Raw genomic sequence first — 72,089 nt, 5'->3', positions numbered from 1 at the left:
TAACTGATGAAACTTTTCTCAGTATGAAAATAGTTGAAGGGAATAGAAATATATATATATATATATATATATATATGTATATACATATATATATGAGGGTATGTGGGCATATGAATACATATGTAAATGTGTGCATACGTTTACAGGTATACATAGATAGAGGGCACAGGAACAATTTAATAGGAAGGGATGACACTTAAAAGGTGAAATTAAGAGGTTAGAGAGGAATACAATGAGGAGATGGAGAGACACAGAATGGGGTAAACTATCTCATATAGAAGAGGCAAGGGAAAATGGTTACAATGGAGGGGAAGAATAGGAAGGCAAAAGGGAATGGGTCAACCTTATTCTCATTGAATGTGGCTCAGGGAGGGAATGACATACACACTAAATAGGGTATCTCACCCTACAGGAGAGTAGGGGGAAGGGGATGAGGGGGGAAATGATGAAAAGGAGGGTAGGTTGGGGGGGAGGGAAGTTGGAAGCACCCACTTTTGGAAAGGAAAAGGATTGTAATGGGAATATAAATTTTTAAGATCTTCCCTGCCCCTAGGCTTAAGTGCACCTGGAGCCTCTAGTGGGAGGCTTGTTTTTCAAGAGATACTTTGTGATTGGGCAGTGGGTCAAAAAGGTTGTTATATTCTCTGAGCCAGGAGAAGGCTATATAAAGCCTGATTTGAGGCTTTGTTTTGGGGCTCACTTTGTGTGATTTGACCAGATGAGACTCTGGGCAGCCGTCGAGCCCCCCAGCTTTGAAAACCCAGGTGCTGATGCTTCCCTCTCTGGTAACTGGGATTAGATATGAATGTATTATAATGGCTGGACAGTTCGAAAGCCTGTCTGTTGAAATGTTCTTGTAACTTATGTTTATAACCTCTGTATACTCTGAAATTCAGGGTGCTGACTTTTTCCCCCTGAACTTTAGGTAAAGGAGATATGTTTGATTAAAGTAAGGTTGTTAACCCATTTTGAGTTGCTTTCCTTTAGCAAAGCAGATCCAAGAACCTGTGTTTTCAGCCACCCTGGGGACGCTGTGGGGTGCTTGCTGATACAGGGATCAAAGCAGAGAATAGAACAAGTGGGAGGTGGGATAGGAGGGAGGGAAATATAGTCAGTCTTTTACGATATATCTACTATGTTACTGTTTTGCATTAGCTACACATGTACAACCTATACTGAACTACTTAAGGCTGGGTGACAAGGGAGGAAGGGAATGAATCTGGAATCCAAAGCTTTAAAATCAAATGTTTTATATGTATTATTATTATTATTTCACATGTAACTGGGAAATAAGATATACAGGCACTGGGGCATAGAGATCCACTGTGCCCTACTGGAAAGTAGAAGGGGGAATGGGAGAAGATATGGGAGAGAGCAGATTGGAGGAGGGGATATCCTGTGGGACTGCTATTTTGAGGCAGTAGGTAGGGGAAAAATGGGGAGAAAATTTTTAACTCAATATCAGGCAGAAATGAAAGATGTAAATCATAAGTTAATAAAGCATTTAAAAAAAAAGAATGGGTCATAAAAATGATAAATGATAAAACAATGATATAAACAAAACAAACTTCAGAGAACACACACCACAGAGTAAGGAATATAGCACAAATAAAAGCAGAAACACAACATTAAGGCACAAGATTATAGAACTCTTAAAACAAAATGTGGAAGCCAGCAGGTCCACATGAGAAAGAAGCTTTAAAAAAATTCAGTCATCTGGAAACCTATAATTTAACTGCCAAAATGGATTATTAATAATTGAGATGTGCATTACCTAATACTGCTAGTGGTATTCAATCAATGTTAATTATAATCTGAAAAACAAATACTCAATGGAAATAAAGGATTTCTAAGAAGGCTTTATTTGGAATTGTGTGAAACATTCTGTAGCTACAAACAAAAACAAGACAAATAAGGTTAATATAAATTAGACATCAACTGCATATCATAAAACACTCTTCATACTTAAAAGAACTGTAAGATATCAAGGAAAAACAAAATCTATAAAAAGGTAGATTTTCTGGAAGAGCACTGAAAAAATTAAGAATCAGAAATACACTAGTTACAAAAATAAACGTATAAAAACAAGCTCATATTTCTCCCTAAAAACCTCCTAAAACAAATGAAGCAAATCTAAAATAATAAGCAAGCTAAGGGTGGAAATCACACCAAACTGCCAGGAACAAGTTTAGATCAAAAAAATCTTTTGACAACTTAAATTTTCTAGCTATAAAAACATCTATTCTCTAAAATTCAATGATCTAAAATTCTCTGATTCATCTGACTTTATCTCCAGGGAAATAAACGTAACCAGAAGCTATAATTACCCAAAAATAAATAAACAATTTTTTTAATATGACAGAAAACAATGAATAATGAAATATTCACTGGTGAAGTTCAAAAGAAAAAACTGAACAAAAGAATGTGGACATCTCTAAAATTCATCAAAAAAAAATTTAATAGACTCAAACCTGAACAAATACAAAGTAAAAAAGCAGTGTGACCTACTAGAAAAACATTAGATTTGGAATTGCAGCAGGGCTAGAAACCTAGAGCTTTGTGACCCTAGAAAAGTCACTTTCATTTTCTGAGCATCAATTTCCTAATCTATCAGACTGAAACAAACACACTACTCCCTATTTCACAGGACTGTACAGAGGGTGCTTTGTAGACATTTTAAAAGTGCTAGCTAGCTAGCTATGGCACACAGGTTTGGGAACAACAAAAAGAGGTATCACAGAATTTGAGACTTAAGAGATTTCACTGAAAAGTCCTTTGCAAACTTTTAAAACTTCTCATAAGGCAGTTTATAATTACTGATAAAAAAATGGGGTGCTGGAAAGGAAAGTGGAACAGTTAGAGCCAGAGCCCAGATCTAAATATCAATTGTCATGCTCTGGGTACTGCAACATGCTATTTTCTCCATTTAAGTCATTCATAATTTCTACAGAAATACTATTAGAAAAAAAACAAGTATATTTATACACATACATACATATAAATTGATTTTTATATCTCTATATTTTATTTTCATATACATGAAATATCCATTGCAATTTGGTTTAAGTTCACAATAAAAACGTATTTTAAAGAAAGCCAAAGATCACATAAAGACTATGCATGAAATGAAGAATCTCTCCTGTCCAAATCTATTAGCATCATAAAACAAGGGGAGATGTTGTACAAAGTAAAAAAAAAAATGGCACCAGACTGTGTGTGTGTGGGGGGGGGGGGGGGGTGAGAGTGAGGAATGAAGGATAATGCCATGGTTTTGAACCTTTGGTTTGAAGGAATGATGGAACCCTTGATAGTAACAGGGAGGTTTGGAAGGGTAGATGGTTTGGGGTAAAAGATAATGAGTACCATTTCTGACAAACTGAGCTTGAGATGCCTTTGGGAAATCCAGTTTGAATGTCCAATTAGGCAGTTACTGATGCAGAAATGGAACTCAGAAAAACTAAGGCTAGATATATCGATCTGGGAATCATCTTCATAGAGATAACTGAACCCAAGGGGAGCTGATCACCAACAGAGACGGTAAGAGGAAAAAAGAAAAGAAGGCTAAGGCCAGTCTTGGGGAATAGCCATGCTTAATGGACATGCCAGGGATGAAGATCCAGAAAAGGAGACTAAAAAAGGAACAGACTGGAAAAAAACAAAAGAGCATCATGAAAATCCAAAGACAAGAAAGTATCCAGAAAAAAGTGACCTACAGACTATCAAATGCTTCAGAGAGGTCATGGAGGGAGGGAGAAAGGGAAGGGAAAAGCAATAATTAAGGGGCAAAAATGTGCTAGGCAGTATGCTAACCACCTTACAAATATCTCATTTGATCTTGAGGGAAAAAAGTAGATTTAGCAGTTAAGAGATCAATGGTAACTTTAAAAAGCAGCTTCTATTAGACGGTGAGGTCAGAAGGCAGAAGATTTAGAAGAGAGTAGAAAGTAGAGGAACCAAGTATAAGCTCTTTTTTTAGGGTTAGCTAAGGAGAAAAGAAATATAAGACTCCAGTCAACAGGAATGGTAGGATAAAATGGGATTTTTTTAAGCATGAGGGATATATGGAATGTTTATAAGTAGGAGAAAATAAGCCAGTAGACAGGAAGAAACTAAATATTAGAGAGTGAGGATAATAGTGGAGGAAATCACTGCTAAAGAAAATGGGAAAGGTGGGATCAAAGGTGTATGTAATGGGGCTGGTCCTGCCAACGAGAAGGAATACCACTTCATCAAAAACTAAAATGAAGAGACAGTGGGAGATTACATCAGAAGAATGTGAGATAAGGAGGTAAGAAGAAGAAAATGGATTCAATTGGTTTTATTTCACTGTTCTTACTGTTACAAGTAGTTACAAATACCGGGTTACAACCTTCTGAAGGGTGGTCAGAAGTAACTGCAAAGTGACTATGATCTACCAAAACAAAATCAATAAAACATTAAAGAACATATGAGTGCTTAACAAATTGTAGTACGTGGAAATAATGGAATACTACTGTTCTGTAAGAAATGAAAAGGATACATGGAAAACAGAACAATAATTATTAAAATGTAAATGAAAAGAGTCACAAAACAACCAAAAAAAGAATGCTGCAAAATTACCCAAAATAAACAGAAAATAAACATAAAAACAAAACATGGCCCTAAAGAAGAAATAAGGGAAGGTACAAGCAGCTCCTCTCCTTTGTGGTTGGGAGGTCCAAGAATGTGTAACATGGCATATATTTTCAGATGTTTTCCTTATTTTCACTCTTTTAAAAATTTAAAGAATTCAAATATTTAAAAATTTAATTTAAATTATAAAAAATTTTTCCTTAAAAAAACATTTGTCATATGGGATGCCTCTCTATGAAAGATAAGAGGGATACTAGGATAAATTCTGGTGATATTTTTAAATATTCAAAAAATTATTTTAAAAAAATACATATGAAGCATCAACTATCACTACTTGGTACTGGCTAAGAAAAAGTGTCAGATCGGTGGAATAGGTTAGGTACACGAAACACAGCAGTCAGTGACTATGGTAATTTATTGTTTGATAAACCCAAAGACTTCAGTTTCTGGGATAAGAACTCATTATTTAACAAAAACTGTTAGGAAAACTGGAAAATGATATGGCAGAAACGAGGCACAAACCAACATCTTATATCATATACCAAGATAAGCTCAAAATGGGTACATGATTATAAAGGGTAAGACTATAAGGAAATTAGGAGAGCAAGGAGTTTACCTGTCAGATTCATGGAGAATGGAAGAATTTGTGACCAAACAAGAGACAGAGAACATTATAAAATGCAAATTGGATGATTTTGATTACATTAAATTTAAAAAGTTTTGCACAAAGTCAATGCAACCAAGATTAGAAGGGAAGCAGGAAGTGGGGAAACAAATTTTACAACCAGTGTCTTTGATAAAGGCTTTATTTCTAAAATATATAGAGAGCTGAGTCAAATTTATAAGAATACAAGTCATTCCCCAATTCATAAATGGTCAAAGGACATAAACAGACAGTTTTCATATGAAGTAATTAAAGCTATGTATAGTCATATGAAAAAATGCTCTTAAATCACTATTAAGAGAGATGCAAATCAAAACAACTCTGAGGTACCACATCACACCTATCAAATTGGCTAAGATGATAAAACAGTTAAATGATAAATGCTGGAGAAGATGTGGGAAAATCAGATCACTAATGGTAGTTATGAACTGATCTAACCATTCTGGAGGGCAATTTGGAACTATGCCAAAAGTGCATATAGCACTTCTAGTCTGTATCCCAAAGAAGTCACAAAAATGGGAAAAGAACCCACATGTACAAAAATATTTATAGCAGCTCTTTTTGTGGTGGCCAAGAATTGGAAATTGAGGGGATGCCCATCAACTGAAGAATGGCTGAACAAGTTGTGGTATAGAATGTAATGGAATACTACTGTGTTATAAGAAATGAGGAGCAGATGGACTTCATAATAACCTGGAGAGACTTATATAAACTGATGCATAGTAAGAAGAGCAGAACCAGGAGAAATCTGTACACCATCACAGACACAACTTATGTGTGACAACTAACTTTAATAGACTGGGCTCCTCTCAGCAATGTAGGGTTATAAGACAACTCCAAAAGATTCATTATCCAAAGAGATATCCACATCCAGAGAAAGAGCTGCGGGGTCTGAATGCAGAGTGAAACAAACTATTTGCTCTGTTTCTTTTCCTTGTTTTGTTTTGTTTCCTCTTTCCCACTGATCATTCCATTGGTTATAATCCTTCTTTACAACCTGACTAATGATTAATGTGAAGATATCTGTAGATCCTTTATTTGAGTGCATGCCACCATGGGGGGAGGGGAGGAAAATTTGAAACTCAAGGGACTGTGGAATTGAAGATTGTAAACTAAAAATAAATAAATTTAATAAATAAAAAAAGAAATTAATTATTAAAAAAAGGGAAGGTTAGCAGGTAGACTTCAGAAAAACCTGGAAAGACTTATATGAACTAATGCTAAATGAAGTGAGCAGAACCAGGAGAACACTGTGTATAATAACAATAACAGTGTGATTACCTAACTCTTCTCACCACTACAAGGATCTAAGAAATTTCCAAAAGACTCAGAACAGAAAATGTTACCCATATCCAGAGAAATGCAGATTGAAGCATACTATTTTCTCTTTTTTGGTTTCTTCTTTCTCATGTTTTTTCCCTTTGGTTCTAATTCTTCTTTACAACATGATTAATATGGAAATATGCTTAACATGACTGTACATGTATCCTATATCAGACTGCACACTGTCTTGGGGAGGGGGAGAAAATTTAGAACTCAAAATCTTATGGAAGTGAATGTTGAAAACTAAAAACAAATAAAATTTTTAAAAATTTGGAATGCAAAATCTTAAAAAAAATTTTAAATGATGAAAATCTTAAGACTAAAATTTTAGACTAAAATAACATATTAGAAAGACCATACAATGACAATATTTGGTTTATATCAGAAGTGCAGTGTTGGTTCAATGTTAAGATCATAAATATAACAAACCATGTTAATACTAAAAAAGAAAAGCTATATGATTGTATCTAAATGCTGAAGGATTTTTGACAAAATCCAATGTTCATTCTTATTCAAAAATCTAGGAAAAATTATTTTTTCTAACATAGTAAATAATATTTACTTAAACCCTGAAACAGACATTACCTGTAATGTAAAAAAATATGATGCCTTTCCAATAACATCAGGAGTAATGGAAAGATGCCCCCAACAAAACCCAGGAGGAAGAGCTGGAAAGAGAAATTCCTTTCAGAGTAATTACTGAAGAGAGTATCTTAGAATATTCACCTATGATTCCAACTGTAAAACACTCTTTACAGAAATAAAAGACAGGCCTAAATTACTGGAAAAACATTAAGTGCTCATGGCTAAGTCAAGCTAATATAATAAAAATGACAATATTATCTAAATTAATTTACTTATTAAATGCTATGCCAATCAAACTGCCAAAGAAATATTTTATAAAGCTACAAAGAATAAAAACAATTCATATGGAGGAAAAAAGGTCAAGAATCTCAAGGGTAATAATGAAAAAAGTGGGAAGCAAAGTCGTCTCAGTACCAGAACTCAAACTATACTACAAAGCAGTAATCCTCAAAAACAATTTGGTTGGGTTTTTTTTTAAGGGAGGAGGAGAATGATCAATCTCTGGAATGGATTAGGTACAAACACACAGAAGCAAACAAAAAGCATCAAATTGTTTTTGGTAAACCCAAAGACACCAGCTACTGAAAGGACTCAATATCTAACAAAAAGTGCCAGGAAAACTAAAAAGAAATCTCATACCTTACACCAAAATAAGCTCCAAATGGACACATGACTTAGACAAAAATGGTCACATCATAAGCAAAGTAGAGGAACAAAGAAGATATTACCTTTCATATCCATAGAGGGGAGAAGAGTTCATTACTAAACAAAACATACCGTGTTTCCCAGATAATAAGACACTGTCTTATTATTTTTTTTGGAAAGAAAAACACCAGAGGGCTTATTTTCAGGGGAGGGTTTATGTTGTCCTACCTCAGCTCTCCTCCGCGGCACTGCTCTCAATGGCGCCAGCAAGCAAATCACTGGGGAAGAACAGGATGACGCGCTCACTGCTGCAGTTCTGATTGGATGCAGCTTGGAGCACGGCGTGCGATTCACGGGGGCGGGGGGAGGGGGGGGACGGTGCATACAGAGGGTACCGTAATGTAGCGTGTAGCGCAGGGGATCACCTTCAGTACAGTAGCAATCTCAATAGGGCTTATTTTTGGGGGAGGGCTTATTTTAGAGGAATCTTACACAGTAAGGGGAGGGCTTATTTTCGGGATAGGTCTTATTATCAGGGAAACACGGTAGAAAGGCTCACACAAGATGGATGAATAGTTTTAGTTATATAAAACAAAAGGTTTTGCACAAACAAATCTAAAGTAGCAAAAATTTTAAAAGAAACAGGAATTGGGGGAAAAATTAGGTTTAGAATAATACTCTATACTATGCCCCACAAATTCAAAATGGATACATGACCTGAATATTAAACAAGTCACCTTAAAAAAAATTACGAGAAGCAGATCATATACTTGTCACAACTACAGGTAAGAAATAGATCATCAATCAAACACAATTATAAAAGATAACATAGGGGCAGCTAGGTGGCTCAGTGAATAGAGTACTGGTTCTGGAGTCAGAAGGACCTGAGTTCAAATCCAGACACTTGACACTTACTAGCTGTGTGACCTTGGGCAAGACACTTAACTCCAACTGCCCTGCCTCACCCCCCTCCAAAAAAATGAAAAGGACCAAAAAAAAGTTAACAGCTAATTCTGAATACACAAAATTGAAAAGCTTCTGCACAAACTAAATTAATGCACCTAGAATAAAAAGGGCAGTGGCCAAATGGAGGAAAAAAATCTTCATATCAAACTTCTCTGATCAGGGTCAAACACACACCCAAACATATATACCCACAACCCCCATTAATTTTATTAATAAAAGCAATTTCCTAATAGACAAGTAATCAAAGAATGTGAACAAACAGTTCTCAAAAGAATTGCAAACTATTAAACATATGAAAGAATAAGACAAATCACAAACAAATCCAAGTCCAAACAATACTTAGGTTTCACTTCACACCCAATAAATAGGCAAAGGTGAAAAAAATGGAAATAATCAATGTTGTATAGGTTGTGGACTGATAAGCTGATTAATGTATTTTTGTTGTAGCTATGAACTAGCAAATGTATTCTGGAAAGCCATTTGGAATTGTGTGAATAAAGTGACTAAAATGTCCTTACCCTCATGACCCATACATTCTATTACCAGGCATTTATAACCCAAGGAGGACACTGATAAGAAGGTCCTCATACACACTAAAATATTTAAAGCTGCACATTTTATAATAGCAAAGAACTAGAAACAAAATAGAAATCCATCAATTAGGGAATGATTAAACAGACTGTGGTACATGAATGTAATGGAATATTACTATGCTACAAGAAATAGCGAATTTAATGAATACAAAAAGCATGATTTCCATGAAGTGATGCAAATTGAAGAAAAGCAAAGCCAAGGAAACAATATACAAAATGATTATAACAATGTAAATAGATAAAACTGTACTTACAAAAAACAAGTACGGGCCCAAAAAAGATATAAAAGACACCTCTACCCACTCCTTTGCTGAAATGGGAAGTCCACAGTGTAGAACACATTACATATATTATCACTGTTCTTGATGTATGGATGGGTTTTACTTTTTTCTCTTCCTCTTTAAAAAAAAATGTTATATTGGATGCTTTTGGAGAGGGAAGTGATGCAGGGGGGAATCTAAGCAATAGGAAAACAACAGGTATAAATAAAGAGATAATTCAAACAAATAAAAAGGCACTCATTCTAGGGTTGGGGAAATCGGCTAGACCTAGGAGGGCAGTAATTTTTTCCAAAACCCTTGGAGTCTTTCATAACCTGACTCCTTCCCACTTGTCCAGTCTTGTTATCCCTTACTCCTATCTATTCCCTAGTTACACTGCCCTCTTTGCTGTTGCTCTTCAAAAGTCATTACATTTCCTCACTCCATGAATTTTTTGTGTAATACAGAATGTAAAGCTTGTTCGATATTATATAGAATACAGAATGTAAAGCTTGGTTGTATACCCAAAAGACCACCCCTTTACCCCCTCCCTGTCCTTCATTCTCATTAATCAGGAACTTATCTAATTCTGACCACAAAAATCCACTTATACAGCAAATAAAATGTCAGCAATATCAAAATGTATATCAATATACAGTGTCAATACAGATATGAAAGCAGACCATATTTTATGAATCATGGGGATTTTAGGACATGGTAAACCTGGAGTTTTGCGACAGGACTTCCAATTTTGTATTTGTACAGGTCAGATGGTGGTCGGTGGAAACAAGTCTGGGACATCTGGGCCTGTGATTAGATGTGAAGGGTCTGTACTTTCCCCTCCTATACATTAGATTAGCTTAACAGAAACTTCAACTTATGACAAGAGAAATAGGGCAAGGGTCCCAGGTTGCTAAGTCTTCCAAAATTTACTACAAATCTGTCTAGATTTTAGAATACTACCTAATAAGTTCCCACCTCACACACACATCTAGTATTTAATAGAAACCTAAGTCTGGGGTCCAGGCAATCTACTATTAAATCTTTGAGAAGTCATCACTTTTATCCCACTCATATCCAAAGCACCATTCAGGGTAGCAAATATAAATCAAGGTCCCTGTCTTCTCAGAGCTTACAATATAGTAGAGAAACATAAACACAAATATCTACAATTCAAGCCTTTATGTGGTTAAATGTCATCTAAGTTAAATGAACTAGAATGAAAACAGAAAAATTATATCTGATTGGACAAAAAAAGTGAATTGGATGAAACATCTATATTAATGTATATTTCAACACAAAAATTTTCAGGATGGGGGGAGGGCAGAGTGGGATGATGAAATGGAAAAGGTCTAATTAAACATTCAGAGATGAGAAAGGGCATTTTCAAGAAAGATTTCATCCACAGAAAACTTCTGTACTAGAAAGTAGTTAAAGGCAAGCCTAAAAACACTGGACTGGATAATTATGAATGCCCACTTCAAAAAGTAATGATTTTATTTTATATGCAAAAGTATCAAGGAAGGTTTCTGAGAAGAGAACTGAAACAATCAATATGGCCTGGCCAAGATGAATTAGAGGCAAAAGAGATCAGAGGAGAGATTATTACAACAGTCTGGTTGAGTTTTCGTGTAGCAGCAAAGAACTAAAAAGAAAATGGGCACCTATAAATAGGGAATATCTAAACAAACTGGTAATATGAATGTAATGGAATATTATATCACAAGAAACAACGATACGATCAACTCAAAATAATATAGTACACTTTCTATGATTTGTTGAAATGTAAGCAGCAGAACTAGGAAATTAAGACGCAATGACTACAACAGAAGCAAACAAGATTAAATACTGTATAATTATAATAACCAAGCTTGGCCCCCCAAAAAAGATGAAAAAATACATCTTTCAGTAAAGAGGTAAAGAACTATGAATGTGGAATATATAGTACTGAGCAGTGCTTAATTTTATTGAACTATGCTTCTGTTTTCATTTTTTAATTTGTCACAAGCCAAACGCTCACTGGGCAGAAGAGAGGCATATGTGGAAATGAAGCCAAGTCCAAGAGCCTTAGAAATTGTAGTTTGTCTTCTTTCTCTCTCTCCCTGTGGCCTCTTCCAGTCAGTGGAGCGCCTGTTAGCACAGGCTGAAGTGTAAAGATGGATAAGTTTAAGAACCATACTATCCACAACCAATCACAAAAATGGCAAAGAAATGGCTTCAAAAAAGCCTAGGTCACAGCGGCTGATCCCAAATTTCTGAGAAAAATGCACTTTGCCAAGAAACACAAGAAGAAGGGGCTGAAGTTGAAGGCCAACAACACCAAAGCCATCAGCGCCTGAGCAGAGGCTATCAAGGCTCTGAGCACCACGGCCTCCATGGTCTAGTTCCTCAGGCCCAAGATCCCCAAGACCAGTGCCCAACATGCTGGTCACAAGATGACCACCAAACGTCCAGGCCTCAGGATCATGAAGCCTGACTCTTAGGCTGCCAGAACCTTAGGTAACCCTAAGGTCACCAAGTCTGCTGCCAAGGTCAGGAAGTCTGATCCCAAGGCTACCAAATCTGATGCTAAGGCTGCCAAGTCTAATCCCAAGGCAGCCAAATCTGATTCTAAGGTTGCTTAGCCTGCCAAATCCAAACCCAAAGATGCTGGGGCTAAAGCTGCTAGTCCCAAGCCTTCAAAATAGATGCTTCAGAACAGAAGGACTTGTTTTAAAGCTAAAACTACCCTTTTTTTCCCAGCCAGGGTATGATTACTCACTATTTTGTACAAATAAAGGAAATGATGAGTCATAAAGGAAAAAAAAAGGAAATTGTAGTTTGCCTTTCCTACCCAATTTCCCTATACCTAGCCCTACTTGTGGCCCAAGTTCCACAATCATCTTCAGGGAAAGAAACTACTTAAGCAAGGAATCCTCACCAACTGCCAAATAGTAGACAGGTAAACAAGACTGACTGAAGCAACAAGGCACCGTGAGGTTAAGACGCGAGGTGGCATGTGCAAGTCAAATAAAATCACCAACTTCCCTTATACCTCAATAGAGATAACCTAGGCCCCTAAACCCAAGAACCTAGAAAACAGCAGCATCACCCCACACCACCAGCTCTGCTTCCATATCAATCCTCAATCACTGTGGAGAACCGCCACATCTTACTTACCAACAACCACCAAATGCTGGCCAACTACCATTTAACAGTCTTGAGGTAGGAGCCCCTCCCCTGACCCCAAACACCATCATGCTTACAGCCCAACCCTTGCACCCATTATTCCTCAGAAGATGAAGTCTGGGCAATTTGTTCTAAAGGCACAGCCACAGTTACTTAAGACCCAGAAAAGAAACTTCTCACCACCAAAGTCTAGGTATTGTCAAAGAGTTCAACATCAGAAACTGATATGATTTGATCAGTGGAAATGACATTAAAGATGAGTTACCATCTGCTTTGATGATGTATCATCTGATTTGCAACTGACACCTTCCATATGGGGTCTCCTCCATTAGAAAGTGAGTTTCTCTCTGCACAAAGAGCTATAAAACTGTGCATATCCTTTGATCCAGCAATTCCACTACTAGATTTGTATGCCCAAAAGATAAAAAAAGAAAAAGGCAAAGGACTGTATGTACAAAAATATTTATAGCAGCTCTTTTTGTGGTGGCAAAGAATTGGAAAGGGGATGCCCATCAGCTGGAGAATGGCTGAACAACGTGTGGTATATGAATGTAATGGAATAATATTGTGCTATAAGAAATGATGAGCAAGTAGACCTCAGAAAAACATGGAAAGACATGAACTGATGCTGAGTGAAGTGAACAGAACCAGGAGAACACTGTACACAGTAATGATGTACTATGACAACTTTGATAGACTTCTCTCCCTCTCTCTTTTCTTTTTGAAGGAGGGAATGCAATGCAATTGGGGTTAAGTGACTTGCCCAAGGTCACACAGCTAGTAAGACTTAAGTGTCTGAGGTAGCATCTGAACTGAGGTCCTCCTGACTCCAGGGCCAGTACTGAATTCACTGTGCTACCTAGCTGCCCCTAGATTATCTCTTTTTAGCAATGCAAAGATCCAAGACAATTCCAAAGGACTCATGATGGAAAATGCTATGCATATCCAAAAAAAGAACTATGGAATCTGAATGCAAATTGAAGCATATTATTTGCTCTCTCTTTTTTTCTTTTTTGGTTTGTTTCTTCTTTCTTATGGTTTCTCCCACTGGTTCTAATTCTTATTTACAACATGACTAATGTGAAAATAGGTTCAATATAAATGCATAAAACTTATATCAAATTACATGCACTCTTAGGGTGGGAGGAGGAAACAGATGGGAGAAAATTTGTAATTCAAAATCTTATGGAAGTGAATGTTGAAAACTACTCAGGTACTCCTGACTCCAGCGCCAGTGCTCTATTCACTGCCCCACCCAGCCACCCTAAAAATAAACTTTTAAAAGAAAGATTTAGCTACTCAGTAGATAGAATGATCCAAGATAAGTCGAAAAGACTTTACGAAAAATGCTATCCACCTCCAGAGAAAGAACTGATAAGTCTGGGGGCAGATTGAAGCATACTTTTTTCGCTCTTTGTTTCTTATTAATTTTTAATATTTTTTTGACATGGCTACTATGGAAATGTTTTATATGACTTCACATGTATAATTCATAACGTACTGCTTGCTTTCTCAATCAGTAGGACAGAGGAAGGAATGAAAAGAATTTGGAACTCAAAATTCATTTTTTTAGTGAATACTAAAAATAAATAATTTTGAAGAAAAAAAGTGAAGTTCTTAAGAACAGGAATGGTCTCACTTTTCTAATTGTACCCTCAGCTCTTAGCATAGTGTTTTATACCTAGTATCATCTAAAAATGCTTTTGCACTCATTCATATAAAAAAGCAAATGGCAAAGATGGAGTAGAAGCACATCCGTCCTTCCCGCAGCTCTGGCTTCCACCTTCCCCAATCCATGTTAAAAGGGGACTCTAAACAAACTCTGGAGCTGCAGCACCCACAAAATGACACAGAGAAGCTAACCTCCCGCTGAGGACAGCCCAGCAGGAATCCAGCCCAGTCCAGCCCCAGGGTGGGCCTGACCAGCTGCAGGCCAGAGGGAATCCAGACCTGCTGCAGCTGTGGCCATTTCCAGATTTATCAACACATAGATGCAAAGAACAAAGTGAGAGGTGCACTTTGGGACCAGTAAGTGGGAGTGCATGGCTTTTACCCTCGGGGCGATAAGCCCCTGCGACTCCAGCACAGTCAGCCAGTGCCAGTTGGCAGCTTCAGCTCGTGGCCTGCAGAGTGTAGGGAGACCAAGCACCAGTCTGAGGGGTAATCGCTCTTGCTTTAAGCTTCTTGGATCTGGATTGCCGTCTAGGGTGGAGGTCCTGGGGTGTGTGTCCAGCTTGCCAGAGCCTGTGGAGGCCTCAGAGAGGGCAGCCATCTAATACCTCTGGCAGCTGAGAAAACCCCAGCGTTTGGGACAAAAGCTCCCGTCTGGTGGCTGAATCCTACAGTGGCAAAAAGCCCAGGGGTCAAGTGACTGAGAGGTGACATGACCAGGCCAAGGAAACAATGCAGAGAGAAGATTCCAACATTAGACTTCTATTTTGGGGACAAAAAGGAGCAAAGCATGGAACAGGAGGAAGACAGAACTCCTGCAACCAAAAGCTTCAAAAGAAAATACGAGCTGGTTACAGGCCACAGAGGACCTTAAGAAGCAGATAAGAGAAGTGGAGGAAAAATTGGGAAGAGAAATGAGAATGATGCAAGAAAATTACAAAATTAGAGTCAACAGCCTGACTGAGGAAAGTAACACCTTAAAAAATAAACTCAAATGGCAAAAGAGGCTCAAAAAGGCAATGAGGAGAAGAATGCCTTAAAAAGCCAAATTTGCCAGATGGAAAAAGAATCTCAAAAGCTCAATGAGGAGAATCATTGCTTCAGAATTAGATTGGAGCAAATGGAAGCTAATGACTTTATGAGAAATCAAGATGCTGTTTAACAGATAAAAACAAATGAAAGAAGAGAAGGCAATGAATGTGAAATATCTCATGGGAAAAACCACTGACCTGGAAAATAGATCCAGGAGAGAGAATTTTAAAATGATTGGACTACCTGAAAGCCATGATCAAAGTAAGAACCTAGAAATCATCCTCTAGGAAGTTCTCAAAGAAAACTGCCCTGATGTTTTAGAATCTGAGGGCAAAACAGAGGTTGAAAGAATCCACTGATCATCTCCTGAAAAAGATCCCAAAAAGAAAACTCCTAGGAATATTATAGCCAGGTTCCAGAATTCTCAGATTAAGGAGAGAATTACAAGCAGACAGGAAGAAACAATTTGAATACTGTGGAAACACAATCAGGATAACCCACGATCGCCTGGCAGCTTCTTCACTGAGGGATGGAAGGGCTTGAAATATGATATTCCAGAGGACAAAAGAGCTGGGATTAAAACCAAGAATCACCTACCCAGCAAAACAGAGCATCATGTTTCAGGGGAAAATATGGTCATTCAATGGAGTAGAGGACTTTCAAGCACTCTTGTTGAAAAAAACCAGAGTTGAATAGAAAAATCTGACATTCAGATACGAGAAGCATGAGAAGGTAAACAGGGAAAAGAAATCATAAGGAACTTATCAAAGTTGAACTATCAACATTCCTACCTGGTTTAATTGTAACTTATGAAACCTTTCTCAGTAGTTGAAGGGAATAGAAATATATATGAGGGTATATGGGCAAATGTTTACAGGTATACACAGATAGAGGGCAAAGGACCAATTTAATAGGAAAGGATGATAATTAAAAGGTGAAATTAAGAGGGGAGAGAGGAATATAATGAGAGGAGATGGGGAGAGACAGAATGGGGTAAACTATCTCACATAGAAGAGGCAAGGGAAAATGGTTACAATGGAGGGGAAGAATAGGAAGGCAAAGGAGAATGAGTCAACCTTATTCTCATTGAATTTGGCTCAGGGAGGGAATGAAATACACACTAAATAGGGTATCTCACCCTCCAGGAGAGTAGGGGGGGAAAGGTATGGGGAGGGGGGATGATGGAAGGGAGGGCAGGCTGGGGGGAGGGAAGTTAGAAGCACCCACTTTTGAAAAGGGATGGGATCAAAGTAGAGAATAGAACAAGTGGGAGGTGGGATAGGAGGGAGGGAAACATAGTCAGTCTTTTACAATACATCTACTATGTTATTGTTTTGCATTAGCCACACATGTACAACCTAAATGAACTGCTTATCTTCCCAGTAAGGGTGGGTGACAAGGGAGGAAGGGAATGAATCTGGAATTCAAAGTTTAAAATCAAATGTTTAAATATATATACTATTATTAATACATAATTACATGTAATTGGGAAATAAGATATACAGGCACTGGAGCATAGAGATCCACTGGAAAAGTCGAAAGGGCTATGGGAGAATATATGGGAGGGAGCACATTTGAGGAGGGGATATCCTGTGGGATTGCTATTTTGGGGCGGTGGGTAGGGGAAAAACAGCGAGAAAATTTGTAACTCAAAATCTTGCAGAAATGAATGATGTAAATCAGAAGTTAATAAGGTACTTGAAAAAATAAATGAATGAATGAATGAGTAGATAAATAAATAAATAGTGTGCTATCTCTAGTTTTCATCAAAATTATAGAAACAGCTTATTAGAAGGCTACTAAAATACATTATTGGGGTGGCTAGGTGGCACAGTGAATAGAGCACCAGCCCCAGAGTGAGGCCCTGAGTTCAAATCTGGCCTCAGACACTTAACACAAAAGCTAGCCGTGTGACCCTGGGCAAGTCACTTAACCCTAACTGCCCTCCAAAAAGCAAAAATAATAATAATAATACATTCTTATCAAGGATCACTAAAGTATATACATAATGAAAACAACAAGATTTATATCAACAATGTCTTCCAGTCCTCTCATTGCAAACAAAATCAATTTTCACTGACTTCTTTTATTACTCACCTTCCCAGTCTTTGTCATGTCCCTAAGCTCCTAAACAATAAAGACTTCTTTCAAAATCATTCTGGCACCAGGTTCACTATCTTTCTCTCCAGCTGATATTATCTTTGGATTTTTTATCACCCTAGCCTCATGCTTGCTTGAATTTTTTATCTTCTATGCTCTTTTATTATTCCATTCTACTTCATCTTACACTTTACCTTTCAAAAAGTACTCTGGGATCCTAAATTCTGCATTTCCTCTTTTTGCCAAAATCCTTTCCCCTTTTTTTTCTTGGGGGAGGAGGGGGGCACGATGGGCACCAAAAAGTAGATACTGCCCACCCAACCCTCTCCACCCTGGCTAACTTCTACCATCTACCTCCTCTCTCCCTATACCCAAGTTGCTGAGTGATACTGAAGGAATTCTTGAATTCATGCTGACTTGGTGCACTATGAAATTATATTTACTTAGTATCAAATGGGCTTTCACTACTTCACAACAATCCTTTTACTCAATCCTTATTAACACCATATCAACTATCTTTTCATTTCAAAGTCCTAATTGTACCTTCCAGAGATGACCTAGTTAGGTACCTGTTTTAATGAGCTTGGACAATCCAAGGAAACTCTCAACTCCCCTCCTCTAAATCTTTCAATGTCTTCCCCATTCTTTCTCTCCAGTCTCCAGAGATAGCCCTTCTTGTCAAGTCTAATCCCTCAAGTCTAGCCCCTAGCAGAGACTTCAGGGGTTATGTCATCTCTTCTCTCTCCCTTTCACAAACCTGATCCATTATTCATCCCCTTTCACTCAATGCAATCTCAATCACTCCTCTTTACAATCTTTCATCAGCCTACAAACAGGTTCAGGTCTTCCATATCCTTACCTCCTCCCTCCCCAACTTTTCCACTCCTGCAAAAACAAAACAAAAACTTTCCACTGATCCTACTTATCCCTAACCAGCCACTACCCTCTCTTTTCTACTGCTAAATTTCTAGGGAAAAAAAATCTATATTTCCTCCCCTTCCCCTTTCTCAACTTCCTGAACTCTGAATCCCTAATAATTCCTTTCATAACTACAAAAAGATGATAATTAAAATATAATATATAAAAATTTTATCATGAGATAAAGTAGATGAGTTTTATTAAATTTTTGGATCCAGCAACTTAAAAGCAGTATCGAGAATTTAAAAAGCACACAAAACATTATAAAGAAAAATAAATTCAAAAATTTTAAATTTCTAATCAATCAAACGACCAACTGTGTCTCCAAAGAACATACTGGACAAATAATGTGCCATCCACCTTCTAAGAGGGTACTCAAAGTATAGAACGTGACACATTATCTGGTCATTACCACTGTGTGAATTCATTTTGCTTGACTATACTTATTTATTTCAATTTTTTTTTCTCTCAGTTTTTAAATGGGAGAAGGAATTGAAAAAGAGAAGTGGTAGAGTAATAGTGATGCCAAAGTAAGAGAGCTACTGAAACATTTCTTTAATGCACAGAAGGGAACAGATGGAATTTCACAAGAAAGCACAGAAGCACACAGCCAGTTTTTAACGTAAAGTGTGAAATTACTATGTACTTTTTAAAAATAAAGCAAGTAGTATGAAATGGAGATTCATAGTTTCAAGCACAATTCTCCTTTTGTATGTATGTATGTGTGTGTGTATAAATATTCTTTTGTTGGTGCTTATGTTCAAAAAAATTTTTTTTTATTTTTAAATTTGGCAAAAGAAATGGGTGTTGGGAGTGGCCCTGGAGTCAGGAGAACCTGAGTTCAAATTCGGCACCAGACACTTAACACTTTACTAGCCATGTGACCTTAGGCAAGTCACTTAACACCAATTGCCCTGCCTTCCCCCTCCAAAAAAAAAAAACTATATATTATTCAATTTAACCTTTTCTTGATTAGGACCATCACTGTGTTATCAGTTATTAAACCGTACTGTAATACAATCTTGTTCTCAGGACTTCAAATTCAAAACTGCATATAGCTGCTATCAAAAAAAAAAAAACCTGCCTCTCCAGTTCTGATAATGATACCACCATCCAAGTCAACAAGGTCAAAACTTTAGAATTATCTTTGACTACCCTCTCCCTCCCCATATCTAATCAGTTGCCAAGTTCTATGAACATTACTTTGGTCAGTCCTCATATCCATCAACTCTTTTCCATTCCAACCGCTCAGGCTCTCATTACTTCTTTACAAAATCATAATTCTTTTAACAGAAGGAAGGCCAGAAGGAATCAAAGACAAGCAGGGTTGCTTTGAATTGACTACATACTAAATTGCTGAACTGACTACATACCAAAAAAGTAAGCTTTACGTAATGGGAGATTCGCAGTTTCATGTGGGGAAAAAAAAAGAATGCAAAACCTCTCAATCTTAAAACAAATGATGACAGCTTCCTAAATGGTCATACAATCAATATATCACTTCTCTAAGTCTTTCTTCACTCTAAAAGGAAATTCATTGCTCTGATTATTCTTCTACTCAAAAACCTTCAGCAGCTCTCCAATGCCTAGTAAAAGGAGAATAGACTCCTAATTCCAAAATGCAAGGCTACAGAAGGGCCAACAGAACTTTAAATGTTTCACTGCTTTTCATAATGTCTGGTCTTTGAAGTTCTATACCCATTCTTATGAATATGATATGGTTTTGCTTCTAGAATTTTTGTAGCTGCTATTCTCCCACACTGAGGAATATAAGTGAGTCAACATTGCTTACCATGAAACACAAACAAGCTATATTAATATATTGACTTTTCAATGTATTGATTGGTTTTGCTATTTTCTCTTCTTCCTCTTAAAAAATATTAAGTTTTATTATTGTGCTATAAGAAATGACAAGTAGCACGATTCCATAAAAACCTAGAAATGTAAAGACTTACAATGAACTGATTGGAGCATAAGTGAGGAGAACCAGAAGAAAGTTACACACATTAACAGAAATATTATTATTCAACGAAGAACTGTGAATGACTTAGTTATTCGATGATCCAAGATAATCCCAAAGGGCAAATGATGAAGCATACTATACACTTCCAAAGAAATGATATCGTTTGAATAGACTGAAGCACATTATTTTTCACTTCCTTTCATTCTTCTTGTACAAAATTATCAATAGGGAAATGTTTTACATGATTGCATATACATAAACCTATATCTGCTTACTATAACAGGAAGGGAGGGAGGAAAGGAGAAAGGGTCATAATTTGTAACCCAAAACTTTAAAAAACTGTTAAAAATTTGTTTTAACATGTAATTGGGGGTGTGGGGAATAAAATATATTTCTTAAAAATATTAAGTTCTGGGGCAGCCAGGTAGCACAGTAAGTAAGAGCACCGGCCCCAGTGTCGGAATGACCTGGGGATCGAATCCAGGTTCAGACACTTAGCACCCACCCAGAAACACCTGGCCGTGTAACCTTGAGCAAGTTACTTAACCCCAATTGCTTAGGGGTGGCCAGGTGGCTCAGCAAGTAAGAGCACTGGCCCCAGTGTGGGGAATAACCTGGGGATCGAGTCCAGGGTCAGGGTACTTCACACCCAGAAATAACTGGCCGTGTAACCTTGAGCAAGTTATTTAACCCCAATTGCTTAAAAAAAAAATTAAGTTCTGTCTAATGTTTAAAATGAAGGTATTTGTAGATCCTATGTTTGATTACATGCTGCCATCGTGGGGGGGTGGGGAGGAGAGGATAGGACAGGGAGAGGGAGAGGGAGAAAATTTGAAACTCAAGGGATTGTGGAACTGAATGTTGTAAACTAAAAGCTAATTAATTAATTAAAAAAATATTAAGTTGTATGGTATGGCTTTCTGAGGACCAGGAGAGATGCTGGAAAAAATACTGGTAATAGAAAAAAATTTATTTTTAAAAGGTAAAGCCTTGTTATAATCTTTGTGTATTGGAAATTTATTCCTCCTCCATTCCTATGGAAAGTGAGTTAGTATTTCACATGTAGAATTTCAACAACAAAAGTCTTAAGCACTCCCTTTAAGGCCTTTGAGTCCTCAATTGAGAGAACAAACTAAGACCTACCTCCTGGCACTTGCCAGACAATTAGCATCAATTCCACATTAACTATCCCTCAATTTTTGCTTTTACTCCTAAAACTCACTAAGAAGATATCCTTATTATAACCTTATAGATAAAGTATTCATCTAGCTCCAAAGAGCAGCTTCATGGTACCTGACATCATAGAAAAGACTCTCCACATTACCCATTAGCTATAACCTAAAGCTAATCAGGAAACAATCTAATTTCATATTCTTCTGAACTCAAAGATCCCAAAGTATAGATTTGGAAACAGGTAAAAAATAACGTTTTGCTCCCCAAATACCTCTCCCACTTTCATCTCAGCCCTGAAAAGGAGGAAGCATCCCAAACACATGAGCAAAGGAGTCTCTCCTGTACAAAAAGAAAAAATTTACAAACCATATTTGGAGCTACTATCTCATCAACCCAATATGAATACAGATATGGATGGTCCTTAGCCACTACTCCTGCTTCCCTTTAGCCACATAATCATTTATTTGGAGAATCTGCAGCCAAATAAAGGAAATGAACCAGTTTCCTCCTCACTTTTAACTTCCTCCAAGCCAGGAAGTCCTTATTCAAAAAGCTAGTGAGTAGCTCCAACTTAAAAGCCTCCTACTAATACTAACTAGCTTTAGTCTACCTTTCCACTTTCATTTCATACCATTCCACTTCACATACTGTGTTTCAAAAGTGAATTTCTTATCCTGCCCTCTTCTGTCTCCTTGCCCTTGCTTACACCAGGATGGATCTCTCTCTTTCTCTCTCTCTCTCCCCCTCTTCCCCCCCAATTTGTTCTTACTCCTTTTAAAGTTCCCACTCAGATGCCATGAACTCTACAAAACTTTCTGTGACCTTCAATCTATTGCCAACCTCCAGGTCAAAGTAATCTCTCTTCAGAAATTTCTAATAGGGGGCGGCTAGGTGGCGCAGTGAGTAAAACGCCAGTCCCAAGCAGGAGGACTGGAGTTCGGTTCCGACCTTAAGACACTAAACACCCACACAAAAAAACTAGCCATGTAACCTTGGGCAAGTTACTTAACCCCAATTGCCCTCCAAAAGGAAAAAAAAAAAAAGAATTCTAATAGGGCTTTACTTGGACCTCTCCTTGGACTTATGGTAATCTGTACACATGCTTTCCCCATTCTACCTCTGTCCATAAGCTTCTTAAAAACCAGGTATGTGTGTCTATGTCTATATATTACTAAAGCACAGGACAACTGAAATGAACCACTGCAACTTGGAATATAAAGTTGAAAATCACTGAGTTAACATCATATGGAGAGTAAATTTAGGATTCACCATTATTTACTTAAACTGAATTTTCAAAATAAAGACATAGAAAACCAAAAGGTGAGGGGCTCCAATTACTTAATCCTCAAGGAAATTCAAATGATTGAACAAATGAATAAAAAAAAAGTATTAACTTTTTAAGTGTTACTAATGTTTTCATATATTAATGCTAACATTTTTTATGTGCCAAGCACTGAGCTATGTAGGGAAAATACAAACACAAAAATGAGAAAGTCCCTGTCATCAAAGTGCTTACATTCTAATACAGGAAGATAATACATATAGGAGTTTCAGCCTAGGAAGCCATGTCAAGAAATGGTAAGAAGGAAAAGGTACTGGCCAAGCAGTTGAGAAGATGTCAAGGTCTCTAGTTCAGCCCTGGTTTCCTGGAAAATCTGGATGGAAAATGCAGCTGGGTTTTCAACCACCTAGATTAAATGTAGACCATCAGATGACTACATGCACGCGCGCACACACGCACACGCACACACACACACTCATCAGACCAGCTGAGCCCCAGGTAGAGATTCAAAACTGAGTCGACTAAATGTAGATGGCAAATCTCCCCTTCCCCACTGATGACTCTTCTATCTACAGAAATGCCTATCTCCTTGCCTTACAAATGTCCTTGACCCTAACTGCAACTACCTATTGATTTATTTCTCCAATTAACGACCTATACCAGTGGTTGCCAAAGTGTGGTCTGCAAACCTCTATGGTTCCCTGAAACCCTTTCAAGTTAGTCCATAAGTTCAAAACTATTTTCATAATAATACTAAGATGTTACACTCCTATTAAAACACTCCTCCCTTTTCCTACTACATATATGTGTGAGGCTGGATTTCTTTCACATACTTCAAACAAATAACAATCACAAAAGACAAAATACAGAAAACAGATATAAGAAATCAACTGTCTTGCACTGAAGACATTAAAGAAATTTGTAAAAATATTTAAGACTTTTCAGTATTTGTTTGCAAAGATATTTTCCACTTAAAATGTTAAGTGAATTTGTAATAGGTTAACTATTATTTCAAAATTATTTTTAAATTACCCACTTTAATTTTTAACATGGTAAAGATCAATACATACAATCCACATAAACAAAAGCTCTTTGGAATCCTTAATAATCTTTCAGAGTTATAAGAGGGTCCAGAGACCCAAAAGTCTTGAGAATCACTAATATATACCCACCGCCAAAATTCCCTCATCATCCATACTTTCTTCAATTACCTACAAAAGCAGGTTTCTAATCCCCCTACACACTCTAATGAAATTACTTTCAAAAACAACCATTAACTTCTTAGTCCATAAACCTAAATGTAGGAGGGACCCCCTGCAGTTAGGAAACATAGGACCTCAGTGTTACAAGAGACATCAGAATTCCCTCTATACCATCCCACAATAAATGGTCTTCTGGTCTTTGCATAATGATCCCTGACAAGATGTAGGTTCCTACTTCCAAAGGTAAGCACTTTCTTGACACTATCCTGCCTTCCTTCACCATCCCTGCAAAATATGATACTACTACTTCTCTGCCTCTCTAGATCTCAATCCTAACTTCTTTCTCCCTTCCACCTCTAGAGGCATTTCCCAAGATTCTTATCTTTAGTACCCATCTCTCTTTTACACTCTATTCCAGCAATAGAAAATTCTCTATCTCCAGTCCCAATTTCTCTCCATAGTAGTAGTCTCAAATTTGCACATAAAATTATTTCTGGGTCAAAGGGCATGAGCAGGTTAGAGTACTGTAACATGAGGATAACAGCACCTACCTCCCTGGGTTTTTATAAGTATCAAATGAAATAAGTGATATTTGTAATATGCTTAGCACAGTGCTTGGCAGACAATAGGCACTATATAAATATTGCTATTATTATAATACATAATATAAATATAAAATACAAATGCATATGTAAAATATATATTACAAATATTAGTTCCAAATTGTTTTCCAAAATATTCAATATGCTAAAAACAGAACTCATTTTTCCTAGCCTAAACCAACTTCTCTTCTTTTAGTCTTACCTTACTTAATCGTAGTAACCCATGCTTGAAACCTGAGAGTAATATTTGACTCTGACCCCTTTTTCTACATAGCTTAGTTATCCCTCACAATACTTTTTCACATTCACCTCCCAATTTTTCAACAATCTCTACACAATGCAATCATTAGTTATTTCTTTCTTTCTTTTTTTGCCTTTTGGAGGGCAATTGGGGCTAAGTAACTTGCCCAAGGTTACATGGCTAATCATTAGTTATTTCTTATAGAACTTTATCTTTGTTTCACATTTCCTAAATGTGAACATGTAGTATCATGATTTCTATACAGATCTCATTTCCCCCTACTAGATTCTAAGTTCCGAGAGGACAAGAATTATGTTTGAATTTGTCTGTCTCTAAAACACCTAATACCAGTGAATTAATAGATAGTAAGCACCAAAAAGAAAAAAACCTCGCACTCCCAGGACACATTATGTCATAATAATGCAGAGCCTGGTAGAGCTATATTTGGTACAATAATTGCAGAGAACAATTTGGAATTGAACTAAACAAGCTATAGAAACTCTACCGCAAGGAGGGCAAAGGCAAAAGGAAAAGATCCTATAAAATCAAAATGATTTATAGTAACACTTTTTAAAATAGCAAAAACTAAGAAATAGAATTCAGAGAAGTACGGAAAGATTTACATGAACTGATGCAGTGACAAGCAGAAATAAAGACAAAATACAAAATGACAAAATTAGAAAACTAGATCAATATAATGACCAAGAAACTGGGTCCAGGAGAAGAAGTGAGAAAAAACAACATCATCCTTTGAAAAGGCTGGGAAACTATGGGTGTGAAAATTCCATTATGCTGTCACATTTAATTTATGCACTGGTTAGTTTTCCAGAAGTGCTTCCTCTTCTAGGTTTGGTTCCCATTCCCTTTCGCTTTCCCCCTCCCCCTCCCTGCCTAGGGCCTCTTATTCTTGTATAAACTTGTATCTTGTATCTAGCTAGATAAGGAGAGAGAGGGATAACAATTCAGGAAATGAAGATGATATAAAAATAAAAAGTTATCAATGAAAAGAATCCTACTATCAGCAATCCAGTTAGGGCTCACTTCACATATAAAATAGTACAATAACTTATCTTGCACACTGCTGCCAAAATAATCATTCAAAAGCATACTTCAATTACCCAAAAGAAGTTCTAACAAAAATCTTCACAGCCTATAAAGTATAAGCTCTTCTGACTAGTACACAAGTCTCTGAAAAACCTAGTTTTATCAAACCCTTGAAGGCTTTTCCTAGTCACCCCAGCTGCCTAAGTTACTTTCCATCTACTATGTATATATCTTGTATATACTCATTTGTTTACATGCTGTCTCCCCAATTAAAATGTAAGTTTTTCTCCTTCCTTAATCTAGTAAATACTTTCTATGTAAATCTAAGAAAAAACATACTTAAGAAAGAAAAGTTACAAGACTTTCCAATAAAGTCAAGGGTAAAGGAAGAATGCCTATATCACCACTACTATTCAATAAGAGTGCAGTACTAGAATTAAAGAGAAACAAAGTTATACATATAACTGGAATAAATAAAATACTATTAAGTGGGGGAAAAAATGGAAAGTATAAAAAAGAAAAGAAAAAGAAAAAATGAAGGAATGAGCATAGGCAAAGAAGAAAAATCTTTTTAAAATAAAAAGCAAGATGCTTTCAGAAAAACCTGGAAAAACTTACATGAACTGATGCGATATGAAATGAACAGAACTAGAATACTGTACACAGTAACAGCAATATTGTACAACGATTAACTGTGAATGACTTAGTTCCTCTCAGAAATACAATGAACTAAGAGTTCCAAAACATTCATGATGGAAAATGCTGTCCAATTCCAGAGAAAGGCTGACGCAGTCTGAATGCAGATTGAAGCATACTATTTTCACTTTCTTTATTTTCTTTGTAGTTTTTTCCTTTTGATCTTTTTCTTCTTTCACAACATGACTAATATGGAAATATATTTTACATGTTTACACATAACCTATATCAAACTGCTTACCATTTTAGGAAGAGGGGAAGATAGAGAAAAATGTAGAACTCAAAATTAGGTAAAAACAAATGTTTAAAATTGTCTTTACATATAATTGGAAAAAAAAATAGAGTACTATTAAAAAAAAAAAGAAAACCTAGTAAATGTCTTTGATTCCTATATAGTAATCTTTCAGCAGACAAAAAAACCAAGACGATTATTAAAAATTATCCACTCTATCATCCCACTTAACTCTTTGATGAAAGCTAAAAAGGGGTATTCTTTCTCTCTCTCTCTCTCTTAATCCTATTCTTCTCCCTTTTGCATAGATGTCAAAGTAGATAAAAAGTCAGGCCTGAAGTCAGGAAGACTTGAGTTCAAATGTGGCCTCAGACACTTGTATGACCATGGGCAAGACACTTAGCCTCTGTCTGAAGCTGTTTGCCTCAGTTTCCTCATCTGTAAAACACGGATCATAACAGCATCTACCTCCCAGGGTGGTTATGAGAATCAAATGATATAATAATTGTAAAGTGTTTAGCACAGTGCCTGGCACAAAGTATTATACAAATGTTACCTTTTATTATTATCATTTTCCCTTAAACATCTCTTAGTTTTCCAAACAGTATCTATAAGCATTATGCAGCCTTCCCATCAAAAGAATTCTATAACCCGAGGTGGCTAGGTGACGAAGTGAAGAGAGCAGCAGCCCTGGAGTTAGGACGACCTGAGTTCAAATCTAACCTCAGACACTTAACACTTACTAGCACTTAACCCCAATTGGCCTGCCCTTCCCCTCAAAAAAATAAAAAAACCTTCACATTAAAAAAAAAAATTCTATAACACTTTCTGCTGCATACCATCATGTCCCTCAACCCATCACTTTAATCATAAACAAAAAAGCAAAAAGACCAAGAAAGTTAACCTTCCAATTCATCAAAATGTTAAGGTTAATTTCTCTTACCATATCCTAATTCCTGTACTTTTACTCTGGGTCATATTTGTGTCTTACTCTTTACAAAATATATACATCTGACTGCTTATGAGATCAATATATCTCTGGACAATCAGTGCACCTGTTGCTCCTAATGACCAAACACTGCCCAGACATGAAAGTATGAACTGCTTTTGCTGGAGGTCTGGAAAGAGAATAAAAATGCTTTTCTATCTCCTACCAACTTCTTCACCCAAAACTAAGAGCAAAGAAAGATCACAGTGCACAAGGTAATACACAAATAAAAATAATAAAATTTAATCTATCTATTCAGTGTTTCCAAAAATATTATCAGAGAACAGCTTTTATCATATTCTACCACAGGAATACTATAAAGAATATAAAAAGAACAGCCAAGTAAAAAGTTGGTTTTTTTTTTAATTATGTCAAATGTGGCAATATATGAACATACTGGGTATTTTTCAATGTGATTAACGTAACATGTCTACAGATTTAGTGAAAAGAGTAAAATCTAAACTGAAATTCAGAATCTTTCATTAAAAAAGACCAGAGTCAACACATTAACTAGTTTCCCTATTACATACTGCTCAAATGTGACCAGATGATTAACCTTTATATTCATTTCTGTGTTTTCCAATTCAGAGAAATTGCTAATGAATCCCAATTTTAACTTCTGTTTTTAGGAGTTCAAAGGAAGTCAATAGGTAGTTGGATTGTTCAAACATTTCCAAGTTCCTTGTTTTTTCAAATCTATTTTAAAAAACTATATTTTAATATTCAGTCCAAATTAGTTCTATAAATCACTTAACCCCAATTGCCCTGCCTTCCTCCCTCCAAAAAATCAAATTAGTTCTATAAGATGTTTAACAAAAACTTGACAATACACAAACTGCAGAAAAACTGCAAGGTTATACTAAACTGTATTATCTACAATAGGTTAATGTTTTAAATGAACACAGCCCTTACCACTCTCGCTGCTCTTTCCTGAGACTCACATTTCCTGCAAAACCAAGGTCCAGTGGGTACTTGAACAATGCCATAGCAAGCTGTTAGAATAAAAATAAGATTGTTTTTACTATATACATGTATGTATATATAAAAATCTCAAAAATCATAGAAAATTAAAATCTTTTCAAAACCTGTTCTCCTTTACTCAATAGAACAGGAAATATTCTGCTTAACAAGAAAAACAAAGTATTGTATTTTAACTTAAAATCTTAAACATAACATTGCTTTTTAATTAGTACCAAAACATGTCACTCATGTTAAACACATCTTTGCAAAGGAAAGGCCAGTATGTCAATATTACCACAATTCATAAGATTTTTCTGTGAAACAAAAATTCAGAACTTCATCCTCTCATTTTGGCATAAATTTAAATCATAGTAAGCATTCCACATCACACTTTAAATAAAGATTTTCAAACCACCTTTTAAAACTGAATTAAAAGGACAAAAAAAAATTAAATGTCTTGCTAAAATATTATATAATCTTAACTTCAAATATGTAAATGGAAATACAGTTGGCCCCAATGCCTCTAACCTCTTTAAAATATAGTGCTCTGAATTACTGTCACTATATTTATTTCTAAATATATATGTGTATATATACACTAGCTAAAAAGCTAGTCATAACCTGACTTGAAATTTCAACTACATGATTTTAATGAAGTTACTAATAAAGGTGATGATAAATCTCAGACTCAAAGCTATATACCATATCAGAAGAGTAAAAAACCACATTACAAAAGAACACAGCAGGTGTGCAATCATTTCTAAGCCCTCACCTCTGTCCACAAATAGCTGCTTGGGCAAGGCAAATTTTACTACCTAATTCAAAATATAGCTGAATTATTTTCAAAGAAACATGTTTAGTGGCTAGTTAATAAGAAAACTTCTGCCAATATCAAATTCAGCTAAAAGCCTATTAAACATTTTAGTTTAGGCAAGGCATTTTTACCAACATTTCATACCCATATATCATGCTCTCACGCTAAAAAAATAGAATCACATATTACAACTTAGTTCTAAGTAAATATTTTAAAGTTGTTAAAGGCCCCAACATTTGATCAGCATTCTAGTATTGTTTATGTAATACTTGAACCTACGTCTTCATTGCTGTAAGATACTGAACTAGTCACCTGAGAAAAGGGGAACATTTCTATACTATTAAACACTATCCTGCTCTACTAACACCACTGTTTTAAGCATCTGTAAATATAGGTTATATTCAAATACATGAGGGAAACCTGTCAGAAGTAAATCACGCTGTATTAAAAGCTCAATCTCAATCGTTCTTTCCTGGCTTCCTCAGAGAATGTACCTCAAGAGCACGTAATCCAATTCTCCCCAAGTTACACTGTCTAGGACAGGGCTTGGGGGGGGGGGGGAACCAGTAACGTTTCAATACAAATGTTGAAGCACGGGATGAATGTATAAAACGTACGTGTCAGCCTTCCCCATAACTGCCCATGGTAGCCTTCACTCCACAGGATACAAGAAACACCAAATTAACGTTTTCTGGTTCTCTGATGGCCCTGACGCCTGCACTTAGACTAAGTCTGCTCTTGCGGGAGGACTTCACTCTCCAGAAACAACAGTGAATTTCTACCCTTTACCGGAACACGGGCACCGGGCTCTTCACGGTCACTGCCGTGCCGGCTGCTTCCTCCCCTTCGGAAGTGAAGACGCAGGCTTCCCTGGAACTCCTTTCCAGGACTTTGCGGGAGTAGAGCGCGGTGGCTCAGGCAGGAGGGGACTCCCTGACAACCCTCCCAGCCCCCTCCCGCACGTGCGCACCCTCAGCGCCGGGCCCGAGGACTCACCGAGACCGGAGAGCCCCTGCCCCCAGGCTCATCTTCTCCGGTCACCAGTCGGAGCTCCGGTCAAGGTCGGCCGCCCGCACCAGCGGCGGCGGCAGCCCGTCCCCGGACGCGCCCGAGCCCCGGGAGCGGGAGCAGCAGCAGCAGCCGCCGCCCCGGGCTCCGCCGCAGCCGCCTCCCCTAGTAACCTAGGCAGCCTGGCAACCCCCGCCTGCCAGCAGCCCTCCTCCCCACAGCCCAGGAAGTCTGGCGAGCTGCTGCCAGCCAGCCAGCCAGAGGCAAAGGGGCGGGAAGACGGACCAAGAGGAGGGGCGCACGCAGCGGCCCCCGCCCCCCGCCTCCCGCCGCAGCCCGGCCGCGGCCGCCCGCCCGCCCCTCCCGGCCGGCCCCCCAGCCCGCTGCGGGAAGCCCGCAGCCCGAGGGGCTCCCCACCCCCTGACGGCGCGGCCACACGCACTTCTCCCCTCCGCCCCCGGCCGCACCGAGGGGGCCGCGGGCGGGGCGCGGGGTGGCGGTTGGGGGAGGCCCGGCGGGCGGGCGGTTGGCGGGGTGTTTACCTTGATGCACGGCGACGCTGCAGCCGTGCCCGTCGCAGTAAACCAGCGGGTTCTCGGCCCAGCCTCTCTCGTCTGAGCAAACGCAGCAGCCTCCAATCATCTCCTTCATACTATGGGAGACCTCGTCCTCCAGTGACACGGGCCGGTCGCTAGAGACCATCTGCGGGGGAGGGGAGAAAGACCATTGAGGGGGGAGGGAGCTCACGAGGACCCCCTCCTCCTCTCGAGCCTCGCCGCCGCCCTCCCCTCCCCCCACCCCCCCTCCCGCCCCACCCCCCCCCCCCCCCACCCCCCCCGCCGTCCCCGCGCCGCACTGCCCCCCCCCCACAGCCCGAGCCCGCCCGCCCGCTCGTTGTTCGCTCACTCGGGCTTTGCTGCTCAGTCACTCACGTTCTGCACTGGAGTCAGGAGCCATGTCCGTGCTGACTCCCTACCCCCCTCCCCCCTCCCCACCCCCTCCTCGCCTCCTCCTTCTCTTCCTCCTCTCCTTCTCTCCCCTCCCCACCTCCACCCGGGATGCTAACACAGGAACCTGGAGAGGACACACATAGCAACTAGGCCTCCGCACAGGCGCACTGGGGGGCTCCCGCGGGGCAGCGGGGAGCCTGGGAGGGGAGAGAGGGAGCTCGCTTCCTCCTTAGCGTCATCCGGCGTGCGCGCCCGCTTCAGCCCCCAGGAGGAAGGGGAAAGGGGGAGGGGTTGGGGAAGCAGAACGTGCGCGCCGCCGGCACGACGCCGCGGCTTCCTTTTTCCCTTCTTCCCAAGGTTCTTCTTCCCCTCCCCCATTTCTATCCCTGAGGGTGAAGGAGGGGGCGGGGGCGGGGGGGCAGAGTACATGGCGGGGGCAGAGTACATGAGGGAGACCAGAGCAGACAGCATCGGCTGGAGCGCGAGGCTGGGAGCGCGCCGCGCCGTGCGCGCACACGAAGGGGGCGTCGGGTCAGCCTCCTCTTTTCTCGGCCTGCAATCTTGCCAATGAGGCCGTTGCAGGAGAGAAGAGGGTAGTGACTGATATTCGGTGAATTGCGGATGAAAATTACGTTCGTGGCCTCTCCCTCATTCTGTCTACCTGAACGAATCCTCCCCAAACACTTACTCATTTATGAGTCCCAGCGTTGGGGACATGTTTAGGCTTCCTGAGAATGGAAGGTGGGGTAATGAAGCATGGCCTCTTGCAGTTGGTTCTGCTAACTTATCAATTCTGCCGCAGCTCTTCTAGCCGCTTAATTCCCATTATGGAAACTGCTCAAAGTTAGTAGACCACGTGGAAATAAGGTCTACCAAATCCAGCGACCCAGATACATTGGCTGCAGTGACAAATGAACGTTAATATATCTTCATCTTGAAGGCCACAACCATGTGTTAGTGTTACACATGGAAGGACTGGTGATAACACCTAAACTAACCCTTTGCTTTATGGCTTGCACATAACTCAACTCCTTAATCCCAAGAGATACCTGAATGCATTTTTGGCTCAAGACTTCAAGGTATATTTTTTTCCCCAAATCTACACTGGAAATTTGTATCATTTAGATAGATTGGAAGAAGCTGTCTTTTTATATGCATATAAACAAAACCAAAATGGACCTAGGTTGTTCAATTAGCATAACAGGACACAGAGAACTGTCAAGCTGTGAAATTCATTCCATGTGAGCCCAGCATTTGATGCGAAATAAGATCAATGTCATAAAGATAGTAGTTTAACATAGTTTCCTTCTACATCAATCAAGCAGTCACATACTTTCCATTGAAATTAGAATGCATCAGTAGAGAATGTTTAAAATAACAAGCATGGTTACAAAGCAACTTTGCAGTTTTGGTTTAATAACTTGCAAATTGCAGGTGCAGAGTTGGCATTCATGGCAGAATAGCATAATTAAAATAGTGATGATTAGAAAAAATATATATAATTATTTCAAGTAAAAAAGATGAAGGAGCCCTACTTCTACCTATTCCTCTCTTCACAAAAGAAACATCTTTAGTTTCAAAAGCAATCCAAATATTTTTGTAACCCAGACAAGAATGTAAACAATTTCACTAATTCACTAGAAATTCACAATAGAATTATAATGCTCATACATACATGTGTAACAATATGGTTTAAAAAAAAGAAAAGAAAGGGCTTGGAAACTCATTAAAATCTAATAGACCATAAAAAGAAAATTTAAATTGACCAGATGCTCTAAAGAAAATGTTTTCTCCATAGTAGCATTAGTAAATATGGAAAATTTTATTGCAATATATGAATGTTTATATGTACAAATATGTACAATGCAAGTACAATGTTTATATGTACAAAATCTCCCTTTTGGGATAGTAATAACTGATACTCTGAACATATCATAGCTATATGCTTAATTCGTTGCTACGTGTAAAATTGAAAACTGCATTCAAGCAAAATCTCATTGCTTCATATGTTCCATTTAACTGTATACTTCATCTTTATACTAATACAATGGAATACCAGTTCGATACCCAATTGCTGCTCAGACTTCTAATGTGCAGTGTTTCTGAGTTAAGATCAATGTAAAACTTCCCTTCTTCAAAAATGCAGTCAAGCCTTAATGCACTAAATTATTTAATAATACATTTGTTTTATTTTTAATGGATTGAAGCTTAGTTCTTTTGAAGGAATTAATTTATATGAACAGAAGGATTCCATGATCACTACCTTACAGTAGGAGTCTATAATATTTGATAGCAAAATTTAGATAACCTCTTGATAGTTGCATAAAACAATCATTTGGCGGAAATCTTTGAAATTAAAAACAAAATAAGAACATACTACCCCCCCAAGAAAAAGGAAACAAGCAACAAAAATCTGAAAATGAACTTTTGTTAACAATGTAGTTCTATGAAGCATTGAAACAGTTGGTTTTTTCATAGAGAAAAATCATGTCTGAAAGTAATGTAATGCATCCATTTATGATTGTAATTGTGATCATCAGAAGAAAATCTAGTAAATCTAGATGAATATGAACTTTGCCAGATATAAAACTTTTTCTTAAAGTTACATATCAGAAGCATATTATTTAAATTTCTCTGAAAAGTAAATAGGAAGAATATTAGGAAATCTTCATGATACAGTTCATGCATTAACATTTTTCCTTTGTAGACATACAATTCAAGACAATTTGTAATGTTCTGCATACTGTAGTAGTTCTTATACTTCTAAATAATTGAACATTATACTTTAGTTCCAAAAATTGTTAAAGTTCAATTGGGCTGTTTTTTTCTTTTTGGGAGGTTTATTTGTTTTTTTTTTTTAATATTTTTGTGCAAAAAAAATAGTGATGAAAGTAATTAAAATAGAATTCCTTGATTAATGAAAAGAAAATTTGAAATTTCTTAAAACAGTGGTATATTGTTGCTAGACGTTTTCTCTTTAAATCTGATCAACCTTCTCAAAACATGTTGAAAAACATATCTAGTACTTGTTGAGTAAGATTAAAGCCTAGATTCCCTAATATTCCTCTTGATATAACAGCAGTTACATCAGTGATTGCTCAGCTATTCCTGTGAGCTAATCATCTGATGAATACCATAAGAAGCTCAAGGAAAATATTTTATGATTTGACCTATGACCTAAGCATAATGAAAAATATGAATAATGTTTTTTCTCTTCTATGGAAAGTAAGAGGTCTTAAATTTTTTTCTTTGTTTTATATCTTAACTGTTTTGTTGATTTCTTTTTGTATGGGCCTACATTTTATATTTTTAAAAGTATATACCAAGAAGGAAATATTTAGAACAATAATTGCTATAGAGAGAGGTTAATATTGTTCATGTTTATCCCTTTAAAATAAATCACTCTTGATTATCTTGTTGGTAGACACTATAACAACTCTAATCAAAATACATTTTAATCAGATATGTGTATATAAAACTGAGAGAATAAGCCACATGGTCACTTTTCACAATGTATTTTCTTAACTCATGTTTTGACCTCTGCAAATGGTGTTTTAAATGGTACATTGGCTCAGATCCAGCAATTATTTCTAGCCATAATCAATAATAGAGTTCATGTAGCCACATAACCTTACTTAGTCTTGCTTCACATTACTTAAGTTAGAAAACTTCAGTTAGGAAAGAGCAGTTTCTACTTCATATAATAGGCTATACTTACAGACAATTCCTACTACAATGTGGTTCCTTAATTAATTAGAAAGGGGTTTTTTGGAGGGTTTGGTTTGATTTTTCTACCTATTTGGTCTCCAAGAATCCAGACCTTTTAGCTAGAGACTTGATAGGAACACATTTATTTATGCCAGATTAGGTAAAATAATTTTTAAGTTGAGCTACTTGCATGTTATTTTGGCATACTAATTGTGCTATTATATCTATAGAGATATATATTCATTCATATTTATGTCTTATACTGTATATTTCTTTAGATATGCACATATGTGCCTCATGTATATTATTATAGTATTCCCAGTGTCGTAAGTGATGTCTTAATGTAATTATTTCAATTGGGTTTTTATAATTGGATCATCATCTTTCTTGGGTTTGGGCAACTTCCACTTAAGAAAGAGTAACAGATTTAGTAAGTAGCCTTCAAGTGTCATAAACTGCTTTGCACATAGTAGGCTTTCAATAAACATTTATTGAATGAACAAACAACACTAATATTTAAGTTTTAATTTCAGGCCCAGATTTAATGCTAAGTGTGAAGTAATATTTAGTTTTCTAAGAACAATATTAAACTAAAACTTCTAATTAAGGAAACTGTTAAAATAAAAATTCCTGATAGGCAACTGATTTCTTTAAATATTCTATATTGTTTGAGATGATACAGAGGAAGGATTTTTATTTGCCAGGTGATTTGTAATTCTCTACACTTAAACATCCTCAAATGCTAAATACTTTTTGTCTATAAATGGTAATTATGTTACAAAAGATCTCCAAACTTCAAACCATCACAGTGAATATTATTGTGTTAATCCCAGGAAATCTCCAGTTAGTAAATGGGGAAATTTAAATTACATGCAATTTAAATGAAATACTTTCTTAAAGTCAGATACTAATATTCACTTGGAAAGTTTGATTAGACAAGTATGAGAGTAGAATTGGAGCTGTTGCATTTGAATCTGATTTCTGATAATGGTGTTCTATTGGCTAGTTCCATTTTTCTATCAAATGCCACACAGTTAATTACCAATACAGAGAGTAAATCAGAATCCTATCTTCATATTCTTTTATCTCTCACATAACCTGTTTCAAAATTTCAACCCTTTACTATGTGTTAGAAAATTTGCTTTTAGGCAGAGTAGCAATAGTAAAAGGTTGTATGCTTTAAGTTTTCAAAGTGATTATCAAATAATGTAATAGCATGTTGTTCTAAAAAAAACCCACATATTCCCATTTTTCCTAGCACTAAAGATTTGCATTTCTGACAATTAATTCCTAAAGAAATTAACATATTTTGGTTTCTAAAAACTGTCTGAAAGATAAAAATTACTCTAAAATAAGCTTAGGTAAGAGAAAAGATGGTGATCATGAAAAGAGGAAAATCCGTTTATTAGCTAGAAGAGAACTTGATGTAAATGAAGCACCCTGGATTGCTGTTCATATTGAATGAAACTGATTTGCAAATACAACTTGGACAAAGCAAGGTTACTTTTTTATTTAAAATGTTTTCTCCTTAAAAGAGGCCACCACTTCCTAAATTCAGAAACAGGCCCAAGAATATGTTAATTAATTGCATTGTTTCCCAGGGAAAAAGTTGACAAACACAATTCCAACATAATATTAAAAAAAAACTTTGATTAATATGTTACAACCGATTGTCAAGCACCTAATTTCGATTTTTAAAATGTGCAATGTGTATAATTTTATCCTTTGAAATTGTATGATAACAGTGCCAGAGTCTAACATGACCCCATAGGGTGAATCTTATGAAGCTTAACATTCCTGGCGAATTAAACGCACAAGCCTCGGATCCCTTTTTGTCAATCTTACTGTGGTACTTCGGGGTCGGAATGTGGGTAATTTTTATAGGGTGGTACTTCCCCCCAATTAACAAAGCAATGGCCCTTGGTGCATGCAAGAGTAGGAAATAGGGTAACACAAAATCAAAAAAAGGTAGCACTGAAGACCGACCAGGAATCCTGCATCCATCCCTCTCCCTCCAGTCACAGCTAAAGCACCCCTCTCCTCCATCCCCCACCTCCGATTGTTCTCAGCTTTTCTCACACAGAAACTCTTTACTGTTGTAGTTTGCAACGTATACTTTTTATTCCAAATAATACACGTCGGAGACTTAGGATCTAAATACGATTTCCCTAGCCTTCAAATACCAACCAAAAAGCAGTTTATCACAAAACCCAACACCAGGATGATCAAGGTGGTATAACCACAAGAAATCTGCAACTGATTCTGGTTTGCTTGGAAGAGGAAGGATCTGAATAAGGACGAATATGGAGGAGAATGGATTCGGTGCGTTTAATTATAAGCATAGGGTTTTTTTTTTTTTAAGCTTTACAATATTTACTCTTCAGATAATTTATTTTTTTTAATTCTCCCATCCTAAAAAAAAAAAAATTAGTGAGAGAATTCCATAAGGGAAATGCAAGTTTAGAAGGTAGGCGACCAGTCAAAGTGATGTGTTGTTTATGAATGCAAAAAATTTCTGATTTTGCTGCAGTGTTTTGAAAGAATAGGGGAAAAAAAAGAAGCCCCAATTACCACTACCTCGAATTTGCCTCTTAAGGCTAAATGCAAAGAGATGCAGTTTATGAACATCATCTGTTTACTTCTTTGTTGTAATTAAAAACTTTTGTCAAATGATGTTTTCATGGTGATGTGTAAATATAATATTCCATTAGAATCCAATTCTAATTTTTTTTAATCCAACTTGGAAAACGATGCGATTTACATTATGTGAACCTGGGAATGGATATTTTAGAGGGAATATCAAAAGTCATCTGCAAATTTACTTAGGAAGGACTCTCCTTCTCTAGAAAGACCTGAGCCACTGGGCTTGATTTTCTCCTTCATTAGCCTTTATTTAGGGTGATCACAGTCTCGAGCACTTCGAAATTTTCCTTTGCTTTTAGGAAAATGTGATGTATGCCAGAAATATTGCCTCTGACTCAGCAGGGGAAAAACAAGCTTAGTTTTTGATAGCGTGGTTGCAAGGACTTCTTTCAAAATGTTGATTACAAGACATTAAACGGCTTTTTTTCCCTTTTGAAAAACACCCTAATCTGGAACGCTTTTTTCAAGAACGCAAGATTACCTTTAACTTTGTGGCATTCTGGATTCCTATCTTGATGATAGTTTGTGTTCCAGAGTAATCTTAGCTTTTATGCACACGTTTTACCAAACTACTCTCTATCAAGACTTTTTTCCCCAGAATTCATACTTTGAAAAAACCGTTCAATCTTCCAACTTTCCAGATTCAAAACATGTATGTATATACATGTGTATACTATATATACTATATACTATATATATATAGTCTGCGTGTGTCTATAAACGACTGTTAACTTTATGAACATATCTATAAGCTGCTTTGCCTTTGCCTTTTCTTTTAACTCGTGAATTGCAGCCTTATTCGGCTTCCTTCAGTTCCTGACACGTTTTAAAGCCTCCCTTTCCACCCGCTCTTTAGCTGAGAACCCCTAGCCTGCCTTGTCAGATAATAAAACTTGTCGCTCTGACCCAACAATGTTTGAAGTTTAGGGAGGGTGGGGGGATGGGGCTGAGAGCAGGGCAGCTCAGGCTCTTCTCCCTCCCCCGCAGGAGAAGCTGGAGGAGAAAACTGTGTGAAGGCCCCTGAACAATGGGAGCTGCAGGAGGAAAAGGAGCCCAACTTGCACTTCCTCCCTTTCCCCTCATTCACCACTGCAGCACCCGGCGCCCCCTCCTCTCCCTCCTTCCCTCCTTCCCTCCCTGTCTTCATCCCCACCCCACCCGAGCTTCGCTGAAGCTTTCCTGTAGCCCGCCTTCCTCTTTCTCGGAGGATTCCCCCGAACCCTCCAGGCTTCCACTCTCACTGCCCGACACAGCAGACTGCCAGGTCCTCTTCCCAGCCGCCGCGCTCCCTCCCTCCCGGCCCCCACCCCACCCCGGCGTCACTGCAGCTATCCTCCGCCCGCCAGCCCGCCAGCCAGCCTGCTCCATTCACTGACTGCCTCACTGCAGTCTTCCCAAGCCTGGCCGCGTTTCCTTCCTTCTTCCTGGAGCTAAGCGGCTCGAAGCCCGCCTTTCTGTCCCCTCCTTTTCTCAGCGGCTTTTATGATACTTTATTCAATGCTCCCAGTATTAAGGTGACTGCTTTCCCCTGTTTTAAAAAGCGACTCAGAACTGCTTTTAAAGGGGGAGGGGGAGAAATCCACGCTGGCGTTTTCCTTCCACCTTCTCTTTAGTTTTTCCGTAGATAGGCTATTCCACTTCAGAGACATAGAGAAAAATGTAGCTAATAAAAGGAAACTTCTTTCTTGAAATGAAACGCATCTCTAGATTTAAACCTGACTTACACTAAGAGCGAATCCTCTCCATTTTTCGTTTCTCGCTTTTAACGCAGTTATCTTATACTTTAAAGTTATTTTATTTTTTTTAAGGTTGCTATTTTAAACCAAATGCATTACATGCATTTTGATAAGGGAATGGGAAGTAAGAGTATATGCTGGGCAGCCCATTAAAAATCGGAGATTTATTTTTTGCTTCCCCCCCAAAAAAAGCTGAGAGAGAGAACCAAACGAAGGGGCTTCGGAGAATGGAAGAAGCACAACTCATTGGGGGCATTGTAGGATATGGAGGTCGGGTAGAGAAGGGGAAGGGAAGAAAGAGGATCCACTATCAAGTCTGCACATTTCACAAATGAGGGAATCAGAAGCACAAGGGGAATGGGGAGGAGGGGCTGGAGCCTAGTATAACCCCTTGGGCAGAAGGGAGCTCCTCTCTGAGAGAAGAGTAGTTTATTGTGGGAAGAGGGGGAGGAGCAAACCCATAGCTATACTTGCAGGAGGGGGGGAGGGGGATAGAGTTTGAGTTTTCTTGTTTTTTGGGGGCGAAAAAAATTAAAAGGGGGCGAGGGGAGGCGGGTAATCCGAGAGAGAAAAACCATTCATTTCTTCCTCCCACGTTTCCTTAGAGGAGCTAAAGATGTGGTTAGTTGGGAGAGAGAAAAGGAACAAGATTAATGGGGTCCAATAATATTCAACAGGTACTGGCCATCCTCCACCCCCCCCCCTCCTTTCTAGGGCTGCTGCTGTGGCTGCCACAGCCCCCAGGGCGAGCAGCCCCTCTCCCTCTCCTTTCTGCTCCCCTCCCCCTCCCTCTCCAGCTGGGCCAGGAAGCACACGGAAGGCCCAGCTCCACCACTTCCCCCACCTCCACCCCATGCCACCACCCCCGCCTCCTCCCGCCATCTCCGCCGGAGCTCCCTGGGGATGGGGGGGGGGGGATGGAGGAGGGAGGAAGGGAGGGCAGGCGGGGGCTCCCAGCCGGGAGAATCCTTCCCCAGGGCTCTAGGGAACTGGAGGGGGGGGAAGACGGGGAGGGGGGGCGAAGGAAGGGAAGGCGCCCGGAATGGCGTGGGGTGGGGAGTGAGTGGGGCGGGGGGGGGCGGCGCCGGCCGAGGATTAGGGAAGTCTCGAGCTCGGCACGAGCGCGGCCCGCGCGAGGGATTCTGGGTAAAAAGTGGCCGCGGCCACAGAAGGAAAACGCCGAGAGAAGCCGGGGTGAGAGGTCAGCGCCTGGGAGCCCCGCGCGCCCGCCGTGCCCCCACGTGAAGGCGGCGCGCTGGAGGGGAGGCCCCTCTGCTTCCCGGCCGCCCCTCGCCCTTTCTGCCGGGCTGCCTTTCCCCGAGGCGGAGAAGCCAGGCTCTGGCTCTCCAGCCCCCACCCACCTACCAACCCAGAGCCCAACTCTCCCCTTTCTCCCCACCCTCCTTCCCCATGCGCTACCCCTCTCTTTTTTTTTTTTTACGCGGCATGCAATAACGCAGTAAATTTGCTTTAACAACAAGTGGGGGTGGTTGTATTTTCTCCTCCCTCTCCTCCTCCTCCCTCCCCCCCTTTCTGGGGCTCTTGACTCTAGTACAAACCAGGACTATAAACATAAACATGTGTCACTGTAACAGGGCAGGTAATATACGGATTTGGGGGTGGGGTGGCCGCTTTGGGGGCAGTAAAAACGCGTGTTTCACGTGCCCGTCCGCTTTGGGGGCTCCCCCTCCCTCTCGGATCTATTTATATAATGCCGCCGGCACTGGGTCACTTACTCATTCTGCTACACAGACCGACAAAGCAAGACTTTGCTGATGTTCAACGCAGCCAAAGCGAATACTATTTATTTGTACACGAATCCCCTCTCTGTGCCCAGTCTTTACCGCTCTTTCTTCCACTAGCAAACAATCGGGTCGAGGTTTTAATCCTATTTTCTTTTTTTTAAATGCCTTTCTAGTCAGCAGTGAGAGATCAATTCTTGTGACTTGTTTTACGCCTTAAATATCACATCCCATTCGACCATCTTCTTCCTCCCCCCATCCCCCACCCCCTCCCAATCGTACTGGCATCTGTTTTGAGAAAGATGAACCCTTAAAATTCCAAGAAAGGCTATTTGACTGATCTGAAGTTTGATCTCTGTTATTTAAAGGCTATTTCATGGGCTTTACCTACAGGCATTTAGCAACTTCTGGTTGGACTCTGCTGATTGTGCTGCGCTGATCAGCCACAGAAAGCTTTTATTATCATTTATTTAAATAGTCCTTCAACTTTTGCCTATTCTTAGTCCAAACAAGACCTGCCACAGACCACCTCAAGGCAAAGTTAAACGACTCCTCCAGGCTGCTTGGCCGTTAGTTTGAGACGGAGGGAGATATAAAAAATGTTCAAATGGTGAAGTGGGTTCCCTTTGTTCTTTCATTGTTTCTCTACGAACTGCCGAATACAAGGACAGACACTTACCTTCTCTTCTTTTTGCTCCAAAAATCAGACGTTCCCATCAGCCTGAAAATATTCAGTCCACCTCGAAAGTAACTACAAATGTCGGAAGAGTTTGTATTCCATTCTTTTTCGCTCTCTGCCCTCTCTTAGTGTAGGATTAAGTTGCCAAGCACGTTGTTGCAAGCTGTAGCCCCCCGCCTTAGTGAATCGGTCACGTTTAGGACCCTCTAAGTCCATCCTAATTCTGCCAGTAGAATCGAGGGTGTTGGAGGTCTAAACTTTCAAAAGGAAGGGTGCCTACAACTATCTAGAAAACTTACAAATACTCAGGCTTTTTTTTTTTAACACTATATTTTACACTACATCACCAAGTGTAATTTGCCAAGAAATATTAAACATTTTATCTATGTAAAGTTTTTTTTTAAGTTTACACTTAGCAATTGTGATACTTAGACAGATGGAGTGAAAGGCAGATTTGTATCAGCATTTAACGCTAAGAGTGCGTTTTACATAACGTTTGTTGTGCCATGTGCTTATAAAAACAACAAACAAAACAGTAAGAACCCAGAAATATTGGAAATGAAAGTTTGAATTTAAATAGTGTGAGGAATTGGGTAAAGGCGGTTCTTTTCCATTTATGGGGGGGAGGAGAGGGGGAGAAATGCCTTAATTTTCATTTTACTCCAATGATTACAAAACAAAACCAAAAAAGGGAATTTCCTAGTTGCTGTGTAATCCAATAAAAAATTAGTGCCCGGGCTGTAGGGCATTGCTCTATAAAACCTTGTTTTGATCTGATTATTATCTGTTGATACAATTATCTGTTGATACAATTAATATTTGAAAGGATCCTTGTGCATCCTTAAATGGGAACTCGTGAATTTTTTATCTCCCACTTTTTTGTGCTCTGTTTTAATTGCAACAGTGGAAGGTACTGACTGGAGTTCATATTCCTAGAGGTCCTTGGGCTACCGCCAGTGGATTGGAACCAAGACCGCTTTGGGAAGCTGGTTCTGTCCCTGGTACCCCCTTCCTAGCTCTCCGCCGCCTATGGGTGCTACTGAGTTTTCCAGAGAAGCTTCAGCAGCCTACGGATGGCGCTTGACAAGTCAGTGTCACTTAGCACTGAATCTCTACACATTTGGTCGCTGTGTAAAATAAACATATAAAAACTCTGGTGATCCAAATAAATTGTGGTTCTTGGTATTTGGGTGTCATTTTAAAAATCTGTTTTGCACCCTACTTTTCCAGATTTTTTTTTCCTAAATTCAGAAGCACGTTCTAAAATGTCCTTGTATCTTATAGGAAAATATTGCAACAAAACAAGATAATTGGGGGGAAAGGCCCTTGCCGAAGGAAAAGTGGCTTTTCTCTGATAGCATTTAATTGGAATTAAAAGATTCTTGAGTTGTAAACATTCTTTATTTATTCAGCACACATAAGCAAGCATTGTTTTATCACCATCATAATTATGGTGTCCTTTAAACTGGCTGATAGCAGGAAAGATAAGGGAATGGGCCTGTACATTCAGATCATATCTCTCTTTCTCTCTGTCATCCTCCCCCTCTTCCTATTCCTTCCTTGATCACCAGGGTCCTCACAGTCCTTGGAAATGTAGAGAACTGGAGGTTTGTGGCCTGACCATTCCTTATATTATCAAAGTGATTTGTATCATATTGCTGTTTTGATGCATTTCATAACTTTCTGATCTCCTACGTTTATCATTGCTTTTTAGTTCACAGTATAGACTTTCTGAGAATAGTTCTTGAGTAGCATATTGCTCACCTGTGTGTAAGAAAATGGTCTCATGCATTAGGGTCCCTTGCTGTACCTTTGTCTAATTCAAAATGCACACTTTTAGGGCCTTTTCAGAACAAAGCCTCACAAAACCCTCTTTACCTCCAAGGATTTGCAAATTTATAAAGGCTGCATTGAATTCAAGATGGGTCAAGGGGCAAAAAAAGGGTAGAAGGTCACTGCATTTTGATTATGGGTCAGTAGACAACATGGCATGTACTATGTGCCCCAAACTCCTGTTAAAAACAGGATTTTAAAATGCCTCAGAATAGAAACATAGGCAGTCTAGAAGACACCCTCATTCCTGGTCAGTTTGAGATAAGCCTAAAAAAAAAAGAAAATTCAAGGAAAATATACTTAAGATTGTAAATTTTTGCTTAGTTTTTTATTTATCTTTACCCCACCTCCCGAAAAACCCTTCAAAGGTGTGATATTGTTGGATAAATTAAGTTATGGATCTTTTGATTGTCAGATAGGATTTCATTGTCTCACATCTTCAACTGATTCAATTCAACCTGATTATTTTTCTCATATTTTAATTTATGCTGTCTTTTAAGTATTATATTTGCCTTTTACTAATAGCAGAAGGAACTCCTCTTATTCTTTCTATTATACTTATATTATTGGTGTCTCTGTGATGTCCTCAAACTGTTTTCTTTTTTAATCCAGTTTGAACAAAATGTGCCCATGGATCACTAAAACAAATGTATACAGAGAAGGAGGTGGGGGAGAGGACTGAGGGGTTGAATCCTCATTTAAATTATGTATGTCTGGGTGAAAGCTTGGAAGGAAAAGGTTTATTTTAATGCTCTTCAGTACTTTAATTATATGACAGTTGTAGTGAGGAAAATGCAAAAGTACCCTTAGGTTTTCCTTCAGGTTTTCAAAAGAATTTTCCCCATTAGTAAACTACTGCTGCAAATTGCTGTTGCATTTCCCAGCTAACCATTTAAAAGACTGTAAATGCTGTGTGCATTACTTGGCTCCAGAGGGAAGAGGTCAGACTGAATTGCAATGGTATTTAAACATAAAAATGCAGGGAAAATAAATCAAAATACAGCATCTGAAGGTAAATTTAGCACATTTACTGGGCATATGTAAAGATAAAGTTTTGTATTCTCATTCATTTAACACCTTTTTTAAAAATGAAAGCACAATCTTTTTTTAACAATAGAAATGGTAAGTAGGTGTTAAGGATCTTCTTTATCCTTATTTATTAATGATGCTTTTCCTCTGACCAAGCAGCATTGTTTTGAAAGCTGAACTACTTTCTACCATAGATTGTAGATAGCACATTCTTCACCACAAAAATTATCATATTTAATTAATTTAGGGTATGTCTTATGCATATATCTAAGCATGCACATATGCCACTCCTGGAACTACGAAGGTGAAACATACTATATGTGGATTCAACAAACATATGTATGGATTTGGGAAGCATAGAAATCAATAGATATTTTGTTAAGAAGAAATTAAGACTGACCATCTCCTGAATTGGGTTCATCGTTGATTGTAAGGGAGGTTGACGTGGTCGACAAATTTATCAAAGAAACTCCTTTGCTTTTGAGAGATAGCACTTTATATACATCTGGATCTGTACACACACTCAAAGTAAGTAAATTATTGCATAACTTTAAACATAATTGATAACAGACACCTTTAATTTTTCATCTCCATTCTTTTGGCCAGCTTTCACATTAATAATCTAAGCCATAAATGTTGGTAGCTATTGATCGAAATCCCCTGTGTGCATGCAAATCCATCTTAAAGTCCCCTGCCTTTCATGTGTGTGCGGGCAGGGGCCTCCACTAGATCTTTTTATCGGGATCGACCCCCAAGGTGCCTGGAGAAGACCCCGGATATACAACGTGTGCTGATGGCCACAAGAAAGCTGTCTATCACATTCTGCACACACACACACACACACACACACACACACACATACACACAAAACCATGGGGGAAGTTAAGGGAACAAAAGAATGCATTTGACGTTCAGAAAGATTCTAACTAGAAGTATAAATATATATATATGTGTGTGTGTGTAAATACGTGAGCACATACAGAGATACATATCACAGATAAATAGAGGTAACATTTCCCAAGATTTCTGGCTTCTCTTTTTTCTTACTCTTAATAACTGTATCTTGTTATTTTTTAAACCCAATTTATTTGCTACTGGTATTTAAAGCATCCTATGCTGCAAACATCTTAAGAGATGGCAAAGAAGGAAGAGTCAGGTAATTTTGAAAGTTACTAAATCATGTTGCCATGTGCGTGTGTGTGTGTGTGTGTGTGTGAGAGAGAGAGAGAGAGAGAGAGAGAGAGAGAGAGAAAATATAAACAGGACTAGAGAACAACTAAACTACCTGGCAAGAGAGGACTGTCTATCCAACCTTTTGTGATCTCTTCTCAAAGGCTTTCTCTGAGTTTACTGTTTCTTGACGGTTTGACTCTATAGTCTTAACCTTAAAGCGGGGGGGAGGGGAATTGGGCGGAGGGGAGCGGGGAGGGAGGAGAGTTGGCAGTATATAAGTGCATCAGGAGGAATTTTTAAACGACATTATTGTCTCTGGCAATAGAAAGGCTCTGATGATTCTACTTTGTAAAACAAATACCAGCATCTGTTTTGCCTGGAAACTTTGCTTTTTGCTCAGAGATTGTGCATTTGCCTCCTGTGAAAGTGAAGGAGAAATCCGCGGCGTGATAGATCCCGATGCACCAGAAAGCTAACTCGGTGGATGGTCTGAGCTGTGACGAGGCATTGTTCATTCTGCCTCTCGGTTACGTTGAAAGCCTGAAATATCACGAGATCCATTCAATGAGCCTTCTTTCATTCAAGGGACAAAAATGTAATTTGCTATAGCTCTGATTTCTTGGATGGAAATGCTATCCTTAGATTTCAAAGGCAAGAACTAGACATCGTGGTTTGTACACACATTGATTAAGTTGAAGAGCGGCGATTACATCGGTGCTGAGTGCAACAGTAGTCCAAGGCTGACTTTTCAAATCCCAGCCTCCTGAGTTACAGACTCTCCTAAATAGACTTCCTTAATTTCCGGATGTACTTCTTGAAATTCCCAATTCTCTTCAGAATTCCTGGGAAATTGCAAGGGAGCTGAAGTGGGGGTGGGGAGCTGTGGCATAGATTCCGCCTTGTCATGCAAAACTACCTTTTTTTCCCCATCACCACCTCCCCTCTCCCTTGTTAAATTCTTGATTTTTATTTTTATTTTGTCTTATCTACTAGTGCTAAACTCTCCAAGCCATAGCAGTGGAAGCTGGAACTTTTGAATGAGAAGGAAGACATTATTATACACCTTTTCCCCTCATTGAAGCACCCCCTCCCCCACAAAAAATATCCGTTTATTCTTTTAACCACTCGGATGTGTCTATTTTTGGAAGAGGAAGAATCCATATAAGTGTCTATGTTGCATCCAGTTTGCAGTTTTGCAAACGTTAACAGAGGACAGTTAGTAGGACGTCGCAGAATTTTACATATCAGCTTGCAATCTGCCAAGGGAAGCATTGTAATCCAACTAAGAAGCTTGCTCTCACTTGGCAGTCTTTGGAATATCCTTGTGAATGACACGAAAAATGTCTTTTAAGGTACCTAAGAAGAAGTTAAATCTTAACGTTACATATCCAAAGTGAATTTTTAAAAAAAAGACCAGAATGCTTGGCTTCCATGGAAAAATAGAAGACTGTGAAAAGCTCACTGAAAACTACCAACCAGGAGCATCATAGACTACTGAAAGTCTACATCACACAGCAGCACTTTTTTTTTTCATCATTATTACGTAAAACCTCTGGAAGCACCTTGGGTGTTTTACATTTTCTTTTCTTTGCTGCAGAAGCAATCAGCTCCCTGGAATCCTGACTGTACAATCCAACACCCTGGAATTGCCTAGGCTGGGGATCCTACTACGATTTTGCAGGCGATCCAGCCTGGTTAATTGTGAAAAGTGTACACATTTCTGGCTTATCTATGCTTTGTTATGGGTCTGACGTGAAACCACCTCCTCCCTCCACACTACAGAGCAGATATTCTGTTGAACTGTTACAGTATTTCGGAGCAGAAGCCTTCGACAGCCTCCACAGCCAAATAACTTTGTTACTGGATGTAAAAAGGCTAGCTTAAGCAAAAGAGGAAAATCAAGGGAAATCCAAAACGTAAGTATCTGCTAGGGGTGGTGAACAGCCGAGGGTTTAACTTTGTAGTTCCCAGCCTCCCTCCCCACTCCCATAAGGGAAATACCAGGCGATTCTGCACATTTCCCCTTAGCTCCATTTTCCAGAGAGAAAGGAGAAGGGAATGAGTGCTTATATAGACGTGGTAATATTTTTTAAGTCTCTTTCCTTTGAAAGAATGATACATTGTGTTCGTAAAATGCCAAGAAAGCAAAAATAAGCAGTATGCCTTTAAATACATATATAGTATTTTTTAAAGCCTACAAGGCATGCACATCCTACTAGCGATGAAGTCTGTGAGTCAGTGTATTTGAGCTCCGATAGTTTAATAGAAAGATTTATATACTAACTGTATTATTTACTTTGGGAGGGGAGGTGGCAGTATAAGGGTATGCTAATTAGTGGGAGATTTTTTTGGGGGAAGGGGTGGAATATCAATTTTTATTGCATCACCTGTCAGGAGTGTCCAATCAGCGTTGGCTTTAGGGGAATTAATTGATGAAGGTGTCTCCGGACGAGCTCACTTCACTCTGTCATTTTATTTGTAGCTAAAGCAGCGGCGGGAATAGCAGCTGCATTTCTTTTCTCTTTCTCCCTTCACATTCCATTATCATAGTGCTCCCATGGAGAAGCAGGGTATAATAAAGGGGCACAGGTACTGATCTTCAACAGCAACTTAGACACTCTGGCAAACCAGGAGCCTGATGATTTTTTCCTTTTTTCAAAAAACAAAAGCAAAAGCCAATCAGGAATCTAGTCAATGTAATTTCATATTTTTTTCCATCTATATATCTATATTATTTCTCCTCGACTTTGGCACTCCCTTTCACCGGGAATAACAGTCTTTGTTATTTTATTAGCAGGATGCCTTGAGACATATGCAGCATCTGGTGGAGGATTAACATACATACATCTCTATGTATGCGTCACATATATATTTACTGCAAATGGTGGGAATCATTTAAGACCCGAAATGGGCGACTTGAAGTCGGGCTTTGAAGAGGTGGATGGCGTGAGGCTCGGGTACCTCATCATTAAAGGAAAGCAAATGTTTGCACTCTCCCAGGTTTTCACAGACTTGCTGAAAAACATCCCGAGGACCACCGTCCACAAGCGAATGGATCATCTGAAAGTGAAAAAGCATCACTGTGACCTGGAGGAGTTGAGGAAACTCAAGGCTATCAACAGCGTAGCCTTCCACGCGGCCAAATGCACCCTGATCTCCCGGGAAGACGTGGAAGCGCTCTACACTTCTTGCAAAACCGAACGAGTCCTCAAAACCAAGCGGAGGAAAGTCAGCAGGGCTTTGTCAACAAAGGAGCTCCAACCGGAACACGCCGCCGCCGACCCCTACCCCGGCTTTTGGAAGGACAACCACCAACTTTGGCTGGGATTGAATGAATCGGCACAAGCTCTGCCAATCAGCAGGCAGGCTCTGCGTCCCGGGGACGCCGCCTCGCTACCGGCCGTCGATCTACCTCAGATTTTTAGCAAATCCCCGGGTCAGCGCTACCCGGAAATCGCGCGGTCGCCTTGCAAACCCCCCCTAAACTATGAAACTGCTCCAGTCCCCGGGAACTACATCGCCTTCCACTCGGATCCCCCGTACTTTCGGAGTCTGCTCTGCAGCAAGCACCCGGCGGCGGCGGCGGCGGCGGCAGCAGCAGCGGCCGCCGCCGCCGCCGCCTACTACCAGTCGTCTGCAGCCCTCCCGCAGCCCAAGCTCGGGGCCGGGGCCGCGGGGAGTCCCGTGAGCTTGACTTACAGATACAAGCGGAAGCGAGCCTGCGAGTCGGGAGGCAAGGACTGCCTGCTGAACCCCCACGCCAGCGCTCGGCGCCTCCTCATCCTGCCCAGGTCCTACAAAGCCAAGGCGGCGGCGGCGGCGGCGGCTGCGGCTGCGGCGGCGGCGGCGGCGGCGGGGGCCACTTGTCTGGAGCGGTTTCACCTCGTCAACGGCTTCTGCCCCCCTCACCACCACCACCACCACCATCACCACCACCACCACCCCCGACCGCAGCAGCAGCAACAGCAGCAGCCGCCGCCCCCGCAGCCGCCTGCCCACCAACCCCCGCACCTCCCCCATCACCAGCCGCCGCCGCCTCAACCGCCGCCGCCGCAGCCGCCGCCGCAGCAGCAGCAGCCACATCTGGGCAGCTTCCCCGAGAGTTACAGTAGCGACTCCGAATCCAGCTCGTACTCGGACCATGCAGCCAACGACTCGGATTTTGGCTCCAGTCTGTCCAGTACCAGCAACTCCGCGTCCTCCGAAGAGGAGGAAGAAGAGGAGGAGGGAGAAGAGGAGGAGGAAGAAGAGGAGGAGGAGGAGGACGGGAGTGGCTTGTCGGACTCGAGCGAGGTCAGCTCTGAGGAGGAGGACACGTCTTCGGACTCGGATTCCAGCTCCGGCTCCAGCCAGGTCTCGGTGCAGAGCATCCGTTTCAGGCGTACCAGTTTTTGTAAACCCCCCAGCATGCAGGCGCAGGCCAACTTCTTGTACCACCTGGCCACCGCCGCGACTGCAACCAAACCCCTTGCTTTCGAGGAGGCCGGCAAGCTGCCCGACCTCAAAAGTAATGTCAAAGCAGAATCGCCAGAGGATTGGAGTCATCAGAGCTGGGCATCCAAAGCGCCTCCCGTGTGCTGCCCCGGCAGCCTGGGAAGTTGTTTCACAGAGATAAGGAACGATAGGGTATCTGAGATCACATTCCCACACTCTGAAATTTCTAATAACTTAAAGAGAACTGACCTGACTATTAATTGCGTTGCTGAGGGGGCCTCTTCACCTAGCCCAAAGACAAACAATGCATTTCCACCACAAAGAATACTCAGAGAGGCAAGGAAATGCCTGCAAGCTACTACTACTCACTGTGCAGATAACAATACAATACCTTCTAGGTTTTTAAATAATGATTTTTCTGCTGCTGCTGCTGCAGCAAATTCAGAAAAAGGTTCCAAAACCCCTCATTGTATTGAATTTGCCACGGATTTGCCCCCTTTACAAACTGATCCTGAGGTGGATGCTGCTGTCGCTCCTGCACACTCAGAATCAGCAGCAGCAGCTAAAACAGAAACTCCGTGCCCTGACTCAGGCAATAAAGCATTGCCATTTCTGCACAATATTAAAATCAAAATAGAGGACAGTAGTGCTAATGAAGAATATGAACCTGACCTTGTTAAGCATAAGCTAAAGTGTGAGTGCAATGATACAAAGGGTGAGTTTTACAGTGTGACTGGAAGTAAGGAGGAGGACGCTTTGTTAACAGCCAAGGAAGATTTTGCATGCACTGAAAAAGAAACCACTTCCTTAAATCCACTGACTCAGAGTCAGGGCCTTTCATGCACTTTAGGTTCTCCAAAACCTGAGGATGGGGAGTATAAATTTGGTGCGAGGGTGAGAAAAAATTACAGGACACTGGTGCTGGGAAAGCGACCTGTACTGCAGACTCCTCCAGTCAAACCAAATTTGAAATCAGCTAGAAGTCCTCGTCCTACAGGTAAAACTGAGACACATGAAGGAACACTGGATGATTTTACAGTTACCAATAGACGAAAAAGGGTAGCCAGCAATGTAGCATCAGCAGTGAAAAGGCCATTTAATTTCATGGCAAATTTTCCCTGTCCACCATCACTAATTATTGGGAATGATGGGGATTTGTTGCCGGCTTATTCCTTAAACACCACTAAGGATTCCCAACCTCCTCACAAGGCCCATCCTATATGGAAATGGCAGCTGGGCGGTTCTGCAATACCTCTTCCACCTAGTCACAAATTCAGGAAATTTAATTCATAAAAATATTTTGGGAGATATTTTCTTGACCTTCCTTATGTTGTAAACTGCACGGGATGGTTTGTACAAGTCCATTATGCTTTACACCCCTTTTGGAGTCCTGGTTTATCACATTGTGAAGACAGAAATCGGATTACTTTTTTTTTTCCATTGTGGTTTTTTTTTTTTTAGTGGGGTGGGGGGGGGGTGGGAGGAGGGTTGGTTTACATTCCACAGACTACTTCAGGCTAAAGACTCAAGTAAAACTCAGTTATTATGGTAGAGCTGGAACACTTTACTGTTTCAATGCTAATAATGCACCGGGTACCTCAATTCAACTGCTACAAATAAATGTCAAAAGGTTGAATAATAAATATTACAATGAGCCATTAAGTTTATGCACTAGATTTCGGACCTGGAAGTATAACTGTTAATTCAGTGAAAGTTTGTTAAGTTACATGGTTACACAGGGAGGTATCTAGAGGGTTCTGTGTGGCCACACTCTACTTTCCTGGAACTCTTGTTCCGGTGGTGTAGGGTACCTTTTCTTTTTTTTTTTTCTCCACCCCCACCCCCCCACCCAGAGGAGTTGCACTTACTATTTTTTCTATAGAGTGGAAAGGTTGGGGTTTGAGTCCTGCTCAAGTACTGGTAAAAGCTGCCTCATCTATAATGAGTAAAATAAATATGGAATTGTATTTTTGGAAAGGTGTGTTTTTACTTGTACAGCCACTCCTTGCAATTGGAAAAGTAGGGTCGTTTTGTTGTTGTTGTTGTGTACCCAAAGGTTACTGTTACCCACTAATGTACTGAAGTTGTGGTCTGAACATGCCCCTTAAAGCTTGCAAAGCCACTAAAATATTTTCCTGGATAGGAGGACAATTATATTATAGCCCACCTCCTGATAGCAGACAGAGCAAAAAAAAGTTAATATGACACAGAAAAGTCAAATGAGGGGTCAGAAATGGCTAGAGCACCACCAATGAGAATACCAGGCTGTCCAGGGCCTTTTGGTACCAGAACTCAGGCATTTGAATTTTGTTACCCATCTTTTTTTCTGCATCTCTCTAAACTTCAGTTTCCCTCACCATCCTGTATATAGAGCAAGAGTATCTCTACTGCAAGTGACAATCAGAGGTGATTATATATATTTGCACTTAATATCAAAGTAGTGGAACATGCAGATGGCTAGGGTGTAGCCCTTGGTCAGGGCCATGCTGGTGTAATATGTTGTGATGATGGAAGCAGTAAATCAAAATTATGGAAATTTGCACTGTTGAAAAGCATGCTTTAGCTTTATTTTCAATTAAAAACACTGTTTAAAATTCCTGGTTCCATACATTTTGACTTATTCAAGATTGAAGTATAATTAACAGGAATGAATGGTTTTCTTGGCTTTTTCACTTTTAAGTTTTGTTTGGAGGAAATGCATATACAGGGGTTAGTGTTTTCTTGTAAAAGTGAGATGAGAAGAGACAGGGAATGGACAGAAGGTGAAATCCTTTGAAAAAAAAAACTTTGCAAACTTGTCATAAATCAAGGGTAAAAAGTTCTAAGTCAGAGGAAAGTGAGTTCAATTGTAATTCTAGTGGAACTTGGGTCCAATAATTCCTAGTCCAATTTTCTCTGCCTAATGTGTTACATATCCCAAAACCTTGCCAAATTAAATCTAAGCAATTGCAGTTCCTGATCAATACCTGGAGAATACCTTATCATAAATCACACAAGAAAACAAAATACCAATGAAATGTTTACTTATGAATTGGAGTCAACATTTCTAATAGAAATTAGTTTGCAATCTATTTTTTTTAAATCCTTAAATTTTACCTCCATTGAAACTTTTCTTTTGTCCATAAATATCTCCAGGAGACACTAGGCTGATCTCAGTCCTGATGAATATGTGGTGTGGTTTTCCTTTCATTGCAAAGGAGCAAAGCTAAGAATACCTTCACCAAATCATTTGGATGGAGTAAACAGATGCTTTGGAAATGGTTCCCTTCTTTCCCTTCTTGAAAACTGCCAGATGTAGATGCACGGAAAACTTAGAACAACTATTTTGTTGGAATGGTGGCTATGTACAGTGCATAAATTGGGAAAAGTTATCCTTAAAGCTGTGTTTATAAGTGTGTCCTGGAGACAGTGTACTTCATAGTTCCAGTACTTCCAAAGTTCCATTCCCAGAAAGTTGTGACTGGTCTCTCAGTCTGGGTTCTTGATTCTTTGGAAAGTAGCATTTAGATATAGTAAGTTTTTTTGGAGAGAAAACTATTTTTTAAAGTGTGAGACACAATGAAAGTCTGCAATTTTTCCTCTTTCATAGTTACTTAGTTGAGAAATGTCAAAGTCTAATTACTACTACATCTAGAACTTGTACACTTCTTGAAGTTTTAGTCATTTTATACTAAATTGTAAATTGAGGACGTTATTTTTTTTTAGTCCACAGATACTCTTTTTGTAGGGAGGGGAAGAAAGAGGAGGAGAGAGGTGAAATAAGCACAATTTGAAACAAATGGACCCTATGGAATTTCAGACATAAAATATGGGCATCCAGCTCTGACACTTACTCTCCTGCCCTCAGAGAATCAATAGTTTCAGTTTATGGGAGCTGGAGAATGAGCAACATCGAGGCCGAGGCATTCCAGAGTGTGTCATTCCTGCAGACTTTTCTGGTGGGGTCGATGAACAAAGGCACCATCAAAAGGAGAGAATTTAAATAGTCAACATGAATTTTACCCACACAATTCTACTGCAAGCCAGTCAACCACAGGGAAAACTTGAGTAGGGGTTTCTGTTGAGGAAATGTACCAAGTACTATACGGTGGTGACATAAAAAAAAAAGATATTCTTTCAAAACCTGGTGACCCCTTTAGCTTTTTTCTATTCTGCTATGGGAGTTATTTTCAAATCAGTTTATTACTATTATTATTATTATATGATTGATAACAAATACTAAATTTCATAACTTACTATAAATGTCTCATTTGTTCAAAAAAGGTAAGTTTTACAGAGAGAGAGAAGATTAGCTCCTTTGCTAAGATGTAGTTTTACATGGAATCTTTCAGGGAATTGAACTTACACACACACACACACACACACACACACACACACACACACACACACGCACGCACACACACACACACGCACGCACAATGCACTGTGAAGCTCCAGGGTCACTGAGTCCTATGTTTGTAAAACTCAACACTCAGAAATTAAAGTAGGAAAGCACTTTGACTTTTTGGAAAAAAATTCTTAAGTTTTCATCTCTCTTAAAAATAATTAGAAATTTCCTGGAAAGATTTCTGTTGAAGTAATGAAAATTAAGAAAGTTTTGAAATATTCCTAATTCTCTAGAGTTTTTTAAAGGATGTATGTACTTTGTTGCCTTCCACAGTCAGGTATCTATGCCTTAAAATATGTAACTTGCCTTTCTTAAAGTGGGTGTTCTCTCCTACAGGCTCACTTGATTATAGTGGACTAATCTCAATAATGGTTGTTTATTTTAAAATCAACAACAACAAGGAGCTACCACTAAGCAGCAATAACACAAATTAGAGGGGCTGCTGTATAGATTTTTGTCTTATCCTGGTCTGGATGGCTTTCTATAGCTTGGGAATATCCTTCAAAGTTTTAATTACCAAGAAATGGAAATGTCTGCAGAAATGAGAATGATGCTTTTGTTTGTTAAATATGGCAAAAGATGTAAAAACTTGCATCTCAAAGGCCTTTCTCCTCCCCTCCCCCCAAAAAAAATCCCAAACCAAAACACTCTAGAGCTCCCAGTAAAGATCTGTAAAGTTATTTTAATAAAATATTAGCATATACATAAGTAGAAAATGTAATGAGTGGTGTGTTTCACCTAGGAAAAATAAAAGTTCCTGCTTGAATATAATATGTAAATGAAGGGAGTTCCCAACGCATTTGGAAACAGCTCCTCCAAAGTGGGGGGAAATTTTTTTTTTTTAAGGGAGCAACTAACCTCAGGAAACTGGAAAGAAGGATAAAGGCATCCACCTTGCAGAGTCTTGCTCTCTTAGCCACTAGTCATTTCCAGGATTTCCCCCCTGGTCTTTCCCCCCCATTCCATAAGGAAACAGTCCCCAAAAGGCCTGCTTCGATGACCTGGGCCAAAGGGCATTTTGCAAACTAGTCTGGGGGGTGGTGACTTAAAGCTGATCGTGGAGGAGGGTTGAATTTTACCTGTTTTCTGGGCCTTCTCTGTTGCTTTTTAGGGGAAAAAAACCCCCACAACTGCCCCAGCTATCATTCTTTGCCATGCCCTAGGTCCCCGCTTCTCTCTACATCTTTTCAAACTGTGGCGGCCTCACAAGCTCCAGCTTTAAAAGGCCTGAGATGTTTTGCATGAGGCTCTCACAATAGGGGTTGAGGGAATTGACAGTTTTAAAAACAAGGCGTTCTGTCCTTTCCAGCTGCCGAGGACCTTTTGCTTACACCATCTCTCTCTTGGGTTTCCCACTGCTGGTCGCGTTTTCCTCGCCCAGTAAATATTCCCCCCACCTTACTACACAACACAACCTTCATCTTCTCCTCCTTCCCCCCCCCCCCCCCCATTAGCTGTGTTTGTAAACAAGAGTCAGTTTGGAGAAGCTTCATTTGGGACTAGCTGGCCTTGTGGAATGAAAGGGGGATGGCCTGGTGTCCGTAGGAACCACGGGAGGGGGGAAAAGGCCTACACAGTGGGGAAAAGGGTCAGAGATGCCAGGCAGACTGGCCCACTCTTGCTGACCGGCTCCTGCGAGTCCTAGAGCCTTACAAGCCAGACACGTGCAACCCAGAGGCTAGCCTGACCCTGAGCTGCTTTCTGCACTCTAGCCACAGCGACACGGCACTAGGAAGAGTTTTTAAATGCCGCCATCTTGCCTGATGCCAAACAAATTTCTTTGTGGATTTTTTTCCCCTTTCCCAGACTGGGTTCTTCACTGAATTTGTTATGAACTCATTAGCCTAGGCGGAAGAGCTTGAACCCTTCCGTCACGGTCGCCTTTCTCCTTACACCTCTCACAGAGCTTTACATCAAAGAGGACAGTTCTGCTGGGCCACTGCTGTGGCTCTTCTCTTTGAGGGAGGCTGGGAGGACGCTGAGTCACGAGAGCAGCCTTTTGGGCTGCTTCTTTCGCCCCCATCTTAGTAGTTCCTTAGCTGAATTTTTTTTAACTTTGCTCTCCTTTTGTCTGATCCCTAGCAATCTGATGCTCCTCCCCCCCTGCCCTTTCTCCACCACTCAGTCCACGTCCAAGCTCTTCCACGTGCAAACGCGAATTATCTTTTTGTTCTGGGCTGAGAGCTGGTTAAGTGTCACTAAAACACATTCGTTTACATGCCCGACTTAAATATCTGTGATAATGAAGGGAAGCTCCACACAACGTAAATATGGCTGGAAACATGCTATATGAAGGAGGCACACATAGAGAATGTGTAACACATACAAAATCTGGGGGGGGGGGGGAGAGAAATAACTCACAAAAAAGGAGAATAACGTGGGCTCTTGTGTTTTTGGGTTTTTTGAATTTCAAAGTTAAACTGAAAATGAAGTTGTGGATTGTAAAAAAACATCCCCCGGTTGTGAGAAGTTACAGTTGAGCAAAGCAAACAAAAGCAGTAACTTCCAGAAGAGAGAAAGTAGAGGTGAACTGCAGATAGGTCAATAGAAATGTGCAACAAGCTTGTTTTCCCTGGTGTTTAAAATGCAGCCACAGTTGTAAAGTGTGTGAAATTACGCACTGGTCTCTTAAAGAGTGCCTAATTTATAGTAAATAGCAAGGTCTTTGTAAATGGCTTTATTATGTTGTTTCTTGTTAATTGTTGAGAAAATCCTCATTGTTGAGTGTGAATGGCTTTATGAGGTAACCTGGTCCTTGGTGCAATCAAGGGGCAGTAAATGGCCGCTTTGCTTCTGTGGCCTAACGCAAAAGCTGGGATCTGCTGTGGCGGAGGCGCTCTGACCTTTTCGAGAAGCGGTAGTAGCCTGGCTTTGCACACTTTCCTCTCGGTGTTCGAGGAGGAGGGGTTTTCCCAGATTTTAATTAATTAGAAGGTGTGTTTTTAACGGAGAGCAGCTTGCAAAGTGCTGCTGGGTGAGCCCCAGGGCCGACTCTGGGCCAATCCTGCCGAGCTAAAGTGCTAAGACCGGGAGGGAAAGTGAAGGGGTCCCTATCACAGGCTAAAATGGACAGTGGCCAATCTCTTAGGTACCGAGAGTCTGCAGTGGGTGGCGAAGGAGGCGAATGAACCCAGGCGTCCTCGACCCCTTGCACTGCTGTCACTCCGGGGCTAAGTTGGGGCCTCCTGGCCTCAAGGCTGCGAGCAGAGTTGTGTATGTGATTGGCTTTCTCACAGTCGCTCAAAGCAGCGGCTTTGTCCTAAGTGTTCCAGCAGCGCCCTTGGATTCAGGGGAAAGACCCTTTCGGCCGGACTCTGAGGAAGCCCCAAATATAGGGTCAGAGGAGGGACTCTGCAATCTATGAAAAACTGCAAGGCTCGCGAGGAGAGCTGATAAACCCACTGGCAGTCACTCCTAGGCTTTTGTTTGAAGACTTCTGTCCTCTTCTTCCCTCTTTTCATCTCTTCCCTTCCGTCTTCAACCTTAGCTTTTTTTCGACCCCCCTTTACTTCCTTTCCTCTTTTTCTCACACATGCATCCATTGCCCAAGAAACTGAATTTTAAAAATTGAATCCCGAGACAGGAAAAATAGGAGGAAAGGTGTTTAATTAAAGGATACACTTTCCCCCCCTCGGAAGGATAAATAATCTTTCTTCAGTCCAAGGGAAAGTATTCCCTTTTCCTTTCCCCGTCTCCTCTAATTCTCTTTCCAAGCAGCTGGATCTTGGGGAGGCTTGTGGGCAAAACCAAACAAGCGCTGTGTTTATTTGATTAACTTTCAGAAAAGGACACCATACAAAACCCGGGTCCTGGAAGAGAAGGTGGGGGAGGGGGGAGGGAAGTGGTCTTCTAGTACTCGGACCTGCGGCATTTCCCTAAGATTCAGTGACTATACCGGGGAAAAGCAGCATAGATTTCCCAGCCTCCTCTGCAACCCCGCTACAGAAAGCCCGGAGCTCTGGGCCGAATCGAAGAAAACACCACATAGGTGGGTGTGAGTTTCATTCTCAGGCCTGGGAATGAAAGCGTGTGAAAGTCTGGACGTTAGCAAATGCAAATCACAAAGATGTAAATTTCACTGAGAAAACCAGTATTCTCTTCATTTTAAAAATCTCTCCCTCTCCTTCTCTCTCCCTTTCCCCTTCTTACCTTCTCCCCTTCCCCCCAAATTAACTATTAGGTGAAATCCTCCTGGGTTTAAAGCACTTGTTTGGAGGGTTTTCGTACAACCATATTAACTATTCACTCTCTACTGCTGTTCCTCCTCACCGTCTCAATAACTGTCTCCCTTTTCTTGGGCGCTGCCTTTCTTCTACTACGAAGAATATGATGAATTTTATTTTAGCCCCAATCGATGCGTGCAAATACTGGGATAACACAACCCACACTCTTCTGGTGGAGGCTATTTTCAAAATTGAGTTTCGAGATCAATATTAAGTCGAAATGCCTCAAATGCATGAATTCACCAAATTCAAGGGCCTGGCTTCCCCATACCTTTTCAGTCAGATTACTGCAGCTGGAATAGGTACTGAGGCTTCCACAGTTCATTTCCCTCCAAACAGGATGTTTCCATCATGCTGTATTTGGTTTTCCCCGAAGATCATTCCCGTTTAGTTGGAAAACACGACTCTCTCAAACACGTGGAGACAAAACCTTGTCTATAACAACACACCTGAATCCCTTCACATATTTGTATCATTTTACTATCTATCAGTTTCTCTTCCTTATTTTCCTAGAAGCCACAAGCTACCTGTTCAAAATTGAATAGATCTGTCTTGATAGTTGGAGAGCTGTTCCAATCTGGGCCGCCGATTTGCCACATTCCTACTAAGTACTGTTTACTTGGGACTCTTTCTTGGACTGATGTATGGCCTTGCTATCTTACTTTCAGGAAAAAATGGAGGACTGAAGGGTGTTGCTTTTAAAATTGCTACTTAAAGAGAGGATGGAGAGATGAGGGGTGGGAGGATGTAAAAGAGAATTTGGAAAGGACACATCCAAGCTTTCTGCTCCCCAGGGAAGATGCTTATGAGCCTATCCCAAGAGATAGCAAACTTGAATACACAACCTACATCAGGGTTTCCCTGTTTTTCAAGCTCAATTCACTCTGCCTTCCTGTCCTGAGTTCCGAATGTGTGATGTGTATGTATATGAGTAGGTGTATGTGATTTAGAGGGTGTGAGATCAGAAACCTTATTTGCGTTTGCTGTTCTTCAGGGAGGTTGAAGCATCCATGCATAGAAACTGAGTGAACCTATGTTTTGTACCATCTTTTTTCGAGTTCAGAACACTTATAAATCAAAACAGACTTGGTGACCTTAGCTCCACCTAAACGTTATCTCTCTGTGTTAGGGAAGGGAGAGAAGTCTCACCAATCTGCAAATGTCTTTGGTCACCTTTCTATGAGATCCAAGTGAAGGAAGGAAGGAAAGAGGGGAAACCTACAGACCCAGTGCCTGACGTTGGAATAAAAATAAATAAACAAACCAAAAATTCTCAGCAAGAGGAGACTTGAGAAGGAAGATTCTGGACACCAATAAGGTGGAAACAACGATTGCAGTATTTGTCTTTTTTTACGTTGCTTGACTGATGGAAAATACAATTTGTATGATAAACGATGAGAGCATGAAGAAAAGCATCATTTGATGCCAGGTCCCCAAGAGGACAATTGTGCCATGCTGAAGAACTGCCCTGTGTTTCTTTTTCTTTTCAAAAGTTAGTTTATGACAAACTAACATCCAAAGATTGCAACTGGGAGAAGCAGGGTGTTAGGTGAAGGGCTGCTTCCTTCTGTTAATTCGGATGGTTGAAATGTTGTTGAAGAGTTTAGAATTCGAGGTTGTTGTTTTTTTTAAGCAATAAAGGCATATTTCTTTTGAAAATGTCCTTGACTGTCCTCTCTCTCTTTTCCTCTTTCCCCATAGCATTAGATGTCTTCCTCACCTTGCCATTAAGTTAGTATTTGCAATATCCTTAGAAAACCAATGCATAGTCACAGCTTGGTGAACTCTCAGGTCTTCAATGCTTAATATGGGTATTCATTTAAATGAAAAAAATACAGCGATCCACAGATAGGTAAGCATGGGGGGAGGGAGGAAAACATCCACAAAGTGAAAGCTTCAAAGTCTTAGGCTTTGAGGTTAACATGTTTATCTTTTCCCCCTTTTCTCTATCTGCCTCATTCTTCCCTTCCTCCTCTCAGCCTTCTCCTTCCCCTCCCCCTCCCTAACCCTTGCACCCTTGTGAAGACTTCTTGTGGAAATGCCAATATTTATTAGTATTTTTCCAGAGGTGGAAAGGATGATATTTCACTTAGACGTTATTCATTCATCAAGGCCCCCTTTGAAGAAAGCAATGCTTCAGAACAGTCCCTCCTATATCAAGCTGAATCTGGGAGGAAAAAAAAACATCATGATGCCGTTTCTCTATGATAGCACCAGTGGTTGTGACTTCATAGGTAGGGCCTCAGAGGCTGGGTGTGCTGGCTTATTCAAGTTAGTTTACGAACATCAGATTGAATCTGATGACCTAAGAAAACTCAACTACATAAACACAGGGGCTGCAGCACTCACACTAAACACAGTGAGTGCCAGATGAAAAGAGATGTTTTTAATTTTAGCCCAAGTGTTATACATCAACATGTGGTAAATGAGTCTTTAGAAAGCCAGTTTTGATTTTTCTCTGTTAGCAATCAAAAAAATTTAAATGACTTTGCTCAGATATGATAAAGGATACAAATGAAGCATCCATAATACCAATGTTGTTACTTACATATGTATATATACATACACATGCATATGTGTATGTATATATACATACATATGGACAAGTTTTCAATTTTTTCAATAAATGGGCTTGGGTCATTTCTAAATGTTTTGTTTTTCTACTATTGTAGTAATTTTCAGAGAATGAGAATTATTACTTGAAAGTTTTTGTCTTTTTCACATTTTTCATTTGCAGTAAGCTTTAAAGAGCAAATAAATAATGGAATTAAAGAAAACAAAACCATGACAGTCTTCTTTAGAAAATAGACTACAAAATTTCTGTTTTTGAGGAAATTACATTGTTTTATTATATCTTTCTATAAAATAATGATCTGTATGTAGTTTTCAATATAAGATAATTGTTGTACATGGGGAGATGTTTACCCTTAAGATCCAAGACTTCCAAAACAGGAAGGACAGTGTTAAAGAGACCACCAGGTCCTCAACAATCTTGCTGTTTGTACATAGTTATCAATAGGGTTCATAACATACTCTATACATATGCATACTACATAGAGTATCTTGAAACAATGGAATGATTTAGAGATGGTTTGGAATAATCCTAATCATTTTCATCACCATCAGTTCCCTAACTTTTCCTGTTTTGAACCAAATCCTTAGTGTCCATTGTAACCTTGACTTTTAAATTTTGATTTCTCTGGAGGTAAAAAAAAAAATTGATTTCAAAGGAAAAAAGGAAGCAGGAAATCTTCTATAAACATTGTGTTGAGACCATTGGTCCCAGCAACTTGCTATAATATGAATGGAGTCATTATGGCTTTTCCATTGACATGGTTTCTACTCTTCAGGATCCTGGCAAATGGAATAGCATGTCAATGTGTAAAATTCTCCCTGTGCAACACCTCAGAAAAAGATAAGCCATTACAATGTAAATCTAGATATGCAAAGTCTCATTGAAACCAATGAAATTGAATGTAATGCCCATACTACATTTTCATCTTAGTATTCCAGCATGTACAAAGTATGTAGCTATGCACTGAGATGAGACTGTGCATGTAAAATGCCGGTATGGAATACAGGGGCCATTATAATACTTTTTTTTTTTAAACTACAGCCCATGTCCACAAGCTTTACTTAACTTCTAACTCCATGTATAAAGTAGCTCGAGAGGATAAGAGCAATCTACAAAATGTCTGATTTTGTTTTCCATTTACCTTCCTTCCTGTTTTCCTATCCAAACATTATATGTATATTTATATATTAGAAGTAGATTACATACATGCATATGTATTTTAATGGAAACCCCTCATTATTCCATGAAATTACTCCCAGTGTCCTACTAGACTTGCAATTAAGGTGGGGTTTTTTTTAAGGACCAAAAATAATTTAATTACATAATACGAATATTTGAACCATTGACAATAGAAAGCATCCTGGTCACAAACCTATGGGGATAAAAGAAGAAAAAGGATAGAAAGAAAGCACTCTACCGTGAATTACAAGGTTCTGAGACAGATGACTAGGAAAAGGAAATAAAACCTGCAAGTTATGTTGGACTTGTCAATTATGCAACTTTCATGGAAGGAAGCTTAAGGTTCTCCTCACTCAACAGTTCACTACCCCCCTTCCCCCCATTCTACTAAATCTAAACTTTTGGTGGGCAGTTCTTTAATTGGGATATTTGTGGCTACCTGGAAAGTTGTTTTCCTTCCCCTATTTCAGATCTCTTGAGCCCCTGGTTTTTCCCTTCTGAGAGTGGCTTTACTTACTATCTTCTGGCCCAGGAGGAGTAAAATAGATAAATCTAAGTTAGAGATGCCCAATTGCAAACTGAAGGCGTTAGAGTGGAGTAGATAAACAGACAGGGCCAGAAAGAGGGGGAAGGGTAAAGCATTGACTTCAGTGAGTATGGGGTAGAAAGAATTCGGTCTTACAAGAGAGACGACCCTGAGAGTGTAATATATTAAATATTGCAGCGATCGATTTCAATACCCTGAGTGGACACGGGAATAAAAATTCGCCCACAAGCTGAAGTGATTAGGAATGCTTTGTTGCGAGGAAAGAAATGCGATTTTCTGCAGATCCTTTTTGTTCAGGTTAGAAGAGGGCCGGACAATCAGCTTTTAAGCTCTAGGCTCCCAGTTTGGGATATAACCCTAAAGGTTAGTCGCATCTCAATAGCGCTTCAACGCAGTAAAAAGATGAGCCTTTGTACTAAGGAGGATTAAATATCAACCACAATTATAGGTTGATCACACTAGGAGCTTTCCTCTAAAATCAGAGAGGGTTACATTTTTTGGAGACTCCTCTCCATGTCAGTAAGTCTTTGTTTTGATTCAGAGGCTATTGCCTTTGCACAAACTTCCTTTCCATTAAAGTTCGGGAGGGGGGGGGGGGGCGTATTTGAAGAGGACACACCATCGGGTTAATTCTTGGTGGTACAACTTTAAAAATGGGTTTGTGCTTGAACCTGGACAGGGAAGAAACATTCAAAACAAGTAGTCTCTCCAGGATTGTATGCATGGACGCATATGCGAGCATGCATACATACTCCATGGAGTTCTCAGGGCAGCTCTGGCATTCTCTGCTGCTGCTTCCACCTCACCAGGGACTGACCTGTATGTCCTCACGGGCCCAGGAGTATGTTTAGGGCTCTGACATAGTTACCCGTAAGGGGATTGTTTGCAGTCCCAGCGTTGCCACGCCGGGACCGAAATCCAAGCGGCGGACTTCAAGTATGTGGCCAGCTACACGTTGCTGATGGCTGCCTACAGTGAATGCACTGGCCTCCTCCTCCTCCTCCTCCTCCTCCTCCTCCTCCACTTCCTCCTTTTCTTCCTCCTCGTCCTCCTCTTGCTGCTGCCGCTGCCGCCGCTGCAAATCTGGGAAAGAAATGCAGCATCATACAAAGGATTTCTATAATGAGGAGGAAGAGGTCCTCTGCCTTGTGACTAAGGAAGCGCCGTGGCTGCCGCAGCAGCAGCTGTTGTGCTGCATGTGTCTCCCATTCCCTCTGCCAGCTCATTTCTCCCTCCCCTTCTCCTTCACTCCTTGAGCTCACACTAGTTAAGTGGACAGAAACAAGCCACTACCCTCCTGGCCTCTCAGATAAATCGCTCCCTGTCCCCGCCCTCCGCCCTCCCCCCACCGGGTCTTCTTCTTAACTCCAAAGCAGGTCCCTGTTAGATCACGGAGCCTCTCTAAATCCAGAGGGACGTACAGGACCCAGAAGACCCTGGGACTAGGCTCTAGCTTCAAGCAAAGAAGGCCTGCCCCCAAACCACAAAGGGCCCCTTCCTAAGCTAACCTTTCTCCAGCCTCGGTGTCTCTTCTGACCTTTTCTGACCTTATTCTAAACGGGTTTACTGGTCACATTTCTGGCTCAAGTGGAAAGCAAATGCTGTACTACTTGGTTTCCAATGGGAAAAGGAGCCTTGAGTAGGAACACTTTTTGACTCACTTATGCTGCCTCGGGTTTGGGTTGCCTGAGGTTGGAAGAGGGAATAGGTTCAGTTCAGCTCCATTCATTCTCTTCCCCTTTCCCCCCAGTGAAATGATTTATCTGTAGTAGCTGCAGTAGAGAAGTGTAGCATAGAGGCATGGATTCGACATTCTTCTATGTCTCCCATGGTATATACTAAACCATCTTCCTTTAGCTGGAGCTGAAATGCATCTCTGCACTGAGGTGAATCATGGAGGCTGAATTCCAGTCAGACTGAAGAACAAAAAAGTCACACCCAAGAGGTTGCTCTGAGAGGAACAGGAGGTACTGAGATCAGATTTCTCCTTCTTTGTGGGAGAAGAGAGAATCTGGATAATGCAGGAGGTAGATGAAGAAATTGGAATCTCTCTGCCTGCCTCCTTACCCTTCCTAGATCCTCAATTTCTTTTCCATTAAAAAAAAAAAGCATGAATATAAAAAGGAGGGTGAGGACTCCAATAGGCCTCCACTGACAATCCTAATGAAGTCAAAGGTGGGGATATATCAGTATATATGGGGGGGGGCAATGAGAGATCCAAATGATGAAGAATTCCATATCTCCTTCAGAGTGGGGGCTAATGGATAAAAGGAATCTCAGGGGAACCGTGTACCTGCTTAGCTCCCAGGGAAACAGAACTTGGTCAAACAGGGGAAATGGGCTTCGGAATCTGGGCCTTGGCATGGGAAACTTCAGGGTGTTAATTCAGATGTGTAAGCTTTCTGGATTTGGGGGAATCTGTTACATTTGGCTGCTTTCCAGGGGGTCTACAGAACTTCTCCTCTGTTGTTGGGTGCAAGGGCCAGGCTAGGCTCTCCTTAGAACTGCTGGATTCACCTGTCATTGCGATCACAGTGGAGGAACCCTGACAAACCTCCACAATAAGGGCCTGAAAGGGGCGCTTAAGGTTCACTGATCTGTATGTAGGACTTTGGAAAACTGCAAATAAGCGAGAAAATTTGGCCATTCTTGTGAAGGGAAATACAAGTTTGCACTTAACATGGAGCCTCAAGATTAATCCCCCACCCCAAGAAAAACCCCAACCCCACTAATAACCCTCTCTCCTAAAAAGCCCAAACTCATCCCAAAAACAAAACTAGGCAAGGCCAAAGGCCCCTGGCCTCCACCGTTATCCCCCAAACAATTTCATTTCCACCGCTGTATCCTAGTAAGCCTTGGGCACTGGGGAGAAGTGGGGAACTAGGAGCTGAAGTAGAAGAGGAAAGGGAGGGGGGAGTGGAACTTAAATACATAGGAGGAGAATGTTAGAACTTGGGGTGGACGGGGGGGGGGGGGGGGGGGGGGGGTGTGATGCGGAAGCAAGCCGGGGAAGGAAGAATGGTCAGGAAGGAAGAATGGTCTACTAGGAGACAATGGAGGTGGTCTTGCGGAAGGCCCCCTCAGGGCTGAGGAAGCAGCTCAGGCCAGAGACTACCCGGAGGCCTAATGAAATCTAGACCACGGTCGGGAGCGGTGGGGTTGAGTTGAGGGGTTTGTTTTCCTCTTCGAACCCTGGACCTAGGGCATTTGTAGCTTGTGCCAGAAAGAAGGCTCGGTCTAAGAGTTTGTTGGAATGGGCTGCTGCCTTCAGGAATTTGTTCACTAATCCACCTTGTCCGACGTTGCTCTGCTTCCCTCCCACCCCCACCCTCGTCAGTTCAGAGCAGGGGCGAAGAGGGTGGACCCCGCTGGCGGGAAGTGCGATGACCTCCTTGGGCCTGGGGCCAGAGACCGCTGCCTGGGGGCGGTAGCAGCAGCCACCTCGGCTGTCCCAGCGCTGCTGCTCGTAGCTGGTATTTCCCCGCTTCCTGAAAAAGGGAAAAGCATCTCCCCCTAGCAAGCTGCTGAAGTGTTAAGTCGGCCTCAGGCAGGCTCCGAGCTGCTGCTGTTCCTGCCAAGCTGAGCGGCCAAGCTCCCCCAGTTAGCTAGGGTGGACTTTTCCGGCGCGGGAGGGGGAAGGGTCTGGGCTGCATCGCTGCTTCTATACCCAGGGTCTCCTTACGAAGTGGGATTTTCCGGGCAAACCTTGAACCCGCGGGAGGCCTCAGGAATGAGATAGCAGAGGGCTCCATCGAGCAGGAATGTGAAGCAGGCCCAAGAAAGAGAGATCTGCCGGTTGATCTAAGAACATTCCAACTTTTGAGTCTTTGGCTTGAAAGATACTCCTTGATTTTTGTCAGAAATAGAAGCAGCAAAACATTTTTACAAAATAAATAACTTGGTTCCTCTGTCCCATCAGCTCCATGCTTGAGTTAATGGTCGTAGGGATGAAAATATATGAGCTGGGGACCTACGTTCCTATTTGTTCACTGTGGCTTGTCAAGGAGACAGAGGCGGTGTCGTTTGAGTGATTGTTACTCTTTTGGCTGAACTCTGACGTGCGAATCTGTAACGTGACTTTTGATTTGTGTCTCCCTACAGCCCACCAGGTAAAGGAGTCTGCAGAGGCAGCTTGTGCCTCTTCCTACGAAGTCCTGTCACCTGGACATCTGAACGTCTGAAAGGAAATCCTTGGAGAAACCCGGGTCCCCCGCACTGGAAACCTTTCCTGAACTAGGAATAGAGTCTCCAAATCTCCCACACGCTCACTTTCGAGCGTTAATTTGATTATTCATTTGAACTGTGCAAGGCAGGCACAGTACACGATGCCTTTAGCTTTGGGGATTGCCCCAGTGCTGGAACTGAGGCAGAGGTGACGTAAGGACAGCGAATGAAGAATAGGACGGCAAAAAACGATTTGACCGAGATATAAATGAGTTAGTAGAACTCTTGGGGAGAGGTTTTCTTTCTTCCCCTTTCCATTCTCTATGTAAACTCCTTAACGATAATGAAGCAGACACATTGGTACTAACTAGGGTGAAATGGGACTACGGTGAAAGGTTGCAAGTAGACCTGGTCCTACCACTTCTGTGATACTATATTAGAGTGTCCTCTTCCGAGCTAGTTTGAGACTAAAATAGAAATTTAACTAACACTTATTTAGATTCATTTTTGACAGAATTATGTTATAATTTTTTTAAGAGATATTCATTGGGGATGTTTTTTTTTTTTCTTTTCCTTTTCTTTTTCCTCCGGAGCTGTTCTACAGTTTTAAGGCAGGGATATAAACACGCACTGTCTGTTTGGCGGAAACCCCTTAACAGTATCTTCCAATGGAGGATCAAGACACTTTGTGAATTTTCCCTAGATAATGCCCATATTCCGAATGACTGATCAGAGAACTCCCGTATTGTTAACTAAAATGAGAGGAAGGCGAGTGACGTGGGATTCGAACAATGGCATTTCTGAATCAGTTTGCTTGATTGACATTTGGGGGCTTCGTGACCCCAGGGAATAGGACTCATTACCGTGAATACACCAAAACATCAACCAAGATTAGAACTCTAGATCCTGTTTTAATCCCATTTCTGTCTAAATTATAGTGGGAAAATATCAAATCTGGGAGGAGAAAGAATGACTCCTTCATACACTGACTGAACCTTTTAATTGTATTAAGAAGAGAAAATGTGAACCCTAAAGCAGAAATAGCTTTAACATCTTGGCAATAGCAACGAAAATTAAAAAAAAATAAAGTGCACAGATAGGAAGGGTTCCTAAGAACAATTGTGTAGGACAAAACATTTCATTGTATTGAGGAGATACTCTGTTGAGGAAATGTGTAAAGACAGTCCTTCCCATTCCCCCCATGTTTATTATAAATAACAGCAGTATTAAAAAAAAATAGCTTTATAACATGTAATCGTATTGTAACTGTGAAGTTTGATTCTAGAACATACTGTTTCAGAAAATAATTAGACTCTTTAAATGATATGATCCAACTTCCTTCTTTGATTTCCAAGATTTCCCTTTTTCTTGGGGCAAGGGGAAGAGAAGGTTTTTGTTTGTTTTTAATGCAGAGAAGTTGTGTTAACATGCAAATGTGATAAAGGAAATTGTGAATATTGATCTTGAATACTTGATGGAAAATGGAATGTGTCTTGAGCAAAATCTATTTTTAACAAAATAGAGAGCATGAGATAATGCAGTGTTAGTACATAATGTGTGTTAGTACAATATGTGGCAAATTCAAGTAAAGAATATTTGAGTCTTCATTGGGACTCCAGGAGCTTAAAAAAAAAAAAAGAAAACTCTTAAACCTAAAATAGGATGCATAAAAAAATGCTATAATTTTCCTTTGTTTCAAAGCATGTCTTTAGCTATAGTCTTTTTGCCTCTAAGTAGATAAATGCAAAGAAAAGTGAGTGTCACAGGAAGGAAGATACCTTACTACAATGAATGAGTTATAAATAGGGGAAGAGAGTTTGTTGCAGGGCATAATAGCTTCCCTTCCTAGTATTTAGGTTTTAATGAGAAGCCACTGTTGTTGCATGGGAAGTCAGAGCCATAGGAATTATTTATGCAGTTGTAGGAACAAAAATTAATTATTAGGTACTCAGTAATCACCAAATAAACTCTGAGCTTTCAGGTTAAAAATAGACGACTATCTCCATGTTCAATTACACAGTATCAATTACTAATACAACTGATGTTTCAGCGTCTCAGTGCAACTAGATATCATCTTCATATGGAGATATCTCAGTATTAATTAATGGCTGCTTTATTCTCATTATTCACAAGGAAAAATAGGGGTCATGTCACATTAAAATTAAGATTATCTTAGTTTATCTGAGCTCTTAAACAAAGATCATTCAATGTAATTATATTTCGAATTAACGGAGGAAAGCAATTTATCTCGTTATATTTTGCTGGAAGACAGGATGGATCAGGAATAGGCAGCAGTTACATTTTAAGGAACCAAACAAACATGTTTTGATTCCTCTAATATTTCCTTTGCTAAAGGGGGAATAAGGGAACTGTTAGAGACATGACTTTGCAAAGTCAAGTACTTTTTAAAGGACTTCGATCGAAATTCTTGCTCTGAAGCAAAGATTCAGGTTTGATTAATTTTCTGTAAGCGACCTGACAGCACAGTTTTAAAAGATTAATTAAAACTGAAATGATACTGAGCAGGAATTCAACCTGCAGTGACATTACTGGTGCCTTGTGGGACTTTGCATTCCGTCAACTTGTTCCAAAACCAGAACTGCCAGGGGTTTCCCGAGTCTAAAACACGCAACTCTGGGAATGTTCCCCTTGCCTCTAGGAAATGAGCGCGGAATTTGGCGAGGAGCCGGGGCAGCTCAGACTGAAATGTGGAGCTGGCTGCTAAACCCTCTGGTGGGCTGCACTGCTGAAGGGTTTGGGGGGAGGGAAACACTTCACGCTGTTCACGTCGGGCTCGGAGGTAACAACTGGGTTGTGCCAAGGGATCTGAGAAGCCGGGACTGCGCTGGACCGCTACAGAGTGCCTCGGACCGAGACTTGGCAACGTTTTCTTTGCCTTTCTTATGTCTGTGGATGCCTTTGCTGACTGAAGTAGAGCGTCCTATGGCCTCCTTCACCTTGAACCACAGCGGCGTGCGAAGAAAACGCGCGCGTGCGAGATTGTGTGTGCGGTGTCCCGGAGTGTGAGGGAGTGGAGGGTGGGGGGAGGAGACCAGAGAGAGGGACGGCGACGTGGCTTTTTATGCGGTCAGTGCCAGGGACAGACATATTAGAGGAGTAATTTAGGTGATGTCTCTAGGACTATACTGTATTTGTTAAGTGTTCTGGGGGATGTGTATTTCTGCACGAAGTCTGTGTCAACTTTCTGAAATCTGTTTATTCAATTGGTCTACTTGTCACTTTTCCATCGAACCGCTAAGAGACCTGCTATTTCAGCTGATCAATGCCTTGCTCTCTCTTCTCCCACCCTCCCTTCTCTTTCCTCTCTCCCTTTCCTTCCACTTAACTCCAAGACCCCTTCACAGAACTTAAGAAATTAAGTATACTACAAATTGGAACTGTAATTAAGAAAGAAAAAAAACAATTACGAAGAGTCTCTGGGATTTCAATGAGAGTTTGGGGATGGGAGAAGTAGAGGGACAGGGGCATGGCACTCTTTAGTAGTCGGCTTCCACGGTCCCTGAAACTTTCCTCCATTTTCCACTCCTACAGGAGGTCACGGTCGTGGCCGCTCTGAGAGCCTTGTGTCAACCACATAGCTCCTTCACCCTCAGACTTCTCCTGAGGGATGCTGCAGGATCCGCGGGCTTTGGGTTTGGCGGCTAAGAGGTGAGGTTCATGTTTGTGTGACTTTCAGGGGCCGGTTCTAAGGTTTCAGTCCTCCGGTTGCCCTCTCCTCCAGAAGCGCTACCCCACGGGATATCATCTTTTTCCAGAGGTTGGGGCCTTAGTCCGGAAGGTTCCGGGCATCCCCTGTCTGGAACTCCTCCCTAGAAAGCTGGTCCTGCAGGATGTGCCAAGAGATCTGCAGCCTTTAACAGCGCCTGAGAGTAAAAGCAGTGTGGTAGGCTGGCTAGGCATCCGAGCTTCCCTCTTCCCCTCCCCCTTCCCCAAGTCTTTCCTGAATCATTCCACCTCTGCCTCTGAGTCGAGCTTTGAAAGGGGACAGCAAAGCTGCAAAGGGAAAGGCGGAGAAAGGACCTGTTTCCCAGACCCACGAGAGGTTTAAAAAAAAAAAAAACAAAACCCTAAACCAAACAAAAAAATCCCCAAACCCCGAACCCAAAACAAAACCCTCTGGAGAGGGGTCGCAGGAACTGGCAAAATCCAAAACAGAAAGGAAATACAAAAACTGGGGGGAGAGGAGGGAGAGGGTGAGAAAAGGCTGTGGAACCCCCCCCCTCTGGATGTTGCAATGGAACCTCTTTTCCCAGGTATGCCCATACCCAGCAGCTCCTAATAACGTGAACAAAGAGGTTGGGAAACGCGATCCAGGCTGGGTAGGG

The 72,089-nt window shown here is 40.4% G+C and overlaps 2 protein-coding genes and 2 long non-coding RNA genes across 7 annotated transcripts in view; 2 read left to right on the top strand and 2 right to left on the bottom strand.

The window, feature by feature from the left end:
• The window catches only part of MLLT10 (MLLT10 histone lysine methyltransferase DOT1L cofactor), a 235,757-nt gene extending 203,957 nt beyond the window's left edge, over nt 1-31,800 (bottom strand). Inside the window, exons 1-3 of the mRNA XM_069086119.1 lie at nt 31,648-31,800; nt 31,284-31,443; nt 28,872-28,951 (exon numbers count right to left, since the gene is read on the bottom strand). Coding sequence (XP_068942220.1) covers nt 28,872-28,951; nt 31,284-31,443 — 240 coding nt within the window. The 5' untranslated portion in view covers nt 31,648-31,800. The remainder of the gene's footprint in view (nt 1-28,871; nt 28,952-31,283; nt 31,444-31,647) is intronic.
• Nucleotides 31,801-40,340: 8,540 nt separating this feature from the next.
• On the top strand, nt 40,341-71,167 carry LOC138159932 (uncharacterized). Of its 2 annotated transcripts, none has more exons than XR_011168018.1 (2): nt 40,341-40,455; nt 67,681-71,167. It is a non-coding gene; the product is annotated as an uncharacterized lncRNA (long non-coding RNA). The 2 variants fall into 2 exon arrangements; XR_011168017.1 differs by lacking the exon at nt 40,341-40,455 and adding an exon at nt 66,739-67,052.
• On the bottom strand, nt 47,462-50,049 carry LOC138159933 (uncharacterized). Its single transcript, XR_011168019.1, has 4 exons — nt 49,934-50,049; nt 49,196-49,294; nt 48,622-48,883; nt 47,462-47,590 (listed from the first exon to the last, which is right to left on the bottom strand). It is a non-coding gene; the product is annotated as an uncharacterized lncRNA (long non-coding RNA).
• SKIDA1 (SKI/DACH domain containing 1) lies at nt 47,570-53,262 on the top strand. Of its 3 annotated transcripts, none has more exons than XM_069086280.1 (2): nt 47,570-48,150; nt 49,029-53,262. In XM_069086280.1, the coding sequence occupies exon 2, from the start codon at nt 49,142-49,144 to the stop codon at nt 51,959-51,961; it is 2,820 nt and encodes a 939-aa protein (XP_068942381.1). In that variant the 5' UTR covers nt 47,570-48,150; nt 49,029-49,141; the 3' UTR covers nt 51,962-53,262. The 3 variants fall into 3 exon arrangements, with proteins under 3 accessions (XP_068942381.1, XP_068942380.1, XP_068942382.1); XM_069086279.1 differs by lacking the exon at nt 47,570-48,150 and adding an exon at nt 48,796-48,930; XM_069086281.1 differs by lacking the exon at nt 47,570-48,150 and adding an exon at nt 48,803-48,930 and having other exon boundaries at nt 49,032-53,262.
• Nucleotides 71,168-72,089: the final 922 nt, after the last annotated feature.

This window comes from Petaurus breviceps, unplaced genomic scaffold (genome assembly GCF_028583685.1).
Source record: "Petaurus breviceps papuanus isolate PSGF00001 unplaced genomic scaffold, PetGlider_PUasm1.0 178, whole genome shotgun sequence".
Taxonomy (NCBI): Eukaryota; Metazoa; Chordata; class Mammalia; order Diprotodontia; family Petauridae; genus Petaurus; species Petaurus breviceps.
This window is presented reverse-complemented; position numbering and strand designations above follow the sequence as displayed.

What these genes read in the sequence shown, in the direction of transcription:
- SKIDA1 (XM_069086279.1), top strand. Translation starts at nt 48,873, where the DNA reads ATGATTTTTTCCTTTTTTCAAAAAACAAAAGCAAAAGCCAATCAGGAA. An exon ending in CAATCAGGAATCTAGTCAAT is followed by an intron (nt 48,931 to 49,028) that starts GTAATTTCATAT and finishes TTATTTTATTAG; the next exon opens with CAGGATGCCTTGAGACATAT.